Source organism: Malus domestica, chromosome 11 (assembly GCF_042453785.1).
Source record: "Malus domestica chromosome 11, GDT2T_hap1".
Taxonomy (NCBI): Eukaryota; Viridiplantae; Streptophyta; class Magnoliopsida; order Rosales; family Rosaceae; genus Malus; species Malus domestica.
Genome location: NC_091671.1, coordinates 17387615 through 17459703, shown reverse-complemented (window position 1 = coordinate 17459703; position 72089 = coordinate 17387615). Strand labels below are relative to the sequence as shown.

The following is a 72089-nucleotide window of genomic DNA, read 5'->3' as shown; positions in this document are numbered from 1 at the left end:
AATTGCTCCGCATTTGGATTTGTCACAGTTTGGCTTGGTAACCTTCCTGGTTGGTGTTGTTGCCCCATCAAACTTGCTAACTGACTCATTTGGCGCTCAAGGTTTTCAATTGCTTTGTCTGTTTTCTGTTGATGAGATTGAGTAGAGTTAGCTAAAGAAGCAATTAAATCCTTAAGAGACTTACTTGGAGCTTGTTGTTGTTGAGGCTGAAATGGTGCCTGCGGTCTTGCTTGAAAGAAGCCAGGCGGACGGTTATAATTGTTGGGAACAGATTGTTGTCCATTGTCTTGATTGTTCCATTTTAAGTGTGGATGATCGCGCCACCCTACATTATAGTTGTTGGAGTATGGATCATACTTTTGCCTTTGTTGCCCTTGAAACCCTCCTAACGCATTAGCTTGCTCAAGACCACCTTGATCCATCAACGAAGGGCACATGTCCGTGGCATGTCCCATCATTGAACATACACCACACACCTGTTTTGGAGCCACAATAACCTGTTGCACAAGATTAGTCAAGTTAGCTAATTGTAATTCAATACTAGAATTAGCACTTACCTTGTTAACTTTCTTAAAATGTAGCTCATCTCTCCCTCCAAATTGTCGTGTGTTGCCAGCAATGTTCTTTAATAATGCCTTAGCATTTATTGGTGTCTTGTCCATGAATGCTCCTCCACTGGCTGCATCAAGCATTATACGATCAGTACCACATAATCCTTCATAAAAATACTGTATTAAAAGATGCTCTGAAATTTGATGATTAGGACAAGATGCAACCAAATGTGTGAATCGCTCATAGTAATCTCCAAAGGGCTCTCCATGTTGTTGTCGGATTGCACATATGTCTTTCCTTATGCTTGCAGCTTTGGTGGCTGGAAAATATTGCTCCAAGAATGCTTGCTTCACCTGGTTCCAGGTGTTCATTGATCCCGGGGGTAAATTGTAAAGCCACTCATTTGCCTTGGCTTCTAATGTAAATGGGAATGCCCTCAATTTGACTTGCTCCTCATCCACATTTGCTGGTCTCATTCCTGAGCATACCACGTGAAACTCCATGAGATGCTTGTTGGCATTCTCTGTTGAGAAGCCATGGAACTTAGGCAAGTAGTGAATCATGCCGGACTTAAGCTCAAATCCTCCTCCTGCATTTGGGTATGTGATGCACAATGGTTGTTGATCCGTATTTGGCATTGCCAACTCCCTCAATGTACGGTTATCAGCCATGCCTTCTTGTGGTTCCTTCTCCTCTTCCGAACTTAAATGTGGTGGAGAAGATGGTGGTAAAGACACCGATACACACTTTTGCTTGATTTTTCTCTGAAGCTTTCGAAATGTTCGTTCAATCTCTGGATCGTAGGAAGCTAGATCAATGCTCTTAGACTTTCGAGTATGCATGTACTACAAAGAGTACCTGAAATAAAAACAAAACCAAAAACACTAAATAGACAAGAAATAGAAAATAATAAAAATAAATAAAAATAACAATAATAAAAATAAAATATAAGCAATCAGAAATAACAATCCCCGGCAACGGCGCCAAAAATTTGATAGGAATTTATAACGCACCACAAAGTAGCACACAATAATCCTATTAATTTTCCTTATTAACACTAAGATTTGTCAATTGTAGCATATGAAAATAAGGGTCTTTCCCGCAGAAGATTGTTTTATCCAAATACTTAAAAATGTCACAAAAACAGGGTGGCTATCTCCACTGACCAGCCACCGAACAATAATTATTAAACTAACTTACACTTATCCAAATGCAACGACATTTTATACACATAAACTAGACACACAGTACGACAGTCTCACAAAATTTTGGGATTTTTGGAGTTGATTTGCTATTTAAATTAAATCGTACAAAAACAGTACAGAAACAGATTTTAAATAATACCAATAGATTTTAATTCACAAGTTAAGAAAACGAGTTAGGGGACATGCTATCCACCACCAAATAATCATGCAAACATGTTATGTTTCATTCAAATTCCTTTTATTTCCGGATGAAGATGCTCAAGTTGGCTCAATGTTAGAACACAACCTATTACTCTTTCTTACGTAGTATGTTAAGAGAATGACGTTTTCAACTTAACTTAGTCCCTAGCATGCAATCTAGAATGGTGTGTTCATAGATTTAACAAGTAGAAATCATTAAGAATAAAAAGAGTTTGAGTCATCACAAGGCATCGTAAGTACTGGTGTTGTCTTACTTATCCTAGAAATCGTTTCACATGTTAACCACAATTAACAAGTGCTACTCTAGAACATATGTAGGTCCTCATTCAACAAGGGCAGGCAGACATATATTCATAGCATTAAAATCCTAGATATGCTCACGATGTATGCATCCATAGAAACACATAAAGAATTTATCAATGACATAAGTAGTGAAACAATTTTCATCCTTTCATAAAAGTCATTCAAACAAAATATCACAACAAACTTACAATCATATTCGGGGCTTCAAAACAGCCCCTAACTACTAAAAATTAGTTACACATTATTATCAAATTAAACCAAAAGTAAAATATAAGTTTGGAAAGATTTAACCGAGAGAGAAGACAACTTTGCTCTCTCCCTCACACTGTCATGTTCCCTGCCTTCCTGCCCGCTTCTGTCCTTCTGCTCGAGCTGCCAAGGGGCAGCTTTCTGCTTCTCTCTCTTTTATTCTTTTCCGCACCCTCCTGCCTCTGCTCTCTGCCCTTTTTATTTCTATTTTTTTCCTGCCTTTGCCGTCTCTTTCTCTTGGTCTCTCGTCATTTCTTTTATATTTCTTTTCTTTTTCTTAGCAGTCATGCTCTCCCACTCCTTTATGTCTGCCATGCCCACTATTTCTACCTATTTTATTTCTTTTGCTTTTCACTCAAGTCAGTGCCGCACCACTTCTTCTTTTCCTTTGATTATTCCTCAATGAGTCCATTATTTCTGCTCCCTTGTCTTTTATTTTCTTTTCAGCACATTTTGTTTCAAATTAATCCTAAAACAAAATTAATTATACATTAACACAAGGTAAGGTAAAATGCCACAATTTTAACATAAAAACATCACAAAGATTTTAGAAATGGATGGTATAAATGCATGAAATATATGAGTGATCAGTTAGAAATGTTATTATTTGAAACGTTTTCGAAAAGCTTTGTTTTACTGACCCACTCAACTTTGTTTTGCGCCCCTCCAGGTTCTAGTTATCAGCGTTGGTGGCCCACGAGGATTTCCACGGCATTCTGACAGACTACTCATGTAGGACTCACCTTCGGGTGTTGTAATTTAGTTATGGTCCTACTTGACTGCACCTAGTACTTATGCTTTGAATATGCGTGCTTCACACTTAAACTTACTCTAGCATGCTAGTTGGATTTGATTGCTAGTATTTGGTTTTTATTTCTTCGTATTTCTCTTACATATTGCTTCCACGTCGCACTTTTGGTTACGTCACACTCATGTGACGGCCAGCACGCCTTGATTCTAGGATCGGGGTGTGTCAGTTTGGTATCAGAGCCTAGGTTGTAGTCCTGTATAAATTGTTAATGCTCTAATGATCTTTTGATGTCTTCTGTCAGAACTATGCCGCCTCGTAGGGAATCATGTTGTGCTTTTGTGCCTAATTTCCCTGATATAACTCAATTAAAAGAAGCGATGACCCATGCCTTTCAGAATGCAATTCGTCTTCCTCCTCCTCAGGGAACACCCCTGAAGACTATGTATAATCTGAAATTGGACCGTTTCATGGGTAATGAGGGTCATGAAGGGGCAGAAAAGTGGTTAGACCATATTGAGAAGACTTTTCAGGTGATGCAGAGTTAAGGGAATCTTCCTGCTAATAGATGGGTTGAGACCACTACTTGGTTTTTAGGACGAAAGCCAGCAGCTTGGTGGGTAAATTTTAAGAAAAGATTTGTTCCTCCGGAATACATTGATCGTAAGAAACATGAGTTCACTTAATTGAAGCAAAAGAATATGTTGACGCATGAGTATTACAGGAAGTTTACAGACTTATCTCGTTATGATCCTGATATAGCTGGTAATCAGGCAGAGATGCTTCGCCGTTTTAAGCTGGGAACTAAGAGGAAATGGCGAACTTTTGCTAGTGCGCTTCCTTGCACCACTTATCATGAGTTTTCTGAGATTTTGGTTTGGATGGAGGATTCTGACAACCTTCCTAGTAATAGTGAGGATGATGAAGATAAGAATGATAATCAGAAGAAAGATGATAGAGGTAAAGGTATCTCCACTCAGGGACCTCGTAAGACACATAATTTCAAGTAAAGTGGAGCGAGCTCGAGTTCTTCCAGCAGAGGATTTAGTGTCACAGGCCCGAGGAGAGGTGGAAGATTTGCTGGTGGACCCAGGTTTCAGAGACAGAGAGACTTTAGTGGTGCTGGTGGTTCTGGTGCTCCGTTGTGCCACCGTTGTAATTTCAGACATCATGGAGAATGTAGAAGAAGTGGTGGTGCTTGCTACACTTGTGGACAGATGAGACATAGGGCTGCTCAGTGTCCCTAGAATCAGCAGAGGTCTCAGCAGTCTGCTATGCCACCTCCAGCGCCGATTCAGCAGAACTTTGGATCAGGCAGTTATAGTCAGACGAGTCGTGGTGGTGCTTACCACTATCAGGGTGATGTTGCTCCCTATGCTTCCGGACAGAATCAGTATTCCCAGGATCTTTATCTTCAGACTGGGTATTCCCAAGATCTTAGAGGTTATACTTCATCATTCCATGCCAGCTAGCAGATCTCAGTGGTATCAGGGAGGTCAGCCCTGACAGGGAGAGGTTGCTGCTAGCAGTACAGGACTGTCTAGGCAGTCTAATCTGCCAGGACAGGGACGTACTTCTCAGAGGCGAGGTAACTAAGGTAACAGAGGTCGTGGTGGACGACAGCAAGCTTAAGGACGTGTTAATCACATATCACTGCAAGATGCTCAGAACCATCCAAATTTGATTATGGGTACGTTAAATATTCTTGGTCACTTTGCTAGAGTTTTGATTGATTGTGGTGCTACACATTCTGTGATTTCTCATACGTTTACTCAAATGACTCAACCTCACCCTACACCTCTAGGATTTGATTTAGAGTTTGCTATGCCTAGAGGGGACAAATGTTATGTTGATAGTGTTTATCCTAGGTGTCCAGTGATGGTAGATGGTGTAGTTATGCCAGCTAATCTTATCCCGTTAGATATTGTGGATTTTGATGTGATTTTAGGGCAGATTGGTTGCATTGTAATCGTGCCCATATAGATTGTTACGGGAAATCAGTTACTTTTCATCGTCCTGGATTACCAGAGGTTACTTTTGTGGGTCAAAGAAGTGGTGTGAGACATGATGTTATTTCAGCCATGAGAGCAAAGAAGTTGTTATCGAAAGGTTGTCAAGGATACTTAGCACATGTGGTGTTAAATGATGTTGTTCCTAACAGTGTGGAGGAAGTTGGAGTAGTCAGGCACTATCCTGATGTATTCCCAGATGATTTGCCTGGATTGCCGCCAGACAGAGATGTGGAGTTTTCGATTGATTTGCTTCCAGGTACGGATCCTATATCCTTAACTCCCTATAGAATGGCTCCAGCAGAATTGAGAGAGTTGAAAATTCAGTTACAGGAATTAACTGATAAAGGTTTGATTCAACCTAGTACTTCACCTTGGGGAGCTCCGGTGTTATTTGTAAGAAAGAAATATGGAACTTTGAGATTATGTATTGATTACAGGTAATTGAATTGGGTAACGATTAAAAACTGTTATCCGTTACCTCGTATCGATGATTTGTTTGATCAGCTTAAAGGTGCGTGTGTGTTCTCTAAGATTGATTTGAGATCTGGCTATTATCAGTTGAAGATTAAAGATGAAGATGTACCTAAAATAGCTTTTAGGACCCGTTATGGACATTATGAGTTTTTGGTGATGCCATTTGGATTGACTAATGCACCTGCAGCTTTCATGAGGCTAATGAATGAAGTATTCCAGCAATATTTTGATAGATTTGTCATTGTTTTTATTGATATTTTGGTATACTCTAAGTCGAAAGCAGATCATATTCGACATCTTAACTTAGTATTAAAGAAATTGAGGGAGCATCAGTTGTATGCCAAGTTTAGTAAATGTCAGTTTTGGTTGAATCAAGTAGCATTTTTGGGACATGTAGTATCGGCACAAGGAATTTAAGTAGATCCTCAAAAGATAGCAGCAGTGGAGAATTGGGAACAATCACGAACCGTCACTGAGGTACGGAGTTTTCTTGGTTTAGCAGGTTACTATCGACGGTTTGTTCAAGATTTTTCTATGATTGCTTTGTCACTAACGAAATTAAACAGGAAGGATGTTAAGTTCGAGTGGGACGAGAATTGTGAGCAAAGTGTCCAGCAGCTGAAATATTGCCTCACTCATGCTCCAGTATTGGTACTTCCTCATGATAGCGGTAACTTTGAGATTTACAATGATGCTTCTTTGAATGGTTTGGGATGTGTTTTGATGCAGCATAATAGAGTGATTGCCTATGCTTCTCGACAATTAAAGATTCATGAAAGGAATTATCCTACTCACGATCTTGAGTTGGCAGCCATTGTCTTTGCTTTGAAGATTTGGAGGCATTATCTCTATGGTGAGAAGTGTAAGATCTTCACAGATCATAAGAGTCTTCAGTATCTTTTTACTCAGCATGATCTTAATCTTCGTCAACGAAGGTGGATGGAGTTACTAAGTGATTATGACTGCACTATTTAGTATCATCCAGGTCGTGCAAATGTGGTAGCTAATGCACTGAGTAGGAAACCTCAAGGTCGACTCAATGCTTTGTATGCTTGTCGTGTTCCTCTTCTTGCAGAATTGAAAGCTACTGGAGTAAAGTTGGAGTTAGAAGATCGAATAGAAGCTTTTCTTGCTAGTTTCCAAGTCAGGCCAGTTTTGGTCGATCATGTACTTGAAGCTTAAATGGTTGATGATGAGATTCAAGAAATGATCCAATTGAGAAATGAAGGGAAAAAAGAAAGACCTCAGGATTCGAGAATCAGATGGCATGCTTATGCAGGAGAACAGAATGTATGTGCCGAATAATGAGGAATTAAAGAAAGAAATTTTGGATGAAGCACATTGTTTAGCTTATGCGATGCATCCAGGAGGGACTAATATGTACCATACCATTCGACTATTTTATTATTGGCCGGGTATGAAAAGGAAAATTGCAGAATATGTAAGTAGGTGTATTGTTTGCCAGCAAGTCAAAGCAGAAAGAAAGAAACCTTTTGGACTGATACAACCACTGCCCGTTCCTCAGTGGAAATGGGAAAATATAACTATGGATTTCGTGTATAAGCTTCCACGTACACGAAATGGATTTGATGGCGTTTGGGTAATTGTAGATCGGCTTACCAAGTCAGCACACTTCATTCCAGTAAGGGAAAAGTATCCCCTGAATAAATTGGCTAAGTTGTTCATCATGAAGATTGTGAAGTATCATGGAGTTCCAGTGAATATTATTTCTGATCAAGATCCAAGATTTACTTCTAAGTTTTGGGTAGCTTTTCAGGAAGCTCTTGGTACGAAACTGTTGTACAGCACTGCTTATCATCCTCATACCGATGGACAATCAGATAGGACTATTCAGACGTTAGAGGATATGCTGAGATCTTCAGTGTTACAGTTTGGTGATTCTTGGCATGATCGCCTAGACTTGATGGAGTTTGCCTACAATAATAGTTTTCATTTGAGCATTGGTATGTCACAATTTGAGGCACTTTATGGTAGAGCTTGTCGTACGTCATTGTGTTGATCAGAGGTTGGTGAAAGAGTGCTAGAAGGCCCAGAGATGGTAGATGAGACTACTTAAAATGTTCAGGTGATTAAGTCTAACCTGAAAGCAGCCCAGGATCGATAAAAGAGTTTAGCAGATAGACATGCTACTGATCGAGTATATGACGTGGGTAATTTGGTATTCTTGAAATTGTCACCTTGGAGAGGTGTAGTGCGGTTTGGAAAGAAAGGCAATCTAAGTCCTAGGTACATAGGACCTTATGAGATCACTGAGAGGATTGGTGAAGTTGCTTACAAATTGGAGTTGCCTCCGGAGTTATCTAAGGTACATAATGTTTTTCATGTCTCGATGCTTCGACATTATGTTTCAGATCCCTTACATGTGATTCCTCCTTAACCTTTGGAGATTAATCTGGATTTGACGTACGATGAGGAACCAGTGACTATCTTGGATTGGAAAGACAAGGTTTTAAGGAATAAGACAGTGAGCTTGGTAAAAGTATTGTGGAGGAACCACTCAGTAGAAGAAGCTACTTGGGAGACAGAAGATCGAATGAGAGAGATGTATCCAAGGTTATTTTATGAGTATTAAGTGGATTGTTTAGTTGTGTGAATTTCGAGGACGAAATTCTATAAGGATGGGAGATTGTCACAGCTCATTCCAAGATTCTATTTATCGAGGTTGTGAAATGACGAAAGTACCCTTGACGGTTACTAAGGTATGTGTGTGGCATGTTTTGAATAATGCATATTTTCCTAAGTTTTGGAAAATTTAAGTTGGATTAAAGGATGTGTGTATATTTGTGTGGTTAGGGAATTAAAAAGTGGCTTGTTTTGGGTGGACCACACACACACACACGGGACAAACCCTTTCCTTCTCAGTGCTCTCTCTCTTCCCTCTCAGTTTCTCTCTCTCTCTCTCGAACCGTACGGACAAGAACCCAAAATCCCTCAAAACATCACGGATCAACGTTAATAAGGTGAGTTTCTTCACCTTTGCAACCTCCTGAGTTGAATGGTATCATTCTTGGAACTTAGAACCTTCGAAATCACGTGAAATCCGAACCCCAGTTTGATGTCACTGTTCATGCACCCGTGAATTGTTGATTTTCAGGGAGTTCTAAGCTTACAGGGAGCTTAGTGAGGTCCCAAGGAAGCTCGGAGTGCTTAGTTTGAAGGTTTAGGACGTCGGGATCGCCGGGTTCGAAGTTGGCCGATTTTCTTGGAATTTCTCCAGTGAGATTTCGTATGTTTTTTAACCTTAAAGTAGTGTAACGTGATTCTACATGCTTAGGCCTTCATTTTGATATAAAATGCGTGGAAAATGGTGGAGAAATGACGGAGAACAAGGAGATTGAAAAATCTCCAGTTTTCTGTGACCAGCAAAACCAGTCCGGCGACTGGAGGAAGAAGGTGACGCGCGTGGGGGCGCGTGGGTCCGTGCCCCTCCCGGCGCGTGAGGGCGCGTGGGTCCGTGCTTCTCCCGGCGCGTGCGGGCTCAAATTTTTTTTCTAAAAATACCTCGACGTCCGTGACGTCGATTAGGTCACTGTGATATATTCATATACCCAAATTGAGCATCGTATAAGAAGTTATTTCGAATTGTCGGTTATGTGCTTTAATTAACGTTTTTATAGTTGTTTTGCATATAGGTGATACCTATCCCGAGGACAAGCGCATTCAAGGACGTCACGGGGGTTACGACCCTTCGACTTATCAGTGAATGGGCAGTTATTTTCTGTTATTACCTATATACTACTGAATTTCCTAGAAATCGAATTTAAATGAAAGTATGTTTTTAAAATGCCATGCATGCATATTATAAATTATATGAATTAGTAATTGATGCATATATATGTGAAATGGTGTTGTGGACGCACAAGTGAGTATCAGGTGAGTTTATGTTATTCATGTGAACTATTGATGATGTGAATTGTGATGAGAGCTCATAACATGTACCCTTGGTGTTAGTGCTTATATTATTCACCCCGCACCACACGCTCACCTTGGATCCAAGTAGGTGCATGTCGTACAGACCATGAGAGGGTTCCGACATGTCGTACAGACCATATAGTGGTTCCGACTGTAGGTGATTTTAGATTATTATACAGCTGTTGATGAGAGAAGCACTAGAGCGTATTCTTACACCTTTCTTATTGTACAGACTACTTCAGGTAGTTCCGATTTATGTGCAGAGTAGCGTCGTACAGGTCACTGCGGTGACTCCGGTTGGATGGGATATTGAGCTTTAGAATTAATCGTACAGGACCAACTGCAGGGTCTCCGGTTGATTCCTTATTTCACCTGTTATAATGTTGCATTCTTATTCTGTTGTTGACATTTATTGCATGGTATACCTTCTAATTTTTGATTAAGAATTGTGATTTGAGATATATGAAGATCATATGAATATTATGTTATTTTCTGGGAAAGTATACAGGTTTTACAGCGAGGGGTTAGAAATGTTATTATTTGAAACGTTTTCGAAAAGCTTTGTTTTACTGACCCACTCAACTTTGTTTTATGTCCCTCCAGGTTCTAGTTATTAGCGTTGGTGGCACACGAGGATTTCCACAGCATTCTGACAGACTACTCATGTAGAACTCACCTTCGGGTGTTGTAATTTAGTTATGGTCCTACTTGACTGCAACTAGTACTTATGCTCTGAATATGCGTGCTTCACACTTAAACTTACTCTAGCATGCTAGTTGGATTTGATTGCTAGTATTTGGTTTTTATTTTTTCGTATTTCTCTTACATATTGCTTCCGCGTCGCACTTTTGGTTACGTCACACTCATGTGACGGCCAGCACGCCTTGATTCTAGGATCGGGGTGTGTCAAAAACACAAGTTAATAATTATTAGCTAGATTTTTGGTGATATATAAAGTCAAATGACCAAAATCAGTATTTAATCTTACACCCAACTTTAATGTAAAATAGATCTTATTTAGGGATTATATTCTAGTTTCCTATATAATTATTTTATTTTTTCTGTTTTTTGTTTTTTTTTTCAAATAAAAAATAAAAAAAAGCCAATTACCACACGCATACTAGTATATAGATAATATATCATGATTATAGTGTCAATATAATAAAAATTGTGAACTGTCAGTCCCTAAATTATCACCTGAGTAAAAATTAAATCCCTAAACTATTTCTACCATTTCTTTTTTGAAACATCAATCTTTTTATTATTAAAAATTTGCTAATTACATCCCTAATATTAAATACAAAGCTACTATACTCAATTTTCTGTCAATTTAAGTCATGTTACTCGCATGTGATATAGATTAGAGGGTAGATTGACAATTTTTCATAAAAAACTGTGTATGTGTTTAACTTTGGAGGGTAAATTAGATGTTTGGTTCACAACCTATATGAAATGTTAAGGGCTTATAGATGAGCAATGGACGGTATTACACTCTAAAGTGTGTCAAGTGACTTAAGTTGATGAAAAATTGGATACAATAACTTTGACTATAATAGTAGGGATGAAATTAGCAATTTTTAACGAATTTAGAGACTGATTTGACCAAAAAAATAATTTAGGAATCTAAATTTCACTTTAGTGATAGTTCAAGCTATATCTGCACTTCACCCTAATAGAAATACATACGAGTCATGCTCAAACCATGCCAATCATGTCTTAAGGTCAGTCCACATCTGTATGGTCATGGCAGAATCTACAGCAAGGGATATTGAACACGAGTAAAACTTACAGGTGCGGCTCAACACAATGTTCACTAAAAATGAAATGATCACCTTTCTGGCGAAGAATGTAAAGACAGACTTGACATCACAGGGTATGAACTTCTAGACAAAGCCAATCGAAGAATAGGTAGGCTGCTTTCGACCAAAGGAGAAAAGAATATGTAGGTCTGCTTATAAACGAAATGGTGCATTGCAGAAGCACTACTAGGTTGCACAGAGGTTATCAAAATCAGTCTCATTAACATAAACAGAAAACAGAAGACACTAAACCAGCCCTTAGCTAGGAAGGTAGAAGATGACACAACCACCACTCATTTACTCCCTTGTCAAGGCATTTCCAACACAAACAACCTCCTACACGACTAACAACTCAGATGCTGCATATATAGGGTTTTATAACGGGAGTAGGAGATGACGTAAAATGTGTATTGACGAGGTTTATCTGCAGATACTGGAACCTCGTGGTGGAATATGCATTTTGGTACCATCTACACGTTAGAAATCGTCAAAGACTACCAACTAGTAGTATGTAAGTTTTCACAATCAATGACAATTTACTAATTACCAAAGTGTTTAAAAATTACAGAGATGATATGAGACTGTTAGAACAACTTGACATGCTTCCTAAAAAAAATCAGCAATTCACTCCAAGTGCACAATCTACAGGATTATTACTGGTACATTGCAAAGTTAAGATATTTCACTTCCATATACACACAAAGAATTTGAACCATCAAGCACTGGAACCCCTTTCCGTACATATTGACTTGGATTATCTCAAAAGTAATTGTTCCATACCTCAGCAGAATTTGAACAACAATCGAATTAGTCAAGACCTGCAGGAAGGTAGTGTGATGCCTCCACAACAAGCAGCAATTATGATGTACAGAAGCACGACAATCAAGCATGTCAACAGGGCCCTGTAACAATTAGACAACCTTCAATGCACTGAACTGGAAATGGCAATACCAATCAAACAAATTGTGGAAACACGATATAATATCATGCAGCTTTATCTTTACAACATTTGGGAAGTACAAAGGCTATACAGCTCAGCAAGGAAAAGCATTCAGTGCTTATGGACCCAAGGATTTTGGAGTCGAACATGAAATCAAAATATTTGATCTCGTTATGAAGTCAATGTCTTACTCAATGAAAAAACAAAAATCCTGCTGCATTAAAAAACATTTGTACTAGCCCAAAACTTAACGATTCAAGTGTTTATCTCAAAATGTCATCTTCAGAAGGCAGTGTGCATAATAGATTATAATAAACTTAGAGCATGATATTATCAACTGCGAAATTAAATTTATAGCCATTGAGTGATCTTGCTAAGCTTTCTCGACCATTACTTTATTAACAATGTCGGCTTCAACTATTGTAGGAGTTATCTTGCTCTTCAAGGTTTTAGATTTCAGGCTTGTGATTGCAAATGGATACCATTACTACAGGCATACCTGCAATAGATTTCCTCTGTTTTTTCTCAATCAAATAGCCTTTATCTGGTCTGAGAAAAATTATTCAGAAAAGAGAAATTTAATGTTTGGTTTTGTTACTTAATGTTGAATTCCGACCACTTCGAATGATCTTTATGTTACCTTTTCTTCTTCCCAGAATATACGCCAACCATTCTACATCATATCATATTTGTAAATCAAAACGACTTACAAGAGCTTTGCATTTTTCATCCACAGAGCTCGACGAAGGCGTTTAGACTGCTTCTTGAAGTGAAATGCACTATCTTGCATGGTTGCAGTTTTGTCAACAAGTAGCTCAATCCGGTCACCCCTCTCCAATATCTTTTCTATGTTGTCCACCATTATAGTTCGTATCTAGATACCAGAAAATGACTGTTAGAACAAAATAAACACAAACTAGAAAGGCATTGAAGAACGAATCATCAACCTAGCAAATGAACAGAGTGCCGTATAACTTTGAACGCTACAAATTAAATGCTTCGGTATAATATTTTGTTCACCGAGACTGCAAACTACCTTGTGATGCCTCGGAAATTAGGTTAACAACACCGACTTGCTTTCAGATAACAGATGTGTTCTCCTAAAACAATCATTTTACCCCAACCAGTATAACGGGCAAATTGCGAAACAAGTAAGATAAGACGACCAAATGATCAAAACTTGATCAAAATTCCAGAGAAGCACAGCAAAATTACCTCACCAACTTCGCTCCTCACACGGTTGAGAGTATCGGCACTAGGATTACTGGAGAAAAACTCCATTTGTTGATGCAACACCCTCGAAAACTCGTCGTTCATCGCATAAGCCGGAGCATAAGGGGCAACTCTGCCATAATTCTTCATGAATCTCATATGAATATCCTCCAAGTACGAAAAGGGTATTCTTCCTGGATCAATAGCAATTCACCAACACATTAAAAATCCACAAAACCCACAAAAAATATGGAAGTTCCCAAATCAAAATTGAAGAACATAATCGAAGGAAATACGTTACGCACTGCCGAAGGTGTCGTTGGCCATGCAGAGGAAAGTGAGGCCATCGGCTCTGAGTATGTGGAAGATGTATCGATCTTGAGAGAAGCAAACCCTAGATTCGGCCTCCGACGGAAGCTTTTCGCAGATCCGCCGAGCCACAGCCCCTGTGTTCCCTGTAACCGCGCTGAACTCGGCCAAAACCACCGTGCCTCGAGCCACCACCGCGTAGAGTATCGCCATCGATGGTTCGTATCGTCGGGAGTTGGGGTCTGGGGCTCCGCAAGCTCTCTACTTCGATCGCGATCGAAGTCTCATGGAGCTGTTTGGATTCTGATTTACTGATTATTTTGTTTTTGTTTTTGTTTTTTTTTTTATTGTTTGTTTTATTGTTTTATTGTTTTTTTTGTTATTGTGAAGGTGAAGACCGGGAAGTGGACCATGTTTGTTGTCACCGGTGAGTCCAACGAGATATTTGGGGTTTCGTGTGTAATAAAATAACAAGGAATCGTACACACACTTGGTCCTACTAGTGTTTCGAAATTTGCTTCCATGTCCCTGTTAGTTTGTGTTTCTGTTAAGACTTGTAAACCAATTGAATTCTGATCAATTTACTGTTATTCATATTCGAATTCATTTCTAATCCAATTATTTTAGGCATAAATGTTAAAATGGTCCTTGTGTTTTAGTCATTACGTCAATTTAGTCCCTATGCTTTCAATTTGATCAATTTGGTTCTTGCGTTTATCTTCGTGAGCCAATTAAGGACATTTCCATCTAACTTATGTAAAAACAATTTACAAATTATTATAAACATATTTATAAAATTATAATTTATTTGATTTAAAATATTTAAAATGAAATAAAATTAAAAATTAAAAGAAAAATTATTCTCCTCCTAACCCTCCGACCTCCTCCCTAACATTACATCCTCTCTTTTCTGTGTCACAACCTTAATCAATTTTTATATTGCAAGTTTTATTTTTTATATGTGTTAGTTCTCATTAATTTGCATTTTTCTGTAAAGAGAAAGGGTAATTATTTCTCATATGATTTTCTTATAAATTTCTTAAAAGAGATTGAATTAAATGTCCTTAATTGGCTAACAGAAACAAACACGAGGACTAAATAAGCCAAATAAAAAATGCGAGGACTAAATTGGTCATATGACTCTAACATAGGGACCATTTTGACATTTAAGCCATTATTTTAAAATGAATCGAATCGATGAGCATAAAATCCGATTGTTGTCGTACTATTTATAAACAGTACGATAATCTACACATAATTTTAAGTGCAAGGATAAATTCGCTTAACTAACTAACCACAACTCATTATCATATAAAATGGATTATTTTACTATCCATGAATTTTTTTTTATACTTCAATGTATATAATAATAAAAAGATTATAAGAGTATTTTGCATGGGAAAGGGATCATCTCTAGATCCCTTCCTCCTAATCCACCAAATCAGGGAATCCGTACCGTTGAAATTTGATCTAACAGCTAAAGTTATTATAACTTTTAAAGTGGGCCCTTGTTTGTAGTCGTTGGATCAAATTTCAACGGCACGGATTCTCTGATTTAGTGGATTAGGAGGAAGGGATCCAGATGATCCCTTTCCTTTTGCATGCATAAAATAATTAGATATATATGTTGATGCACAAAATCAGCGAAGACTTTGGTACAACAGAAAGTGTCAGGTTTTGTGACCTTCGCTTGGTTGCTTCGGTCACTAGTGAGGATAAGTACGTAAATGAATAGAGACAGAGAAGCAAACACAGGATGTACGTGGTTCACCCAGATTGGCTACGTCCACGGAGTAGAGGAGTTCTTATTAGTAGTGAAGGGCTTACACAAGTACAAAGGATCAAGCTCTCAATTTAGTGAGTTCTTGTGAATGATTTAACACAAATGGCATTAGGCAATATTGTGGGGGAATGACCCCTATTTATAGAAAAACTTGTAGCTTTGTCACATTGACATGTGTCATGTTATGATTGGTTATTGATGTCGACACGTGCTGCGCTCTGATTGGCTTCTAATCTTGACACGTGTCGAGTAGTGATTGGCCTCCTGGTCGGAGGGGAACTCTTCTGGGTCCTTGACAGTATAGCGTTGGCCGGTGCTCGGTAGTTTCGGGATTGGTCAAGTATGGTACAAACAGTGCTCCCCTAAGTTCCCGAGTGAGGGAAACTCCTCGGTTGGGGACTTGCAAGATCCAATCCCTTGAGTAATCACGAAACTTCTAAGTACCGAAGTGTGGTCTGATCTTCATCTGCCCTTCTCTGGAAGTACCTTTCCTCCATCCGGGAATGGTGTATTTAGCTGATGTTGACGCACAAGGTAATGTATCAATTTCACTTGAAGCTTAGTTGTAGTTTCGGGCTTAGTCAAGTGTGATACAAACCCTATAGTAGGAGTCCCCCAAGTCGCCGAGCTAGGAGATCTGCCGAAAGAGGTGACAGACAAGGTAAGCAGTCAAACTTCCAAGTAAGCAACCCAGGATCAGAGGTTTGACGTCGGCTTCCGGTTGATTGTTCTCATTCTCCTTGTCTCTCATTCAACTGCCAGGATAAGGAGAAGCAAATGGATAAGAGATGATATGAGATATTTTTGCTTTTGAAGAAGTAACTTTCCACAGACTTATTCTTGAACTGTGCTGGAGGGTTTTCTGGTGCCCTTCAGAGTATAAGGCCGACTAAAAAATTTGAGGGTCAAAACAAGTCCATCAAATCTAGAGTACGTTCGACCTTGATGATATGGGATACTTTTGCTGTTGACGGAATAATGAATGTGGTATGGAAAGGTGTCGTGCTGTAGTGATCTGTTTCAGCTCACCGTTGAACCTTCTGCTTCAATCTTTTGCATGGCAGAAGTGGTGTGCAACCTTTGCATTTAAATGGTCCTTCAGAACATTCCTTCATAGTGACTCATCCACGCTTGGCAGCTTCAGTGTAAAGAGCCAATATCTGATCAACTGTCATGAGGTATTTGCCGGTGGAATTCGTGACCTTGACAGCAGTTGAGGATGAGTACTCGAGAGCAATGCTAAGTAAGCAACCAGGCAAAGGCTCCAGGCAGTCAGTTCCAAATTGGAGGTTTGATTTTAGGTTCCGACTGACTGCTCTCTTTCTCCTTGTCCTGCAAGTGTGGACAAGGACAAAGACAAAGACAGGGAGAAAGCATGATATGGGATACTCTTGCTTTCGACCCTGATGATATGAGATACTCTTGTTCTTGGTGTGGCTTATTTGCTGAGGTATTATCGGGGGGAAATAAAGCTGAGTATTTCGAGAGGTTATGTTGAGGGTGCCTTTTCGAATGCGAGAAAGGGTTGAGCATTTTTGCAGGTTTGCCTGTCCGTTGAGGAGGGAGGTCAATGTATATAGGGATTTCCCAATAACAAGTAGTAATGCTATTCCTTTACCCTTCTTGGTCACAACAATGTAGTGGGAGCTGCCAGCTTCACGTGTTTTAATTTTGTCAGAGCACTTTGAAAAAGTGGTATGTGGTATCTGGAAAGCTGATGTTACGTGTGAAGATTACAGACAAGCTTTATCTAAGGAAATCTGGCTCTCGAAGTTCTGAAAGTTGTGCCTCTTCGGTTTTCGAACAAGCAATCCCGTCGAGGATCTGACTCTCGAGATTCGGAAAGCGGTGCTACTCCGGTTTTTGAGAAAGTAATTATGTTGGGAGTCTTTTCTCGAATGTGAGTAAAGGTTGGACGTTCTTGCCAACCTGTCTTGCCGCAAAACACGGAGGTCGACACACATAGGGACTTTCCAGTTGTCAAGCAGTGGTGCTGTTCCTTTACCCTTATGGGTAATAGTAGGGTAGCTGGAACTTCGAAATTCTCGTGCCTAAACTTTGTCAGAGATCTTTGACAAAGTTATATGTGGTACCCGAGGAGTTGATGGTGCATATGGAGAGCGGTGATTGATCAGTAAGATTCACGTGCTTTCTACTTCACCAGAAATCTTCGACAGATTGCCCGTAATTTCCGCAAAGCTGATTGTGCATGTGACAGGTGCTGACGAGGCTGCAAAAGCAGGTGCTTCTTCGATTTCTGAGATCGGCCCTCGTGGTCTCTGAGCAGCCCAGCTTTTGAGAAAGCAAACGCCTCTTCGATTTCTGAGATCGGCCCTCGTGGTCTCTGAGCAGCCCAGCTTTTGAGAAAGCAAACGCCTCTTCGATTTCTGAAGCTCCGTCGAGTGCAGATTTTTATAGAGGCTGGCATTAAGTTCCACAGCACACTTGAATCTCTACCAGTAGAAGCTCATTTCTTGCACTTCTAAGATCTTGATTTGTCTGACCTCTTCCTTCTTCAACACATTTGAAAATGTCTGGACCCTCCGACCGTCGTTTTGACTTGAACCTTGGAGAAGAGACAGCCACGCCTTCTCTAGACAACATATGGCGCCCATCCTTCATATCCCCTACTGGTCCTCTTACCGTTGGGGATTCTGTGATGAAGAATGATATGACCGCTGCAGTGGTGGCCAGGAACCTTCTCACTCCCAAAGATAACAGACTACTTTCCAAACGGTCTGATGAGTTGGCTGTTAAGGACTCTCTGGCTCTTAGTGTTCAGTGTGCAGGTTCTGTGTCTAATATGGCCCAACGCCTATTTGCTAGAACCCGCCAAGTTGAATCATTGGCTGCTGAAGTGATGAGTCTCAAACAGGAGATTAGAGGGCTCAAGCATGAGAATAAGCAGTTGCACCGGCTCGCCCATAACTATGCTACAAACATGAAGAGGAAGCTTGACCAGATGAAAGAATCTGATGGTAAGGTTTTACTTGATCATCAGCGGTTTGTGGGTTTGTTCCAAAGGCATTTATTGCCTTCGTCCTCTGGGGCTGTACCTGGTAATGAAGCTTCAAATGATGAACCTCCAATGCCTCCTCCTTCTGGGGTTTTGTCAAGTACTGAGGCTCCGGATAACCACCCTCCGGTGCTTTCTCTTTCTGGGGCTCTACCGACTGCTGAGACTTCCCCTAAGCAACCTTTGTGAAGGCTCCCTTTTGTTTGTTTATTTTGACTCATGTATATGTACATATTTGTGGCTTATCGAAAATATTAATAAATAAGCTTTGCTTCATTTCAACATATTGTGTTAAATACACCAAAGCCTTCTTCATAAAGTTCTTTGAATTTTTGCTTTTGTTGAAACCTGTATTGTTGAAGCTTTGTGAGTGAAGCATGTAGTTTGAGGTAGTGTTCCCTTAATTTCCCGAGTGAGGAAAACTTCTCGGTTGGAGACTTGAAAAATCCAAGTCACTGAGTAGTCACGAACTTTTGAGTACCAAGGCGTAGTAGCATATGGTGGGAGTCCCCCAAGTCTCTAGTCGAGGGAGTTGACGAATGAGGTGTCTTGCTAATAGTCCATGTCGTAAGTACCAAAACTTCATTCTTTTGTTTTCTAAGTGGTAGCCCCGGACTTTTTCTTCATATATTTTGTTTATGAAGGTTGCTAGGCCCGAATAAGTGGAATTGCAGAAGGTGTAACGGTTGGTAGCTGTTTTATGGAAAGCCATCTGACTACGATAGTCTTGCACATGATGACTATAGGGAGATACACACACATACTGCTATGATAGAGGGTGTAACCGTTGGTGCATTACAATCATAATGGAAGCATCACAATGATGGAAGCATCACAATGATGAAAGCATCACAATGATGAAAGCATCATAATGATGAAAACACCATAATGATGAAACATCATAATGATGTTTCTTTGGTGGAATTGGTTTTCATTTCCCCTAACAACCTGAATTGGTTTTCAATATAAGACCATCATCTGTAGCTCGAATCACAAAGTTGTCTTCATGAAAGTTGTTCTTTAATTCCTTAACTACAACATATCCAAATTTGAGAGCCATCAGATCAGTACAACTCTAGAAATTCAGGTACGACGAGTGATTGTTCATCATTTGTCTGTCAACACGTCAGACCTGTTGTGAGCTTCAAAAACTCCATTTTCTCTTGCTTAGATCAACATACTTTCTTCATCGAAGTTGTTCCTTAACTTGTGAACTACATCATATCCAAAATTGAGATCCCTCGGAGCTGTATAACTCAAGAAATTCAGGTATGATGAATGACTGGTTATTATTTTTCTGTCAACCCGTCAGATTTGTTGTGAGCTTCGAAACTCCATTTTCTATTGTTCAGATCAGCATGCTTTCTTCATTGAAGTTGTTCCTCATCGTCTCTTTCATAACATATCAAAAATTCAGAATGAACTAATGGTTAAATATTTCCAGATCTTCGAAACATCACAGCAACTTCGAAATCTGCAAGAATCCGACTGTCATGCTTGGAGCTTCAACACTTTAATTTCCGTGGCTCAAACAGAAATGGTTCCTTCTTGAAAGTTGTTCATCTGCTCAAGAACTAGAGGGTGTCCAAAATTCAGCTCCATTGGAGAAAAGCAGCAGCTGCAAAAATTTGATAGAGAAAAGGAGGCGAAGCTTTGTTGGATTTCTAGGCTGGGGAAGATTCCAGTTTTTGTAGCAACTTCAGTACTGGTGAATTGCTTGTATTTTTGTCCGTAACTAAATTTTGGACTTTGAATTATTATTTGATCTATCATAATATGTTTGGGAACATATATAAGTGAATAAATAAGAAGGAAAATTTTGGGCCCTTGTGGGTGTAAAACAAAAAATGTTTATGTTGACCCAAGTGTTTTTGTACAAGTTCAAGGGCATCTTGGGTTTTGTGAACAAAATTTGTTTATTTGGAGCAAGGTTTTGTGTTGAAGCTTTGTAGGTGAAGCTTTGGAGGTGAAGCTTTTTTTAGGTGAAGCTTTGTAGGTGAAGCTTTTTTAAGGGAAGCTTTTCGGGTGAAGTTTTTTTGGGTGAAGCTTTGTGGGTGAAGCTTTTTAGGTGAAGCTTTGTGGGTGAAGCTTTTTTAGGTGAAGCTGTTTGGGTGAAGCTTTTTGGAGGTGAAGTTTTTTTTGGGTGAAGCTTTTTTAGGTGAAGCTGTTTGGGTGAAGCTTTTTGGAGGTGAAGTTTTTTTGGATGAAGCTTTTTTAGGTGAAGCTTTTTGGGTGAAACATTTTGGATGAAGCTTTTTGGGTGAAGTTTTGGAGGTGAAGCTTTTCGGGTGAAGCTTGTTGGATGAAGCTGTTTTTTTTTTTTTTTTTTTTTTTTTGGCGCTTGACACGGTCTTCATTTGCTTGTTTTGTAGTGACTGTGGAAGACGGATTGCTTTCTGATTGAGAAGGGTTCCGGCATCGCTTTGCACCATCTTCATGTGGGTAATATAGGAACTTCCTTATGTTTTGATCATGCATGTAGTGATAGAATTTGTTTCTTCTTATTGTAGATGTCAGAGCCTGGAAGTTCTAGTGATGAGGGCTCTTCTAGCTTTAGCTCTAAGTCTGAGTCTGCAATGTCGGAGTCTTCAGGGTCTTTGTTAGAGTCCTGTACTAGAGAAACATTGGATGATCTTCCCAACCGTCGAACTTTAGCTATTGCTAGTTCTTCCTCCATGGCGTTGGGTGAGGGGGTTGTTTTTTATGCCATACCCATAGTTCGCTCTGAGTTCACAGCAGACCATCTAAAGAATAACTTGTTAGATAATGAGAAGCAGGTTGAGGCGCTAAGGCAGTCATGTAATATCCCTCGTAGTGTAGGGATACGTTTGGTACATGATGAAGAATGACCTTCTGAGCCTCCCCAGGGTCATGTTATGTTCTACACCCAGATATTACTGACTTTAGGGGTGAGACTACCTTTACATCCGTGGTTGCAAAAGATGTTATCTTTGATCGGATATGCACCTGGGCAACTCAATCCTGGTTTCTGGGATACTTTGATTGGATTTTATATCATTTGGATGGAGTGTAGGTTGTGTGAGCCTTCCTTCCATCAGTGGCGTTACTGTTACAAGATGCGCCCAGCAAAATCATGCACTGGTTATGCCGAGTGTGCATGTCGGAGTGAGAGAGATCGTATTGTGTATGGTAAGAAAAAGGCATACTACACATGGAAAAACCGTTGGTGCTTTCTGTATAATGATTGGGAGTATGATAAGGGTGTCACGCCTGAGCGACGTGTGCTTACTCACTTCCAGACTGTAGGTTGTAACGTATCAACCGTTCGTACTATTTGCTATTTGTTGTGGTCTTTTCTTGCTTCTAACACTTTGCTTCATGTAGTGACGCGGGGCACCATCCAACTGTTTGGGCAGGAGCTATCTGACATAGAGAAGGTGTTGAGGGTGCCCAAAGAGGATAGACACTTAAGCAAGCTACGACCCTTATTTCGTCGGTACGGTTTCCAACCCTTAGTTTCCGAGAGCCAGGGACGATCGAGTAAGTTGTATCCTTCATGTAAACTTAGCTCAATTCCTTACTTTATTTGGAAAGTTGTATTTCTTATTTTGATTTTCCTTATGCAGTGGAGAAGGTAAGCAAGAAAACAGGGACTAGCACCCATAAAAGGAAAACACCAGTGTTAGTTCCTTCGGAAGACATCCTACCGCATAAGAAAATTCATAAGTTCCGAGGGGAACCATCCGTTAGACCTAAGTCCCAAGATGGGGTCCTTAAGGGGCCTGCCTTTAGGAAGACTGGAGTCGAGGCCGTTGAAAATGCTGCTGCCGTAGTTGTAGGAGAAGGGAGCCGACTGTTGCCTCCTCCTCTTACTATGGAGCACACTATCCAGGAAAATGATCCCGGTTCCCGCCATGAGGGGAAAGGCAAGGAAAGAGCTGGCAGTGTCCCGTGGAAGGACTTGAGGGTTGCCACGCGGCCAAAGGATTTTGGGGATATCAACAATTGCTTGGCAGGGCGTCGATTCGCCTTCGATGAGCTCGGAGAGCCCTTAGCTAAGGATGAATCGGATTGCGACCGGATGTTGAAGCTGTCTTCATATGTGAGTGTTACTTTGTCATTTCCTTACTTTTTCCTCTTTATTATCATTATTTAGGTAGTGATAATCGTCTTGCCATGCAGGTCATGGCCGAGTATCATGACAGACTGCAAGAGGTTGAGCGGTACAAGGCAAAACTGAAGGAGAATAAGCAGCTTGTGGACGAGGCCCGAAGGAATAAGGGACTTTTGACTCAGGCTCTCCAACTGAAGGACGAAACCATGGAGAGCTTGAAAAGGCGAAATGGTGAGAACCTAAGGCTTAAGAAATTGTTTGAGGCAACTAAAAAACAGTTGGAGGTGGCTACCTTGGAGGTATCCAAGGTTAGGGGAGAATTGGATGGTGCCTTAGTTGAGATTTCTGAACTGGAGAAGAGCATTCCAACTGAAAGGGAGGCTGCTGTGCAAGAATACTTAAGTTCTTCGACCTTTCATCTTGCTATTAAACCCCACTGTGCTCAAGAAGCTCGCTTTGAAAAAAGGAAATGGATGGCCGTCCTTGATCGTTATGATGATGGGAGTGATGTGAGAATTACTTGACACACAAATTAAACCCTATTGATGACAATTGTAGTAATGATGCAAGTAGGGATCGTTCTAGACCGGGGATTAACTAGGGATGCTAATCAACAAATATAAGACTCAAGAATATAAGAAGAAACTTAAAAACACAAAAGTAGGTTTTAAAACACTAAACTAGACTCAAAGAGTTCAAAACACTTTAAGGCACAAACTAAACAAACTTAAACACACTTCGATACAAGAAAGTAAATGGGAGGTATTGGTTTGGATGAGATTGAGATAACAACAAAAAGTAAAACTAAATAGATGGTTGATGGATTAGCTAGAGATCCATTCTTCACACATGACACACTTGTACATGAATTGATTTCCAATTGCTTTTCAATAGATTATGAAACTCAACACCCCAGATTAACCGTGATGCACTAATTAATTCTCAGATTTTCCTTGATTTATTGAATTGGATGAATGCATACGACAATCCAAATTATTCTCCAAAAGTCCTCTACATGAATGCATAATAGAGATACAATTAAAGATCATTACGTTCTATGAAAATCATAAGTGTTAACGAGGCATTCGTAACTATGAATGCATGATACGTTTGCCAAGAATTCAATTAACGCGATTGTGACTAGCAACCTTCACTACCAATGAATATAAACTTGTAACGATTAGGTGAAACTCATTTATATCCTAGCATCAAATTCATGCATGAAAACTAAGTATGCATCCTTAATCAACATACAAGAATTAGTTTTGAAGAAAGTAGTTAATTGAATTGCATTCACAACTTATTAAATCACAATTGGAAGAAATCAATTCATATCTCAAACATGTTCATGGCTTCGAACTTCATCCTAGCTAAGTAAGGGTTTAGTTCCTCATACTTGCAATTAAACAAAAACAATTGATATTAAACATAGAGAAACAAAGTAGAAGACACCTAGAATGCTCCAACAACTCCAATGGAATGGCTAGCACAACTCCAAGCACTCCTCCTTCTTTGCAAGCCTTGGAACTAATGGAAATGTGTATGAATGGCTGTGTCATCCTTGAAGGCTGAATGGTGCTTATATAGAGGTTGGAAATGTCAAGCAATTGCAAGGTAATGGACAAGGGAAAAAAAACCCACGGCAATGAAGGAAGATGCTGCCAGCTTTTTGCCTTGTGTGTGTGTGCTGTCTTTGTGCTCTTTCCACCTAGAAATAATCATGCCAAAGCCACCCAAAGCTATAAGTGGGAGACCAACAAGAAATCCACTTCATAGTGGTCCAATTTCCTTGCTTTTCTGCTGTCCATTCACTCCCCTTGTTTTATTTCTTTTCTTTTGTTTGCTTTCAATTCCAATCTGCAAGTTGTCGTCAGCTAGACCTTCCCTTACTCAAATGCCTATAACTTCTTCTAGAAAAATGATATTAACAATCCGCGAAATGTTCTAGAAAATAGACATCTGTAGCTTTCCAAGCATAAAAGGCTCATTCTCTAATTCATTCTGAGCTGTTCGCAATTTGCTCCCAAAGTCAGCTGATCAAAGTTGTAGAAATCTGCCAACTCCATTCCATTGCCGTGTGTGTGTGTTTGTGTTGTCATCATCACTTCCCACTCTTCCATGCTTTAATTTCTGATTCCTTGCTGCCCATGTGGTGTGTGTGTTGCTGTTTTCTTTCCTTCTTGCTGCCCATGTGGTGTTTATACTTGCACATGCATGTTCTTCATCCATTTAGCTAGCAATAAACACATTTTCTGCCATCACATGGCAGCTATGATGTTTGAAGTTGTAGGCCAACACTTTGCACACACACATGTAGATTTCTAGCCCATTGAATCATCAAATTCGTCCATCCTCATGTCTCCATGTTTGCACCATCCAATCTTGGCCCAAAAATGCTCCAAAGTGCTCCAAAATGCATCTTCTTGCATCCTTGGCCCATAGAACCTACAAACACACAAAAATGGCTTAAACTACTAACATAACTAAGAACTAAGAACATAAATGCACGAAAACAAACATACTAAGTCGCATAAATATGCTCCTATCAAATTCCCCCACACTTAGCTTTTGCTTGTCCTCGAGCAAAACAAAGAAACAAAACATAAGAACAAAACAAAACCTAAACCTTCCAACATTTACCTTAGGGATTTTCAATGCAACATGACATGCAAAAGATCATCATAACCACATATTTTGGCCTTCCCTACCCTTGAGCACATACTTAATCATAGTCACCATATACTAGTTCACATATAACCAATTAAAACGATGTTTTGAATGTAGTAACATGCCTTAGAGAATTTGCTCAATTCCTTACAAGATACACTCTTATTTTCACTCTGAATTTCTGACTACACACCCTACACTAGGTGTATGTGAGAAGATTGATGTAAACATGAAAACGAACACTCACATATGTTTAAAGCAAAGAAAGCAATTTCTGGAGTTATTAAGCATGTATAGATATGATCTCATGACTGGAATGCTACTACTTAGATGCGAGAACCAGGGATACCATATGCTCGTACCAATCCCAAACTCCACATATTGAAACACATAACACTCAAGATTGAAGTTAAGGGTTGTAACGGGGTTAGGGGTGATTGGCTAACAATGAAAGGTAAGGAAACAAACGTTTTTTAAAGCATAATAAGCAAAGTAATGAAATTGATGCTTAGAATTCCTTTTGAATGCAGCAACTAACTTTAAACACAATGGGGTTATTCATTCAACTTTTTAGGGCCGATTTCAACTTTTTGGACCCTTTCTACAACAAACAACACTTGTGAGCCTTTCCTCACTTATTTCAAACTCTTTTTTTTTTTTTTTTTTTTTTAACCCGTGCCTTATTACTTTCTTTTGGCACACTAAACACAAAACTCTCATTCCCCCACACTTGTTTTCTGCATAAGGACAATCAAAAGGAATTCATTTTAAGTCATGCTTCATTATGCTTTAAAAACAAGGGTAAGGATAGTCCTAATCTAGGCTAGGTAAGGGAAATGTGGTTTAACAAAGAAAACAGGCTAAACAAGGCTCAACGGGGTTAAACTTAAACAAATATGCACGGGATAAGCTTTTTGGCTCTAGTTCACTACAGAACTTCATCTTGAATATGTGTTATGCAAATCAATGTCATGCTTTGAATGGAACGGGCATAAGTTCTAGTATTTGGAATTAAATGATGAAACGCCTTCTAAGTAGCAACCAGGCAAAGAATGATGAGATCATGCAACGACTTTAGAAAACAAAAATGCACAGATTAATAACTCTCCAAAGAACGTATTAGGCTCAAGTCTCTCAAGGTTGTAGTGTTAGTTTGAGTTCCTTCCTTCAAGCATGTTACAAAAACTGATTTTTTTTTTTTTTTTTTTTTTTGTGATTACATGTGAATTCGTAAACTATAACTATAACCAAGCATAAATCAAGAGCATATCAAACTTCCATCCATGTTTATAACTTTCTTTAACAGTCATGCAATTAAAAACCAAATCCTCATTATTTGTGTTGGAAGGTACCCTAAGACACAAACAAACACACAAAAACAACTCTTTTTGGCTTTTTCAAAACAATTTTTTTTATTTTTTTATTTTTATTTATTTATTTTTTTTTTTTTTGTCAAATTTTCGGATTTTTATGTCAAAACATACTAACATGCTTAAAAACACACTAAAAACACTTAAAACAGCAAGAAACAACATTGTAAGTGATAGGTGAATAAAAACCCACGAAAATCATGCAACAGCAACTTGTTTACCCCCCCACACTTAAATCTAACATTGTCCTCAATGTTTCAAACATAAACTCACAAAAAAGCAAACAAACAAACAACGAGGAAACATGATAAACATGGCAAAGTAAAAGCAACAGAGAGGAGGGTTAAAGAACGCAAACACCTGGTTTTGGAGTCGGAAATTCCTAGGTCTTCTCTATTTCCATGGGTTGCCTCCCAAGAAGCGCTTTCTTTAACGTCGTGCAGCCGGACGTCTATCATTCATCAATGATCTTTGGTGCCCACGGCATGGAGGGATAGATCCTCCACCACATGCTCCTCAAACAGGTCGTAATAGGGCTTCAATCGATGCCCATTAACCTTGATTTCATGTCCTGTTTTCAAGCTTTGGACTTGGACTGCACCATGAGGAAAGACATTAGTAACAATAAATGGCCCAATCCACTTGGAACGTAACTTACCGGGGAATAACCGAAGGCGAGAGTCAAATAGGAGCACTTTCTGTCCCTTGGAGAATGTTTTGGTACGAAGCATCTTGTCATGATACGCCTTGGTCTTGTCCTTGTAAATTCGAGCGTTCTCATAAGCGTCATGCCTAATCTCCTCGAGTTCATTTAGTTGGAGCTTTCTATGCACCCCGGCTGCATCTATGTCCATGTTGAAGGTCTTCACAGCCCAATGCGCCCTATGTTCCAATTCAACGGGCAAATGACATGGTTTACCATAAATGAGACGAAAAGGTGACATACCTAGAGGGGTTTTGTAGGCCGTACGATAGGCCCACAATGCATCATCCAAGCGCAAACTCCAATCTCTCCTTGAAGGCCCCACGGTTTTCTCAAGAATTTGCTTGATCTCCCGATTTGAAACTTCCGCTTGCCCATTGGTTTGAGGATGATAAGGGGTGGATACCTTATGCGTCACTTTGTACTTCTTGAGCAAAGCTTCAATGGTTCGATTACAAAAGTGAGAGCCTCCATCACTAATGAGAACTCTAGGCATGCCAAACCTAGCAAAGATATTAGTTTTCACAAAATCTGCAACAACCTTTGAATCGTTAGTTCGGGTGGCTTTGGCTTCCACCCATTTGGAAACATAATCAACAACTAGCAAGATATAAGTGAAACCAAAAGATGGAGGGAAAGGACCCATGAAATCTATACCCCAAACATCAAAGATTTCAACACTAAAAATGGGGGTTTGCGGCATTTGTTGTTTAGGACCAATATTGCCCGTTCTTTGGCATCTATCACAAGACATGCAAAATGTTCTAGCATCCCTAAAGATGGTAGGCCAATAGAAACCACATTCTAACACCTTAAGTGCTGTTCTTTGAGTGCCAAAGTGTCCCCCACAAGCATAAGTGTGACAAAAGGTTAGAATTGCATTAAACTCAGAATCGTGTACACACCTACGTATAACTTGGTCAGGGCAATATTTCCATAAATACGGGTCATCCCACACATAAAACCGTGCCTCTTTCTTCAATTTATCACATTGGTGTTTAAGTAATTCACTAGGAACATGTTTAGACACCAAATAATTCACCAAATCAGCATACCACGGTTCACTTACCTTGACGGACATCAGTTGCTCATCTGGGAATGTCTCTATGATAGGCACGACATCCTCCTCATGCACCATACGGCTCAAGTGGTCAGCCACCACGTTTTCACTTCCCTTCTTATCCCGGATTTCGATATCGAACTCTTGAAGAAGAAGCATCCAACGAATGAGTCGTGGTTTGGCTTCCTTCTTGGTGAATAAATACTTCAATGCTGCATGGTCAGTATAAATAATAACTTTAGTACCAAGCAAATAAGAACGGAATTTATCTAAAGCAAATACAACAGCAAGAAGTTCTTTTTCAGTGGTAGAATAATTCAATTGTGCATCATTTAAAGTCCGAGAGGCATAATAGATAACATGCGGCCTCTTTTCCTTCCTTTGCCCCAAAACAGCTCCTAATGCATAATCGGAAGCATCACACATAAGCTCAAAAGGAAAGCTCCAATCTGGTGGAACTATGATAGGGGCCGAAGTTAGCATTTCTTTTAGGTGATTGAACGCCTTCTCACACTCCTCGTTGAAGTCAAACGCCACATCTTTTTGGAGGAGACGGCAAAGAGGGTTTGAGATCTTGGAGAAGTCCTTGATAAATCGCCTATAAAATCCTGCATGACCAAGAAACGAACGAATCTCTCGAACCGAAGTAGGAGAGGGTAAGTAGCGTATAAGATCTATTTTCGATTTATCCACTTCAATTCCTCTTTCTGAAACAATATGCCCTAGAACTATGCCTTGTCTAACCATAAAGTGACATTTTTCCCAATTAAGCACAAGGTTAGTTTCTACACATCGTTTCAAAATTATTGTGAGATTTTCCAAACAACCATCAAATGAATCACCAAACACACTGAAATCATCCATAAATACCTCAATAATCTTTTCCACAAAATCTGAAAAGATACTTACCATACACCTTTGAAACGTGGCCGGAGCATTGCATAAACCAAAAGGCATGCGACGATAAGCAAAAGTACCAAAGGGGCATGTGAAAGTTGTCTTTTCTTGGTCATCCGGCGCTATGACAATCTGATTATATCCAGAATAACCATCAAGGAAACAATAAAAAGAATGACCGGCTAACCTTTCAAGCATTTGATCAATGAACGGCAAAGGGAAGTGGTCCTTCCTTGTGGTGGCGTTGAGCTTCCTATAATCAATGCACACTCTCCAACCTGTTTGGATACGGGTTGGTACAAGCTCATTCTCGGCATTTTTCACCACTGTCACTCCGGACTTCTTTGGAACACATTGCACCGGTGATACCCAACGACTATCAGAGATCGGATAAATTACTCCACAATCAAGAAGTTTGATAATCTCCTTTTTCACAACTTCCATCATTGGAGGGTTGAGACGGCGTTGAGCCTCTCGAGTTGGTTTAGCCCCCTCCTCTAGAAGTATGCGATGCATGCACGTAGTCGGGCTAATTCCCCTAATATCGGCCAAAGTCCACCCAATGGCCGTCTTGTGCTCTTTTAACACTCGGATCAACTTCTCCTCCTCTATGGCCGTGAGTGATGAGGAGACAATGACGGGCAATGTCTCGTTATCTCCCAGAAAGGCGTACTTTAAATGATCGGGCAACGGTTTAAGCTCAAGTACGGGTGCCTGAGTTACTGAGGGTAACAACTTATTAGTGGAGACTGAAATTGAAATTGGGTTAGAAGGCTTACCATGATATTGAGGTAGTGACTCAAGGGCAGCCACTATCTCGGCCTCCTCCACACTTCTAGGCACGGCAAAACCAGATTTTTGCCCAATTCCTTGTGCAATTGTTGTTTCAAGTGTATCCCTCTCCAAACAATCGAGAAAATCCTGCGCCAAATCATCAATTATATCAATAGAAAAGCAAGAATGATCGTCCTTAGGAAATTTAATACTTTCAGAAAGATTGAAATCAATGACTTCCCCATCAAATTCCATCGTTAAAGTTCCTTTAAACACATCTATCTTGGTGCGGGCTGTTTTCATGAAGGGCCTCCCTAATAGAATCGGCAATGGGGTGGAATGGGGTGAATCTTCCATGTCAAGCACGTAGAAATCCGCTGGAAAAATCAAGTCACCAACCTGCACCAAAACATCTTCCAAAACACCCTTTGGATATGCATTAGAACGATCGGCTAATTGAATTATCACACCATCATTTTTAAGCTCACCTAAGTTCATAGATGCATAAATAGAGTATGGCATAACATTAATTGAAGCCCCTAAGTCTAACATGCATTGTTCAAACTTAGTATTACCAATAACGCACGGAATTGTAAAACTACCCGGATCTTTGCATTTAGGGGGTAATTTCCTTTGTAACACGGCAGAGACATTTTCACTTACTTGAACCACCTCTTTGTTCGAAATCCTTCTCCTTGTTGTACAAAGTTCTTTTAAAAACTTAGCATACCTCGGGACTTGCTTAATCGCATCAAGGAGCGGGATATTGACTTGAACTTTCCGAAAGGTCTCTAGAATGTCCTTCTCAGCTTCTTCCTTCTTTGATTGCCTAAACCTGCCAGGAAAGGGCACATTTAGTGGAATAGAACTAGAAAAAGTTGAATTGGGACTTACCTTGGTGGTTTGGGATGGTTTAGGAGGACTAGATGAATTCGGCAAGGTTTGGTCATCCTTGGCCTTGGGCTTTTCTCCCTGTGCTTCTTCTTGCAGCAACTTGTCCTCCTCGTCTTGACTTGATTTGGATGTATTTGAGTCCGTTCCAACCTGTTTACCACTTTTTAACATGATGGCCTTAGCGGTTTCAAATCCTCCCTTCGGGTTCATAACGGTTGAACTAGGCAATCTGCCTTGTTCTCTAATTTGCCCCATAAATTCTGCAATTTGACCCATTTGCTTCTCCAAATTGTCCACCCGTTTGTCTTGGATTTGTCTCTCCTTATTTTGAGTTTGTACTTCCTGCGTCAAAGTAGTAAGTAACTTAACAATGTGATCATTATCCAAAGACATACCTGAGGTTGTTGGGGCAGATTGCACTTGGTTTTGATTAGGGACGAATGGCTTTGTATAAAAGCCCGGTGGTTGCTGCCTAAATCCTCCTTGTTGTTGGGGTTGTTGAGGATCCCGCCATTTGAAATTTGGATGGTCTCTCCACCCCGGATTGTAGGTATTAGAGTATGGATCATGGCGTGGTTGATTTTGGTTCCCAAAACCCACGGCATTGGCAGATTCCCAACCCCCATTCTCAATCAATTGAGGGCATTGATCATTTGCATGTCCTTGCATAGAGCACACGCCACACACACTTGGTCCATGAATCTTCATTCCCTCGGCCAACTGAGAAACAATAGAAGTAAGGTTAGCTAATTGGGATTGAATTTCGGGCATAGAACTTACCTCATTCACTTGTGGCCGTGGGTGGTCTCTTTGTCCAACACCTTCGTATTGTTGTGCATTATGTGCTCGGTTGGCAATTAGAACTTTTGCAGCCCCCGGAGTTTTATCCACCAGCGCACCTCCCGCCGAGGCATCAAGCATTTGGCGTTCCATGGGAAGGAGTCCTTCGTAGAAGTATTGAATGAACAGCTCCTCCTTCATTTGATGTTGTGGACAAGAAGCAACAAGTGATTTAAAACGTTCATAATAAGAAGGAAACGATTCACCTTGATTTTGTTGGATGCCACTAATCTGTTTCCTCAAGAGAATGACTCTTGAAGTTGGGAAAAACTTCTCCAAGAAAGCTCTTTTCATACTATCCCAAGATGTAACCGTTCCGGGTGCTAACTCGTAAAGCCAATCCTTCGCCTTTTCCAAAAGTGAGAATGGAAAAGCCTTCATCATCAGAATGTTCCCGTCGACATTTATGGGTGTCATGCTCGAACAAACAACCTCGAATTCCTTGAGATGCTTGTTTGGCTCTTCCATGCAAAGCCCATGGTATTTCGGAATGTGGTGCAACAAGCTTGACTTCAACTCGAATTCATCGGTCTTGCCTTGGGCAGCCGCGGGGTATTGAATGCATAATGGTGCGGCATTGGTCAACCCCGAGGCCGAAAGCTCTTTAATGGTCCGATTGTCCGCTGCCATAACTTCTTCTTTCTCTTCTTCAAACTCAGATTCGGCCTCTGAACTTGAACTAGGTTCACTAGGTTCGGGATGCCTCCTCTTTCTTCTCAAATCACGTTCAAAATCGTTGTTAAAGTCCAAGATATGCACAGTTTGAGAACTCCGCGTCATGCATTAGTACCTAAACCAAGAAAACAAAACAAAATAAGAAACTAGGTAAATTACACTAAAAACACACGGCAAAAACATAAGGGATTAGCAATTTGCTAATCCCCGGCAACGGCGCCAAAATTTGATGTATTTGAGTCCGTTCCAAAATTTGATGTCGTTGTAGTATAGTGGTAAGTATTCCCGCCTGTCACGCGGGTGACCCGGGTTCGATCCCCGGCAACGGCGCCAAAATTTGATGTGAGAATTACTTGACACACAAATTAAACCCTATTGATGACAATTGTAGTAATGATGCAAGTAGGGATCGTTCTAGACCGGGGATTAACTAGGGATGCTAATCAACAAATATAAGACTCAAGAATATAAGAAGAAACTTAAAAACACAAAAGTAGGTTTTAAAACACTAAACTAGACTCAAAGAGTTCAAAACACTTTAAGGCACAAACTAAACAAACTTAAACACACTTCGATACAAGAAAGTAAATGGGAGGTATTGGTTTGGATGAGATTGAGATAACAACAAAAAGTAAAACTAAATAGATGGTTGATGGATTAGCTAGAGATCCATTCTTCACACATGACACACTTGTACATGAATTGATTTCCAATTGCTTTTCAATAGATTATGAAACTCAACACCCCAGATTAACCGTGATGCACTAATTAATTCTCAGATTTTCCTTGATTTATTGAATTGGATGAATGCATACGACAATCCAAATTATTCTCCAAAAGTCCTCTACATGAATGCATAATAGAGATACAATTAAAGATCATTACGTTCTATGAAAATCATAAGTGTTAACGAGGCATTCGTAACTATGAATGCATGATACGTTTGCCAAGAATTCAATTAACGCGATTGTGACTAGCAACCTTCACTACCAATGAATATAAACTTGTAACGATTAGGTGAAACTCATTTATATCCTAGCATCAAATTCATGCATGAAAACTAAGTATGCATCCTTAATCAACATACAAGAATTAGTTTTGAAGAAAGTAGTTAATTGAATTGCATTCACAACTTATTAAATCACAATTGGAAGAAATCAATTCATATCTCAAACATGTTCATGGCTTCGAACTTCACCCTAGCTAAGTAAGGGTTTAGTTCCTCATACTTGCAATTAAACAAAAACAATTGATATTAAACATAGAGAAACAAAGTAGAAGACACCTAGAATGCTCCAACAACTCCAATGGAATGGCTAGCACAACTCCAAGCACTCCTCCTTCTTTGCAAGCCTTGGAACTAATGGAAATGTGTATGAATGGCTGTGTCATCCTTGAAGGCTGAATGGTGCTTATATAGAGGTTGGAAATGTCAAGCAATTGCAAGGTAATGGACAAGGGAAAAAAAACCCACGGCAATGAAGGAAGATGCTGCCAGCTTTTTGCCTTGTGTGTGTGTGCTGTCTTTGTGCTCTTTCCACCTAGAAATAATCATGCCAAAGCCACCCAAAGCTATAAGTGGGAGACCAACAAGAAATCCACTTCATAGTGGTCCAATTTCCTTGCTTTTCTGCTGTCCATTCACTCCCCTTGTTTTATTTCTTTTCTTTTGTTTGCTTTCAATTCCAATCTGCAAGTTGTCGTCAGCTAGACCTTCCCTTACTCAAATGCCTATAACTTCTTCTAGAAAAATGATATTAACAATCCGCGAAATGTTCTAGAAAATAGACATCTGTAGCTTTCCAAGCATAAAAGGCTCATTCTCTAATTCATTCTGAGCTGTTCGCAATTTGCTCCCAAAGTCAGCTGATCAAAGTTGTAGAAATCTGCCAACTCCATTCCATTGCCGTGTGTGTGTGTTTGTGTTGTCATCATCACTTCCCACTCTTCCATGCTTTAATTTCTGATTCCTTGCTGCCCATGTGGTGTGTGTGTTGCTGTTTTCTTTCCTTCTTGCTGCCCATGTGGTGTTTATACTTGCACATGCATGTTCTTCATCCATTTAGCTAGCAATAAACACATTTTCTGCCATCACATGGCAGCTATGATGTTTGAAGTTGTAGGCCAACACTTTGCACACACACATGTAGATTTCTAGCCCATTGAATCATCAAATTCGTCCATCCTCATGTCTCCATGTTTGCACCATCCAATCTTGGCCCAAAAATGCTCCAAAGTGCTCCAAAATGCATCTTCTTGCATCCTTGGCCCATAGAACCTACAAACACACAAAAATGGCTTAAACTACTAACATAACTAAGAACTAAGAACATAAATGCACGAAAACAAACATACTAAGTCGCATAAATATGCTCCTATAAAGGATGTTCTTCCACACGAAGTCTTCTATCTTTGCCTCAGTAATGGTTGCCAAGGGTTCTACTTCGGCCCACTTTGTGAAGTAGTCCACTGCAACGACTGCGTAACAGACTTTGCCCTTCCCTGCCGGCATTGGGCCGATCAAATCAAGTCCCCACTGGGCGAAGGGCCAAGGGCTGATCATAGGAGTAAGAGGCTCTGGAGGGGAATGAGGAATAGTTGCATATCGTTGACATTTGTCACATGAGCGGGATACTTTGATGGCATCCTGGTGGAGTGTTGGCCAGTAATATCCTTGGCGAAAAGTCTTGTGTGCTAGGGACCGAGATCCAGCATGATCTCCACAGACTCCCTCATGTATTTCCCGAAGGACGATTTCCGCCTCGGCAGGCGTAAGACACCTTAAGTATGGCAGGCTAAAACCTCGCTTATAGAGTTGATCATTGATGATCAGGTAGCGGGTAGACTTGTATCGAATTTGCTTAGCCTGGACTTTATCATTTGGGAGGGTGCCATGAGCAAGGAAATTATAGATCGGGGTGATCCAACTATCCCCCTGTTATAAGTTGCATACTTCTGCGGCCATGGTGCTTGGTGTTGCCAACAGTTCGACATGAATTTTTCTTCCAATCTTGTCTTCCACAGCTGAGGCGAGGCGAGCCAGGGCGTCTGCATGACTGTTTGCCGCTCGAGGAACTTGGGTGATCTGGTAGTGGAAGTGCTTGAGCAAAAGTTGTGTTTGCGCAAGATATGCTGCCATGGAGCTGTCCTTAGCATCAAAGTTGTTGGTAACCTGGTTGACCACTAATTGGGAGTCACTGAAAATATCAATTTGTTTAACCCCGAGGTGTTTGGCCAAACGTAATCCTGCTAGAAGGGCTTCATACTCGGCCTCATTGTTTGATGCCTTGAATTTGAAACGAAGAGCATACTCCATTGCTACTTTGTCAGGCGTAGTCAAGACTAGTCCCGCTCCACAGCCCTGTTGGTTGGATGAGCCATCAACATACAGACTCCATGCTGAGGTCGTTGATTCTACTTTCTGAGCTTCCGATGGTAATGAAGCTACTGCTTCAGGTGTAGAAGCAATGTCAACAGGATATGTGAAGTCGGCGATGAAATCTGCTACTGCTTGACCTTTTTCGGCTGGTTTTGGTTGGTAGGAGATGTCAAACTCACCCAATGCTATCGCCCATTTGATCATTCGCCCAGACGTGTCAGGACTCTGGAGTATCTGTCGAAGAGGGTGATTGGTAAGCACGATGATGGCGTGTGCTTGGAAATAAGGGCGAAGTTTCCGAGCAGACATGACCAATGCTAGAGCTAATTTCTCAATGTTGGAGTATCGTGTCTCCGCATCTTGTAGGGCCTTGCTAGCGTAGTAGACGGGCCGTTCGACACCACTGTCCATTCGAATAAGAACAGAACTGACTGCTGAAGCCGAAACCGATAGATAGATGATGAGAGTGTCACCAACTTCTGGTTTGGAGAGCAGATGGGCTTTACTCATGTACTCTTTGAGGTTCCTGAATGCCTTGGCACATTCCTCCGTCCATGTAATGTACTTCTTATTTCCCTTGAGTGCTTTGAAGAAAGGAGCACATCTGTCTGTGGCCTTAGAGATGAATCTGGTTAAGGCTGCCACCTTGCCAGTAAGGCTTTGGATGTCTTTTGAAGTTATTGGCTCTTTCATGTCGAGGATTGCTTTGATCTTTTCAGGGTTAGCTTTAATGCCTCGTTGGCTAATCATGAAGCCTAAGAATTTGCCAGAGCCCACGCCGAAGGCACATTTGTTGGGGTTCAACCTCATTCGATACCTCTTTAGAATGGTGAAAGTTTCAGATAGGTCGGTGATGTGTTGGTCAGCATGTTTGCTTTTGACTAGCATATCATCAACGTAAACTTCCATGTTCTTCCCAATTTGTTCGGCGAACATTGAATTGACCAGTCTCTGATAAGTTGCTCCTGCATTCTTTAGGCCGAAAGGCATGACTTTATAGCAATATAGTCCCCTGTCAGTAGTGAAGGCCGTGTGTTCTTGGTCTGAGGGGTTCATGAGGATTTGGTTGTATCCTGAATAAGCGTCCATAAAGCTCAAGAGCTCACGCCCTGCCGTAGAGTCTATAAGCCTGTCAATAAGAGGAAGAGGGAAACTATCTTTCGGACACCCTTTGTTTAGGTCGGTGTAGTCAACACACATCCTCCACAAGACCTTTTGAAGCGAAAGACTTTCTTTGGTCGGATTTTTCCTAACAAGGACCACATTTGCTACCCATGTCGGGTAATTGACTTCGCGGACAAAGCCTATGCCTTTGAGTTTTTCAACTTCTGCTTTCATTGCCTCGTATCGTTCAGCGTCATAAGATCTTCGCTTCTGTCTCACCGGCTTGATCTTGGGGTCAATACTCAAACGATGACAGATGACATCGGGAGAGATGCCTGGCATGTCCTCGTATGACCAGGCGAAGACTTCAGTGTTCTCTTTCAAAAAAGATATCAATGCTAACCGAAGGGGTGGTGACAATGTGGTGCCAATATTCACCATGCGGTCTGGATGATCTCTTGAGATAGGTACCTTCTCCAACTCTTCAGCAGGTTGGGCTTGCTGGGTGAAAGAGTCATCTCGAGGATCATCGGGTTGATTGTTGCTATCAGGAAGATCCAAGGTCGCTTCATCTAGGCTGGTCTTTGTGACTTGGTCATGTACAGACAGGGTTTCCTTGGGTCCGGGCAAGTGTTGTTGCTTAACTGAAGTGTTGTAACATGATCGTGCACTAAGCTGATCTCCTCTGATGTAGCCGTTGCCATGGGGGGTTGGAAATTTCATCAACAGCATATGCGTGGATACCATAGCCTTGAGATCATTGATGCCTGTGCGCCCAAAGATGACATTGTATGCCGTTGGGCAGTCAACCACTAGGAAGTTAGTGGTAATGGTAGCCGTGTAAGGGCCTGTACCAATAGTAAAGGGTAAATGTATGCTCCCTAAGGGTTGCACGATATCACCGGAGAAGCTTATCAGAGGAGAAATCGAGCGATCGAGCAAGTGTTCAGCTACACTGAGTGCCCTGAAAGCTTCGGCAAACATGATATTGACCGAAGCCCCTGTGTCTACGAGGATTCGTCGAACATCAAAGTTGGCTATGTGAGCCTCCACGATCAATGGGTCGTTATGAGGGTAGATGATGCCTCTTTCTTCCTCAGGGTAGAAACATATCGGATCCCAGTTAGGTTTTTGATACTTCCCTCCCCTGATGTCTTCCACGTGAAACACTTGGTGACCAGGCCTCAGACTTCGTTCACTGTTTTTCATGGCCCTATTGGAAGATTCAGATATGGGTGTGCCGCCGCTTATGGAATATATGACATTCACCTGGCGTTGGTTACGGTTATCCCTTTGAGGGTGAAGAAGGAATTGATCAATTTTTCCTTCTCGTGCCAAAGCTTCAATACGATCACGGAGGATGATACATTTCTCGCTATCATGGCCGTTATGCTCATGGTAGCAACAAAACGTGCCCGCGTTATTCGGGGGCGTGTAATCTGGGTGCCTCGGCTTTGGCTTTGGTATCAGGTGAGCTATGCTGGGGTAAATGGCCGCGCATGTGGCATTCAAGGGCGTGTATGTCTCATACCTTGGGGTAGGGGGTATCTTGACGCGGGTTTGACCCACTGCATTTACTGCCTGGGGGCGAGCGTTATTGTGGCGATACCCTTGGTTATCGGGATAGTGTCCCTTACTCTTTTTACTAAAAGGAGAGTGGTGAGGATGGAAATCCTTCCTCTTGCCTTGAAATTGATATGTCTGTTGATTCGGTGAAGCATTATGCAAGGCATGGGGAGGTGCCACTGCTGTTTGGGAAGTCGAGGTCTTCTCATTTAGGTGAGTCTGGCTTCCACCTCCCACTTGTTGATAAAGGATGGTTGTAGGGGGTTTCTCCTGATATGTCTTTGCCTCGGCGGAGGCATGGTTATAAGCCTGCGCCATCACCTCAGAGTAAGTCTTCCAAGTATTGGCATTGATCATGTATTTAAAGAAACAATCACGTAGGCCTGCCGTGAAGGCTTTGAGGGCAGTCTTGTCGTCTGCCTCGGCACACCGGGAGTATTCATGGCTGAAGCGGCCAGCATACATACGTAATGACTCGTCTGGCTTCTGGCGGATAGTGTACAAGTCATCTGCAGAGTGCAAGCGATCGGTTTGGAAAATGTGTTGGGAAACAAATAGTTTCCTCAATTCCTCAAATGAGTCTACCGTCTCAGGTGTAAGACGACAATACCAATTTAGAGCTCCACCAGAGAGGGTGGAGGGGAAGAGAAGACATCGCTCTTCGTCGGTGTGCATCCGGTATGCCATGGTGGACTCAAAGAGGTTAAGGTGCTCAATCGGGTCCTCTTTTCCAGTATAAAGTTGCAAGCCAAGCTTTTGCTTTGTCTTTGCTTGAAGGGGGGTGTTGAGGATCCTCCTTGTAAGAGGGCCAGGCCTGGGTTGGTTCCAGTCAGGTATTTCAGCCTGACGTTCAGCCTTCAACTTGTTTACTTCCTCAAGAATTTGTAGGACAAGGGGGTCCTGAGCGGAGTTATGTGTCACTGGAGCTTTCTTTCGTAAATCTCCATCTCCTATTGGAGTTAGGAAGGTTTGATCAAGGGCATGTGATTTTTCCCTGGACTCGCTGTACTGGCTTCCAGGGTATGTCTGTCGGAACACCTCTGAGTCCCCTGTACCCTCATGTCTCTCTGGGACTTGTTGCCCCTTCCCCAAATTGGTGGCCGGCTTGGGCCGTGGCAGGGGACCGAGTCTCTCAGAAATCCTTGGGTCATTAATCTTTGAGCTTATATGGATGGAATTCTCTCGACGTTGCTTCAGGAAATCCCGACAATCGTGAAAGACGGCTTTCGATCCTTCTGCCCCTTCAGCAAAGAGGTGTCTCCCTCCACTTCTCATGGTTCGGGTCGAAGCAACTGGGTTAAGAGAAGCCTCATGTTGATTATCAAGTCGAGGGGTAATCTGTTCCCTATCAGGGATATCTATGTCGAATGCATGTGACCCTCCATGTTGGAGGGCACCTAGTTGATGGTTGACTTCCACGGGGGCAACAATCTCGCGTGTCTGAGCTTGCCTAGCTTCGTGGAGTGTCTCGAAGAGCTTCTCATATTGCTCATGGAGGACCTCATTCCTCATTGCTATCTTGTTGTTCTGAGCTTCCAACTCATCGACTTTAGCTTGAAGAAGAACTCGTTTTCCTTCCTTCTTTCGTTGTTTCGCACTATGTGCAAGGGGGGTGTCATTCTGTGTGCTGTGGCTTCCTTCGCTTCCCATGTTGGAGAGGGATGCCTGATCAAAAGAAAGTGTACGAATGATAGAAACCAGCTTGACACAGCTGAAGAGAGTAGGAAAAAGTGTCGTTTCCCACAGACGGCGCCAAATGTTGATGCACAAAATCAGCGAAGACTTTGGTACAACAGAAAGTGTCGGGTTTTGTGACCTTCGCTTGGTTGCTTCGGTCACTAGTGAGGATAAGTACGTAAATGAATAGAGACAGAGAAGCAAACACAGGATGTACGTGGTTCACCCAGATTGGCTACGTCCACGGAGTAGAGGAGTTCTTATTAGTAGTGAAGGGCTTACACAAGTACAAAGGATCAAGCTCTCAATTTAGTGAGTTCTTGTGAATGATTTAACACAAATGGCATTAGGCAATATTGTGGGGGAATGACCCCTATTTATAGAAAAACTTGTAGCTTTGTCACATTGACATGTGTCATGTTATGATTGGTTCTTGATGTCGACACGTGCTGCGCTCTGATTGGCTTCTAATCTTGACACGTGTCGAGTAGTGATTGGCCTCCTGGTCGGAGGGGAACTCTTCTGGGTCCTTGACAGTATAGCGTTGGCCGGTGCTCGGTAGTTTCGGGATTGGTCAAGTATGGTACAAACAATATATATATATATATATATATATATATATTTATAATGCAATAACATTATGAAACGTGAGGACAAAGCCACTAATACAACAAAGACTCGTACACTCAAATCACTAATGCAACATAGACTCGTAAAATCAAACAAGTAGTAGAACTAATAGAGCATTGATAGATACAGAAATACTCTTATATATATATATATATATTTTTTTTTTTTGTCACAGAGAAGAATATTATTAAATACGAATAGAAATGTTTACATCAATAGCTAGAGCATTAAACAACCACTTCGGTTCAAAGCAATCCCACAAGTGAGAACCCCCTATATGAGTGACATAATTCGCCACCAAAATGCACAGCCCCATTACAAGCATGAGGAGTAAAGAGAAATTCTACATAACTCAATTGCTGTCTGATATGACCAATGTCCCATAACATACCTTCAATGCTAGCCTCCGGTAATAAAAGACCATTTAACATATCCACGAGCACCTTCAAATCAGTTTCAATCTGAACCATCCCATAATCTCTCTCCATACAGGCCAACAAAGCTGCCCTCACCTCTTCCGCCATCTAGTAGATTCACACAAAACAGTCCCCACGTTCGGCTCCTTGAAAAATCCTTGCAAAATCTCTAGCAACCCATCCAAATCCACCCATCCCCATTTAAGTGTACCAAGCTCCATCACAATTAACCTTAATTGTACGAAATGGAGGCTTCGCCCGCCTCTCCTGAACTGTCCCCCCTACTCGACACTGATGTCCATCTAACTGCACTTGCTCCCCTCCATATTCCTCGATCTCACTCCATTGTCGCTGCAGAAGCTCTAAAGCAACTCAAGGCTCCACTATGCTCTTCTCAAATACCACATTATTTCTACATTTCCAAATACGCCACAAACCACACACTACCCACCGCATAAGTTTGTCCACCTCCACCTCATCACTATATTTCCTACTCAACCATTTCCAACATTCCAAAAAATCCCCACCCTCCACCGAAACCACATCCATTTGTAATGTGAGCCAAACCAAAAAATTCTATCAAACAAACATTTGAAAAAGAGATGTGCCTGTGTCTCCATGTCCTCCCCACAATGTGGACAACAAGTCTCTAACCGAACACCCTGGTGTTGTAGATTAGATCGAACCGCAAGGATATTTTTGCAACCATTCCAAATAAAGTGCCGGAGCTTTGGAGGAACCGACAACTGCCACACAACCAACCTAATAGGATCTTTAAGATGATCTCACTTGACTAACATGTACCATTTCATCCCAGCTCACCATTCCGCTCCATCTCCTGAGCCACCTTATATCCCGATTTGATCGAGTACATCCCATTCCGTGTATAGTGCCAAATGATACGATCTGGTCATCCAAATCGACTAAGTGGTAAACTTAAGATAATGCGGGCTTTCTCATTATTGAACATCGATTAATCACATCCATTTTCCATTTACCATCAGGAGCCACGAACTCCTTAACCCTTTGCGGCATCTCCGTAGACCTTGAAATTGGGATAAAAGTACGCGGAATAGGTAACCAGGGGTCTTTCAGAATCCGAATACTCCGTCCGTCTTCAACCCGCCATCGTATGCATCCTTTCAAAAAAATTCGTCCCTACAAAATACCCTTCCAACCCCAAGAAGTTCCTCTTCCCACTGGTGCATCCAAAAAAAAGAAAAGGAAAGGTAATATTTTGCTCAAAGAACCTTTGCCAATAAAGAGTCTGGATTACAGATAATACGAAACCCAACCTTTACTAGCATGGCTAAGTTAAAAGCAATAATTTCCTTGAACCCAGGCCCTCAAAATGTCATACTTTTCGCCATCCCCCAAGCCATCCAATGAACCCCCTTCTATGTTTTCTGGTCTCTACACCAAAAACGGGCAATTGCTTGTTCAATTTCCCTTGCCAACTGAATGGGTAATTCAAAGCAGGACATAGTGTAATTAGGCAAAGCAATCGCTACACTTTTAAGAAGTAACTATTTCCCAGCAACCGATAGAATATGTTCTGCCCATCCATTAATTCTCTCATTTAGCCTTTTCCATATATCTTTAAACACCTTTTTTTTTAGACCCCAAAATCCGCTTGGATACCTAAATATTTGCTGAAGTTCTCTTGATATTTAATCCCCAACACCTCTGATAGCAAAATCCTCAAAGCTTGCAGACACAAGAACTAAAGTATGTCGGGTTTTTCTCCAAATTCACGAATTGGCCTGACCTTTTAGCACATTTTGGAGTACACCATTAACGTTTAACGCCTCCGTTTCCGTTGATTGACAAAATAACATCGAGTCATCCATAAAGAAAACATGAGAAAGAGGCTCGACAACATGACTAACTGTCATGCCCTGAATGCGCCCAACCTTGTCTTCATTTTGTAATAGGGCAAAAAAACCTTTGGCACAAATTAAAAACAGAAACGTCAATAGAGGGTCCCCTTGGCAAAGACCCCTACAAGGTGTGATGTTCCTCAAAGCTTCCCTATTTACCATCACACTATAAGAGAAGTTTGTACACACTCCATCACTTACTGACAAAAAGTCCCATCAAATACTAATTTATGCAACATAGCATTCAAAAATGGCCATTCAACATGATCATAAGCCTTAGCCATATCCAGTTTCAATGCCATGAAATTGATCCATTCCTCATCCCCTTGCTTTATAAAGTAAAAACAATTCATGAACCACCAGTATATTATCTGAAATTTGTCTCCCTGCCACAAACGCTACTGATTCGGACTAATTACCTTAGGAATCACTTTCTTTAATCGATTCGTCAGCCCTTTTGAAACAATCTTATACACCACATTTCATAAGGATATGGGCCGAAATTGGGACATTTTCCTTGGATTGTCCATTTTGGAATAAGCACAATGTTTGTGTGATTCAACTCCTTTAGCATTTGACCAGTTTGAAATAAAGTTTTAACCATGCCTAGCACCACACCACCCACTATTTCCCAATGATGATGAAAGAACCCAACATTAAACTCATATGGACCCGATGATTTAGTTGGGTGCATTTGATAGATAGCATGCTCAATCTCCACATCAATCACCGGAGCAACCAATAAATTATGTTCCAAGCCTCGGCACACATGGTATAATCTTTATGAAATTAGATGCCCTGGCCGAAGAAAACAAAGATTGAAAGTATTGCACTGCAATACCTTGAATAGTCTTATATAGGCCATGCCTCTTTAGTCCAAAAGATTTATCTTCCATTTTTTGGGCTTCTTGTGGGTAAGTAATCTATGATCCTAATACGGTAATAGGATCTTCTCCAAATCCCTTCCATCTAAATCCGAAAGATCTTTTAATCTTAGCTGCCCATAAGAAAATCGGACGGTTAGGAAAACGTTTAGCCGCCATCGGAATAGGAAGAAGCTGCAATGGCAAAAATGGCCATTAGATCCTCTGCATTGAATCCCCTGTGATGGTGTTGACGGTAAGAAGAGTTGAGAGGGTGCAGAGGTGGAGGAGACGACGATGCTGTCAGAATCGTAGTCAGGCTCGATAGTTTCATGGTCCTATTCGAGGCAAGATTGAGATCATGGCTTTATAGACCTATTTGAGGAAGAAGATGAAGCTGCTATAGCTTCGCGGCTGTGCTTGAGGCAAGGCTTGCATACAAAATTCAAGATTCGGAGGATCTAGTTGGGAGGAATTTGGAGAAGATCCTTTCCCGTATAGGAATAAGATCATCTTTGGATCACTTCCATCTGGATCTAGAGGATCCTTCAATCTTAGTCGTCTAAAAGAAAATCGAACGGTTAGGAAAACGTTTTGCCGCCATCGAAATATGAAAAAACTACGATGGCAACAATGGCCATTGGATCCTCTACATCGAATCCCCGACAATAGTGTTGATGATATGAGGGGTTGAGAGGGTGTAGAGGTGGAGGAGACGATGGTGTTGTCAAAATCATAGTCAGGATCAACGGTTTCACGATCCTGTTCGAGGCAAGGTTGAGATCGTGGCTTTGTGGACCTGTTCAAGGAAGAATATAGAGTTGTGATAGCTTCGCGGCTGTGTTGGAGGCAAGGCTTGCAAGCAAAATTCAGGATCCGAAAGATGTTGCTGGAAGGAATCCGGAGAGGATCCTTTGCCCTTAATACATGATTTCTTCCGTATCGATTATTGACATGTGGTGCATAGTTGACAGTTGAGCATGCCTTCTACTTCTTGGGTAAAAAAATGCTCAATCGTGGAGATAAAAAAGTGACCAAGGTTGAGCGCTTTAGCTAGAATGCTCGACAACTCGAGACAACACACTCAGTTTGAAACCTCTCAAGTTGATGTTGTGGACCTTGCCACCTAGATAGATTTTTACTTTAGGTCTCTGTGGATTTCCTTAGGAGGCCCATTCTAGTGAAATAGATTTTTACTTTTTAATAAGGCCAAAAAAGCCATTTATTAACATAACTAAGAAGTGTACGATCCAAAAAGTACAAGTCTTGAATGAATCTTCAAAATTTCGAAATAGTATCCACCACAAAATTAACTTCTTTATGAGTGTGTTTCTAAGAGATGTAGGTGAAGTGATTGGAATTCTAGATTTTTCAAGCAGGTTGGTGTTGACTTACCTTTTCTAGGCAGGTTTGTGTGACAATTTAAGAAGGGTTGGCACGCCCTGCATTCAATCGAAGAACGTAGTTAGCTTATTATCTATTCAGCATGCGCACCACGTAGGCTAAGTAGTCTTTAGAGTCAACAAATTTACAACAATGTTTTGTGCTCATATGTTATTGTGATCAACCTCCACATCTTTTGAGCATAAAAATGAGTGAGGATCTTTGCTGGATCCTCTTTGTGAGGATCCCGGGGATCCTCCAATCACATCCGGTTATTGTACATTGTGCGGTCAGTTTTTGTTAGATACTGTTTATATTCAATTTTAAATATAAAAATTTACAATGATTTATGACTGCACGATGTACGATGAACAGGTATGATTGAAGGATTCTCAGGATCTTCACAAAGAGGATCCGACGAGGATTCTCCTAGCATAAAAATGCATTGCATTGTGTCTTGATGGTTGGAAGTGGTTCATTTGTAATTTGCTAACGTTTTTTTCCATGCAAGGTGATGTGAAAATTACTTGACACACAAATTAAACCCTATTGATGACAATTGTAGCAAAGATGTAAGTAGGGATCGTTCTAAACCGGGGATTAACTAGGGCTGCTAATCTACTCAAATTAAACTCTAAAACACTAAACTAGACTTAAAAACACAAGAATAGACTCTATAAACTCTAAACTGACCTAAGACACTCAAATCTGCAAAACTAAGTGAAATTGACTCAATTCTAAACCTAACAAGTGATTTGGACGAAATTAAAACTTACTTTGACTCAAAAGATTAAAAGAAAACAGATTGTAACTTAACTAACTCAGAAAACACTTAAAAGACTCAAAACAGCACAATACTAACAATTAGACTCAAAACAGATTCTAGAGATGAAATTGGACGAATTTAAGACTAAACTAAGACCCAAACAATGTTTATGGACAGATTCTAACCTATATTGACTCAAAACACTCTAAAGAACCTAATTAGGACAGATTCTGACCTAATAACATAAAACAGAAAAGGGGGTTTGATTTCTGACGAAATTGAATTAAAACTAAACAAATTGCAAATCAAAGTAAACTAAAACGAAATTAAGATGAATTCAAGGGTGAAAAGCTAGTTAGAGGACCCTTCTCCACACATGAACATATGCAACATAAATCGATTTCCAGTATTGTTTCTTTAAACCATGAACGACAATGCCCCAAATTAATCGTGAATGCACAAATTAACTCTCAGATTTCCCTAAATTCATTGAATTGGATGAATGCTTGCAACAACCCAAATTATTCTTCTCAAGTTCCCTATATGAACAACATGATAGAGATACATTCAAAGATCATTAAATTCCATGGAAATCATAAGCATTGACAAGGCAATTATAACTATGAACTGCATGATACTTTTGCCAAGAATCTACTTAACACGATTGTGACTAACAATCTCCATTACTTGTAATTATAAGTTTCTAATGATTAGGTGAAAGTCCCTTATACTTTAGCATCAGATTCAAGCATGCAAACTAAGTAGGCCTCCTTAATCAACACACAAGAATAAGTTATCAATCAAATAGATAAGTAAATTGCATTCATGTTTTACGAAACAATAACTGAAAGGAATCAATTCATATTAACATATGTCCATGGCTTCAAATTCACCACTAACTAATAAGAGTTTAGTTCCATATGTTCATAGCAATTGAAAAGCAAATTAAAATAAACATCGAAACTGAAACGAGGGAAGAAAGAACTCTTAAAACTCCCAAGGATGCAGATGGCTTGCGCACAAGGCCCTCCTTCATCAATGGAATGCACGACAAGGCTCTCCTTCTTCTCCAAAAGGTGCGGCAGAGATGTATATGGATGGAGGATGGTGTTTCGTGATGTAGAATGGTGATTAGGGTTGCGGCAAGGTGTTTCTGAATGGTGTGAAGGGTGGTGACGAATTTAGGCTTTAAAAACACATATATATAGGCATGGCAAAGCTAGGGTTTTCACAAAATTTGATGGGAAAAGGTTAGGGTTTTGGAGATAAAAGGCTTGGCCCATCCAAGGGAGAAAAGAATTAGGGTTTTAGGCAGATTTTTAGGCTTCTAGAACACTAGGTGCGGCACAACCCTAGGGTGGATGGATTAGGGTTTAAACTTAGCAGAAAATAAAGGATTAGGGCCCTAGGGTGCGGCATGGCTTAGAACAAAGCTAAAAAAGGATTAGGAAACTTCCAATTCAAGAGTAGAAACTTTCAAGAATGGAAACCTCCAAGAATAGCAACTTCCAACTTTAGAAACTTTGGTTTCCAATTCTGAACTCTTTGTTCTTCATGTTCATTTCTTCATTTCTTGCCTCCTTTGATCTTCAATTTCGTCCATCCATTTGACTCCAAGCATGTGATATCCATTTTATGCTCAAAACTACTTCAAAAGGCTCCAAATTGCACTTTCTCGCCAACTTTGTCGTTTGGACCTACAAACACATGAAAATAGCTTAAAACACTATAATAACCACAAACTAACTATAAAAGTGCAAGAAAACAAGCTAACTAAGTTGCATAAATATGCTCCTATCACAAGGAACCAGACAACAGAACACATTTATTTCTTTCGAGTTTAACAAGTCCGTGTGAAAGATTAACTATCTTAGTTATCTGATGTGCTGTAATTTTTTCTTCTTTTAATTAAGCATCCTTTAAAAAAAGTAAAAAAAAAAAAAAAAAAAAAGCTAGTAATCTTCAGAGTTCTAACTATGATCTGTTATTTTCTCTATGGTTGAAAGGATCAAGATTCAAATGTCTATTCTCCCCACTCTCACCCACTTCTTGACTTTCTCCAATACAATTTTATTCTCTTCTGAAATTACTTTAGAAATGTAACCTAATGACGAAATCGAAATGAGTTGGAGTGCCAGCGCAACTCTGTTTGATTTGTTTATTGACATTATTTCCATTTTCTTTCAGATTTCGAAGACTTTCTTTTTCTTGACCAACTGATAATATATTAATAAAAAAAAGAGATTACATTTTACCAAAAAAAAAACAAAAAGATTACAAAGAAAGAATGCTTTCTAACTCTATAACTAAAATTATAATAGGAACAAAGTACAGATGGTCATCTCCAAAGTCAAATATCAGCCTTAACTAATGTAACTATTTATTTTACATGAATTTGAATGGTTTACTTTCTTCTAATTTTTCACTCTCATCCTTCTCTTATACTTGACAATGGAGTAGTCACAAAAAATTTACATTTTACTGCATCTAAATTAAGTTATACCTATGCTTTGCTTCCTCTAATAGCTTAGCTTGATGCCTAATCCAACTGATGCATGTTTAAAAGTTGGTTGTGGGCTGCTTATTAGGGAAAATTTAGTTGTTCCCATTCCCATAGAGGTTCTTCAAAACCTTCATTAATCTCCCAGTTACTACTATTAATCCCTGCTGACGTCTCCGGGAGATCACCAAGCTCTCCTGAATTTGAATAAGTTTCATCTGATGAGCTTGCTTTCTCCACCATTGTAGTCTTCAAAGAAGAAGTACTTGCTCCTGTAGAGTCACTAAATTTTTGTTGTGCCTCTCCGACTGGCTCCAATGGCCGTCTGTCAAATGCTCGAGAACTCCCAGATACCACGTACACTCGACATAATCTGAATTCATGCCCCAACTATAGGGAATAAAAAGTTATTAAGCGTGATGTGAAGAAAATTTGAAAATGATAATGTAATAATGTGATTGGTTCTGATAATTTTGAATCCAGACCTCGCGTGCAGAAGTGAACGCTCTTAAGTCTTATCTAATTGAGCTACAAATGCATTACTGTTCGTGTTGTCAATTGAATTATCATGCACATACCTTGGGTGTATTGGTAGTTGAGTCGTCTACCTCAATGGCTCTATACTCATTCATCTTCCATTTGGTTTTTCTTCCGGTTGGAGCTTTGCCTTTATAGAAAACCATGGTTTTCTTCACTCCAATCACCTTGTTTTCTGAAGAGTAAACGTAGCCAGGTGAGCCGGTGGCCTTCCAGTACCCAGAGGCAGTAGTCCTGTTGGGCCTTCCTCCTTGAGCTTCTCGTTGTTGCCTCCGCGTAAAGAAAAACCATTGCTCTTTGTCTCCACGGCACAACTCCCCCGATAACTCTACAACATATATAGAACAAACTTATTCACATAAGCACTAGCTACCATTATATTAGTATGTCGTGTTGGATCGAATTACATATCCAATCATCTAGTACTCTGGTGCATGCCATGCAATTGAGCATAGTAGAACATATGTAAGAATGTACAGATTAATGGAAGATAGAATGTACTTGGAAGGTCCCATGGCTCTTTGCTGTAAATGTCTACAATCGGGATTACGCGACGAGTATCTTCTCGCTTCCCTTGGAGCTTGTTTTGCAGATAGAAGGAGACCAGTTCTTCTTCTGTTGGATAGAAGCGATAACCTGGTGGTAGCTCCTCCATGTTTTTTGTGTTATTCTGTATGTGTATATTTTAGTTTGATATCTGTGTGCTTGGTAAGGGAGCTATATATATAGATGGAGAGGTACAAAATAAAAAATAATGGGGAGAAAGAGAAAGTTGCCGAGTTAGATTGGAAAAATGGGGAGACCTGTGGATTGGTGGAAACTTTCACGCGTTTAGTCAGAAAATAATTGCTACTTTTAGATGTAATGTTATTTCCATTTGATGCAGACATGATTACCCATCTAATAAAATCTCCTTTGAACTAGTCAGCTATACTATTCAGTTTTACTCCAAGCTCTATCCTCTATCAAGAAAAGAAAACAATTGTAAAGGTCCAATTCTTTTGTGGGTTTGTGGTCAATATGACGTAACGTTTCCAACATGGTCACCGCCAATTTTAATAATAAATGCAATTTGTAGAATTGAAGTTAATCTTGATATCTGTGGTTTTCTGGACACAAATATGTGACCTGAGTTTTAGTAGAGTTATTTGGATTTTTCCTTAATACTATATATTACTGATGATACCTAACATTGAAGTCAAATTTGAGCTATTCACTAAATAATGTAACCATGGGTCTATTGTTTAAATTTAAACTCACTCTCCTCATTCGCTAACTTTCTTCATGTAATAGTTTTTAAGTTACTTTTTGATAAATTTGAAAATATGATGTCTTGAGCATCCTCTGTGTAAGTTTTTTATCATCTTTTAGAAATAAAAAAAAAAGTTGGTAATTTCTTGTAACAAATTTGAGATGGGGTGTGCTATCCACACATCCTAAATTACTTCTCACACATCCTTATTAATTTCTATCCGTTGATCTTTTTCAATTCATCTGATCTGACGGCCGAAAATTAGAAGGGTGTATGAGAAGTAAAATAGGGTGTGTGAATATCACACCCCATTTGAGATCCCTCCCCCGAAGTTTGCTTATACATGTAAACACATGCACACATATAAAACAACCCCTTCATATGAGTAGTTCCCTCGGCTGAATAGTACAAAGGGCTTAGGCCATCTCTAACCGAGGGATGGCCAGAGGGCTCGTTTTAGCCCTCTGGCCCTCCAAGATTCCCCAAGATATTAATATTTTAATGAACAGTATAGGGCCATATTTGCCTCCGTCTCCAACCGAGGGCCAGAGGGCTCGTTTTAACCCTGTCACAAAAAACCGTCTCCAACCGAGGGCTAAAGGGTCATAGAGCCAAACATAATTTATTATTTAAAAGCTACAACTTAATTTTATTTAAAAATCATGTTGGTTAGTGTTGTATAATTTTTATGTTGGTTAATGTTATTTAATGTTGTTTCATATTGTTTAATGTTGTTTCATGTTACTTAATTTAATTTAATGTTGTATAATGGCTTAGGAAGTTATAGGAAAAAAAATAGAATTTAAAAAAAATATGAAACAAATTTTGTGAAATAGAAGTTATAGGAAAAAAATGTAATTAAAAAAAATATGAAACAAATTTTGTAAAATAGAAGTTATATGAAAAAAATATGAACCAAATTTTGTAAAATATAAGTTATAGGAAAAAAATAGAATTAAAAAAAATTGAAACAAATTTTGTAAAATAGAAGTTATAGGAAGTTATAGAAAAAAATAAGAAAAAAAAAGTTTAAATTCATAAAAAAAAAAAAAGGGTTTACAACGGCTAGTGGCGCTAGCCATTGGAAGTTTAAATTCAAATTTTTATTTCTGTCGGTTATAACCGACAGAAATAATGTATATTATATTATTTCTGTCGGTTATAACCGACATAAATGAGAAACATTAAAAAAAAATAGCCAGCCCGGGGCTGGCTGGCTGGCCGAAAGCAGCCAGCCCTCCAGCCTTCTCCGATCCCGTGGGGCCCTCCCAGATTCCCGAGCCCTCTGGCCTAGCCCTCGGTTGGAGACGGTTTTAGGGCTATTTTCGGCCCTTTGGCCCTCTGGACCCTTCGGTTGGAGATGGCCTTATTAGATCTTATTCTTTAAGAAACAACTATATATAAAATCTTTAATTATTCATTGTTTTATAGAAAAACATCTTGTTGGTCTATTATGATGTTATATATAGTCAGATAATAATTCTTTAATTTATTTGATCATGTTTGACGTCAGATCGGCTCAGAGACAAGGATATTCGATTTCGATATGAGAAATTAAAAGTCAACTTTCAAATTAAAAATAAGAATTTCATATCACCATTCCAGACAGAATTCTCAGTTTATTTTAGTACACTAAAACAAAATCTTTTCAGGCAGTTTTTTAATTTAGGAATGTGTTATTTACACACCTTATTTTATTTCTCACACTTCTTTGATAATTTTTGTCCTTTGAAAATTAAAAAGATGTGTAAGAAGTAAAATGGGGTGTGTGGATATCACACCCCTAAATTTATTTATTTTATTTTTATTACAAGGAATATTTTATGCCAATCTACACTAAGAGGCTGAACAAGAATATGAATCCGAAATGCAAAGGGTTGAATGGAAGACCCTAATTATCAAAGCAATTCACCACTTACAATCTCTTCAAATTGTTTTACTCCACAATATATTAGACCAAAAACATATATATATTTTTATGAGAAAAAAAATATAAGAGCATCTCCAATCAATATGTCAAATGTGATGTAGAATGCCGAATGCCATGTCGAACAAAAAAACAGCAACATTTCTTTCAATCGAAATGTTATAAGCTGACATGGATTGCATTGCCTTCGGTTGTCATTTTTGGCAGCACAAGGTTTGGGCGCTAAATGCTTTTAATTTATTTTCTAGTGCACGGTTTCCGTTACCAATCAATGGAATGAAAATTAACTCATTTTTAATTATTTCTTAATAGTTAATATACCATGAGGCGAAACATATTAATAAAATAAATATTTGACGCATGTATTCCAAGGAAAGAAGATTTAACATCAATATTTAATTTGTCACATCAACTATCAAATAAAATTTTGAAAATAATAATTTGATACGTCCATTAGAGATGCTTTAAGACAAGCAACATTTCGAGGAGTGCCAAATATATAAACATCGACATCTAAATAAAATGAGAAATTTCCTATAGAAAAACAATTTGAAAGTGATATGCCTAAAATAAAACTGATAAAATTTGTATCAACTTTTCATATTCTATATTAACAATATATATATATATATATATATATATATTTAATACTTAAAGCCTAATTTTCCACCATGGACTCATTCTTTTCCAATATCATATATTATTATAAAGAGAAAACAAAATGTCAAGTACCAACAAAGACTCGGTCATGTAGGGCAGTGAAGGGACATAAATCAAAGAAAGGGAAACATACTGAACTGTGTAACATCTTGTATTCCATTAAAATCCAATCTTTGCACGCGTGACTTGGGGAACAATTCTCTTCGTTTACCTCTTCATACCCGCGTTCAGGTTTTGTGGTCATCCAACCTGCATGCATGGGGTCGTCTTTCTGGCCTTCTAATCCTCCTTTGGTGTGGGACTTTAATTTTGACAGTCCTATGTCCCAAAGGTTAAAATGACTGGACAAATTACAAATATTGAGGGCCTCATACGGGTGGACTTCCTTTGACACTCAAACGCCAGGGTGGGGGTCAATTATAACATACAAACATCATTGTATTTTGGACTATTTATATTTTCTATAGCATTCTTGAAGTTATTCCGTTACGAAAATCATTTGGTCTGCCATTAAATTGCTGATTTGGAAATTAGACCCGTACTAGCAAAAAATGATGATGCTGCGAGATAAAAAATCATATGAAGATTATGTATATAGTACTATTTACAAAGGATAATACTTCTTGTGTATTACATACCATTTATATACAAGGATTTGATCCATAGTCCTGTAAAAAAGTGTACGAAATCTACAAGTAGCAATTTAATGGTAGATGAATCGAGCGGCATATTTTACCAAAATTTCAGATTAAATTAAATAAAAAATCCAACAAAATTTAATTACAAATTTTGATGGCCTGGAATATCGATCCACTTGGACACTCGAATCTAACTGTGTTGGCTTCGTCACCTAAAATAAAGCATGGTTGATGTGTAAAAGTGAGAATAAATTTAAACTTTAAATAAATAAACCAGAGTGCACAACACAACTACTCATATGGATACGTAGACATTCCGGGTCGGGATGTGTTAAATTCATCTGAATAATTTTTTTTTAAAAAAATTAAAAGGTTCAAAGGAGGAATAAGAAGAAGAGTTAAATACTAATAAATAAAAAGAAAAATGAAACAAAAGATGAAACTAAAATCAATTAATATTTTGCATTCAGGTTGAGCATGGTTCTCTACAAAAACATTCTATGACATATTAAATACCTCCCTTAGTACAAAAATAGAAAGAATAGAGGCATAAAAGGTTCTTGCTGAACTTATTTTCATAAAGAATTCATTAAAAACGTGACATAAAAATTTGACACTACATGATAAATGCGTCCCAACGTTAAAATTTGGCTAACTGTTTACATGTATCCCAATGTTTAGTTTTTAATTTAACAACTTCTTCATCACATTTCAATTCTTCTCCCTTAGAGAGCATTTCAGTTTATACCATATATTGGGATCCTGAAACATATAATATAATAACTCTAGTTTGACCAAATTCATTCATGTAAAAAGTGTTAGAGAGGTTAATATTTTTACTGGAACTAGACTTTTGTTTTAAACAAAACGATGAAAACACATGTGGCGGATTGAAAAACAGAAAATGAAGTAGCCTACATCAGGCCAAGAATCCATAATGAGCTCCACAAAGTCTTAGGCTATATCTCTTTCAACATGAATTTGTTCTTTCTCAATTGGCCCCTAAACCAACCATTCCAAATTAATTATAACAAATCAATAGGAAGGCTAGTATTTTATTGACAAAGTTCATCATATACAAGGGTGGAGCCAGGATTTTTTCTTCGGGTGGGCTAATTGAAAATAGTAACATAAAATCATATGTTTATTTTTTGCTTATATAAACTTATATAATAATCAATATAAAAGAACAACAATATAATATAAACTATTCTCAAAATCATAACCCTAACCGATAAATTCATGGACCATATAAATAATTAACCTACTAATTAAATCAAGAATAAGTAAATATAGAGATTAAGAAAGTACCAAAGGTGACATTTATTGGAAAATCGCAAAGGAAATTAAGGAATTGCGGAGATAAGGATTTAATTATGGATTTAAAGAAATTATTTTTCTTTTCTTGAATAAGAAGCACAAAGGCTAAATTACATAGGGTAAATGGTCTTTTTCTTTAAAGAATATGATAAAGAAAGACGGGAGATAGAACTAATTTATAATTTTTAGCATAAAACGTATTATTTATTACCTATCCTCTATAAAATATACATTAGATATCTCTATTGAAATTGGGTAAGCTATAAACATGATTTTACAAAAGAATAGTTATATTCACAAACCCATTTTTACTTCCAATACAACCTTATTAATTATCTGTCAATGATCATCTCCAACTCATTTGATTCGAACAACTGAAAATTGAGAAGGGTATTTGAGAAGGGTATATGAGAAGTAAAAATAAGTGCATAGATAATACTACTCTTACATAAAACCTCCTTGGGCTACAGCCCACCTTAGTCTTGTGGGTGGCAACGCCATTGATCATATATAGACTTCCTCGTACTAATTTATGGTCAAAATTCAATCACAATCCAGCAAAGATAAAATAAAGATAAAACAAGTTAGAGATACAATAAAATTCAATAATGATAGTACTACGGTTTAGTAGTATTCATCTTTACTTGTAAATGAGAGGTCTTAGGTTCGATTCTCGTCAAAGACGAAGTTAGTTAAACCACATTATTATGGCAATTCCATTGTAAGATTTAGCCCACTACCTCATCCCTTTAGTTTAGATATTATCGTTCGTTAAAAAATCTAAAGACTAAATTGCAAACTCAAGCATTGCCATGTAATGAATAGTAAAATATCCATACCTAGTTCATCAAATTCAATCACGATCGGCTCCTGACCCAGCCTTTTGAACAACGATTTCACAACGAATGAGTACCTCATGACACAATTTAAGAAAAAAAAAACCCAATTTATCATAGGGAAAATTAATGAAAATGACTGGAAAACTTTGAGTTTTAATGAAAATGACAAAATAAAGGGTAAAGTGAATAGTACCAAGATTGACTTTTTAGTGTAAAAATGTAATTTTTCGTTAAAATGAACAATATCAGATGCTTTTCATTAAAGTTCTCTTCATCGTAAGCTTTTCAGGCCATTGATTTTTCTACCAAAATAAGCAAGTCGTCAAATGCGTGTGCACTTCCTATTTAGGCCCCACACTTTTGTTACACGTTCTTCATGGAACCTTATGCTATTTTGTACTTGCTGTCATTTTGACTGGATTTTTTTTATTAAATTTTTTATATATCAGTGCTTTATACACTTAATGAAATATGTTAGTTTCAAAGAAGTAAAGAGATAGGTACATTTCTTAGTAAGCTTAGACACAATAGGGAATCCAAATAGTAACTTAGTAAGGCATCGATGAATGCCATACCATGAATGGCATCAATTGGGAATACGCCACGTGGGACCTATCTTCCGCTTAACCGAAATTCTTACACTAATTTGTCTATGGGCCTTGGACGAAGTTTTACATTTGACGTTGTGAGCAGACTACCTTCGATCTCCACCTCTAGTTGATATACGCCATGTGGACTTCAAACTCAAGATGACAGTTCTATCCTTGACATGGTGAGCAGACTACCTTCTCCACCTCGATGGGTCAAGCGTCACTGCACATCACCAACAAGCCCGTGAAGTCTCTTTCTCACCTATCTGCACATTGGGCTCAAGCAGGTTGGGGATCGCTTTTCAGAGTTCGTGGGTGTTTCCCTTTGCTACGGCAGTACAAGTCAACAAGAGAAATCAATAATTGCCATTTTACTACTCAGAATTCATAGATAATCAGTTTCCCACAAACGCTTTTCTGACTTAGGCACTCGAGGTCCTTTGACAAACACCCTCCTCAGGTGTTTCGGTCAATTAGCCTAATGGTGTTAATTATTTTGAAATTTTTTTTAGTAGATTATCTTTGATGGAAATTTGTATCTTATTGACCCTAAAAATTACAAAGCCTACGTGGCGCACATGCCGAGTAACTAAGGAGCCTACTACCACTACTAAATTAAATAGTTTGTGCGACGAGGGAAATTTTGTCGCGAAATACCCCCAAACTTAGCTTTTTGCTTGTCCTCAAGCAAAACAAAACTAAAAAACAAAGATAAAAACTAGCAAACTAACAAAAAACTTTATTAAAACTCAACTAAGACAAAATTTTCATCTTCAAGTCGCAATCCATAGAAAACGTTAAAAATCAAAACATATTTCAAAAAATTTCAACTAATCCCACCACATAGTCTAAGTCATTTAGAATCAATTAGAAAAGAATTCATGAATTTCCTTTGGTGTAAAGTGAACCAATATAGTTAAAGACACTCGACTAAAATCCTGACTTCTTGTCCCTTTTATTCCACATGCACTAACTTTAAATATAGTTTTTATTTATTTTTATTTATTTTGTTTTTTTTTATTTTTAAGTAATAGTAGTGGTCGTGCAATGTCAGTTCACTTAAGCTTTCGATCCAACTCATGTAGCGAGCTTTAGGTCAATAACTCCCAAACCACAAAAGCTTTAGGGCACTAGGTGTAGAACACCCCTAAGGACTTAGTTACTTGAGGTGAAAAGGCTCCGAAACCAACTAACCACCCTACCCCATGCCAAAACTCTACCGTTTGATGCGAGAATCATTGCTGATCAAGTAGGATTGACCCGGTTACTAGGCAAAGCCTCATGTGGAACAATTATTACTTTATTTATAACAAGAACTAACTTTACTTAAAACAAAAATTAAAAATAAACTTAGACTAAAAATAAGTATTTCAATCTCACTCCCCACAAACCATGTTGATGTGAATGTGCAAATTTTCAAAGTGTAACTCATGAATTAGTGTCTAAGCAACGATAAATAGAAAAGATTCTATTGTGGGATTAATCTTCACCATGTCTATTTGTTCTAACATTTAAAATAATCTATGGATATTAACTTAAAATTTGAAATGATTTATTTGACTCAAAAATTAAAAATCTAAATTTTTTTATTTCCCACCCCCAAACTTAAATCACACATTGTCCTCAAGGTGTGGAAAAAGAAATGAAATCAAAGACACTAAAGAAATCGAACTAAACATAAAAAATAGTAAAGTCAATAAAGAATCCTAACTAAATGAAACCTTTCTAAATGAAATAAAGAAAAGAAAAGAAAAGAATAAATAAATAGAGAAAGAAAGACAAGAAAAGAATGCACCTGGATTTAAAAATTTGGACTTGGCATTGGACATGGGTCCCGATGCAAAGAAAGATGGAGCACGATTGGCAGCCTTGGAAACCAAAAGAAACTGGGCCTTGAAAAGATCCATGCACTGATGTGAAAACCAGCCCACGCCTAGCACACGTGCGATACACATGTGGGACTGAAACCCTAAAACTCCACTATATAACTGAAGACACAACCATTTCCATCATCATTCATTTCTGAGATAAACTCTTAGCCATCTTGAGCCCAGAGCCATGAATGCTCTCTTCCTCTCTCTTTATTTCTCTCAAACCTTAACACAAAACTATTGCTCTCTAGCCGTGCCTCCATAACTATAGCTCATATTCGAAGTACAACTTGTAACCCCCAAATTTGAAACAAACTCGCCTCGTTCAAGCACCAGATCCATCCCATCTCAATACAGCCATCACTATAATCTTTGTCCTCAATGCAAGGTAAAAATGCTCTATCCTTCTGCGATTTTTATGCTTGTGCTTAGATGAAATGGAAGAAAGATGATATGTACCTCATGCATGCGTATATTGTGCGCAGGACTCTCGGATCAAAAGTAGGAAACAACCCAAACCGCATATCTTAAGGTAGAATGGAAGGTAAAAATTCTCAACCACGATTTAGATGAATAGGTTATAAGAATTTGTGTGAATGATTTTGTCTCAGTATCTTTGTGTATTCGTGCACCCACGAATGAATATATCTTTGCATGCTCATAATTGTCCTTTTGTCGTGCATGTCTCTTGATGATGAATGTTGAGGAAAATTTGTGCAAAAATCTGAATCTGAACTTAGCTTAAGTACTGGTTTCCTCTGTGATTCTTAGTCCACCCCAAACTTGTATTGAAGTATTTTTTTTTAATTGAAATGTGAGAACGAATGAGTGGAGTGGGTCCAAGTAGTACAAAGTCTTCTTTGCAAACCCACTATAACGTTTCTCAAACTCCAGTTGACTTTCCTTTTAAATTTCTGTACCGTAATGTTGATGTTGAATGCATAATGAGGTGAATAGATGAATGCTATGAATCCACAAGTAGTTGCGATTAGGCCGAATCAGTTCTAAATTCAGCTTGCATTCACAAATCAGAAACGTTATTAGATTAGTAAAGAAAAATAACAATAATTAATTTTTTTTTCTTTCAATTTTCTGACTTTTTTTATTCTTCATGATTTGTGTAATTGAAATAAATGCAAGAAACTTAAATAAATGAAAATAAAAAAGAAAAGAGTTAGAAAATTGGGTGGCCTCCCAATTAGCGCTTTAGTTAACGTCTACAACCAGACGGATTGGAATAAAACTCGTGATCACATGAATTGTTCTTTTAAAGTTAGCATCAAGGGCTAACAGTAGGTATTGAGTGACTAGATGGTTAACAACTGTGCATCTGAATTCATTGGTTGAGGCCTTGATGTCCACCATTCCGTGTGAATGAATTTTTGTAAGCAAACAAGGTTTCTTCCACCGATGTTTTGGTCCCCGTTGAATTGGCTTTACGACCTGATTGCTGTGCTTGCTTGGTGTGGAAGGGTTGTGAGGGCGATGGTGCAGAAAAAGCGAGGAGATGTATTCCGGAGGAATTGAGGGCTTGTACAAGCATCGACATTCGAGACTTGTACGATGCCAGCTCATTCCTTAGGCTAGCGATTTCTTGCATCAAAGCCATAACTTGACCTTTTGACTGTGATGATGACGAGGGTCTACTCTCTCGCCACCTATCATTTCCCATCCCCCGACAATAAGTCCCTGGCCTCTGACCGAAAGTCTGGTCCAACGTCTCTGTGACGATGTGAAACCCTGCATCCTCAGGGGGATCCATAGACTCAATCAGCGTGTCCGAAAGAAGTTGGGAGGCGGACTCTTGAAGCACCGATTGACTCTTCTCCACCATAGACGCATGTGAAAAAAAACATGGATTATTAATAGAAAACAACTTGAAATAATTAGTATAAATGTTGAATGCATAAGAAATTACTTACATGAAGGGACTCGGTCAACTCATTCCCAGGCCAAACATAAACGTTAGCAAAGACGTCGATCTTTGGAGATTTTGAACCCTCATGAAATCAAATAAGATAAGGAAAATGTGAGTCGTCGTACCCAGTGCACAAGGCTCCCGCTTTACGCAGGGTCTGGGAGAGGTGAATGTCGGCTAGCCTTACCCCCATTTATGGAGAGGCTGCTCCCAAGATAAGGAAAATGTGAGTAAGAAAAAAAAATTATTAGCGACATTTTAAAATTGGAAATGAAAGATGTAATATATACCTTCCGTCGCACCTCCATCCTATAGGAGAAAGGCCTCGAACCCGAATGGTGGAGAAGAGTCTTATTCTCCCGATTGATCTTGTTCGCCTTCGCCTTCTTCTGTTATACAAAAAATAAACGTATTAGTTGTAAGACTTAAAGAAAAATAAAAAAATAATAATAAACATTAGTAAATATTAAGAAAAGTAAAATGAAAGAAGTCGTAATTAAAAACACACCACATAGCCCGGCTCTTGAAAATGACTGCAATGCCAAACCCAACTATCTTGTCAGTCCTCCAACTCCTTCGGACAACCCTCCTCGAGAGTGACTTATGGATCATCAAATTCCTGGAAACATTGGTGTAGGTCACTCTTCCACTGCTTGTAGCGTTCGGAGAAGAGTCGATTGAGGTACGCGAACATGTTCTCATCCATGTCCTCCAAATTGTAGTTTGTCTGCAATGTAACAAATATTTTGAAAGTATTACTAATAAAAGATAGTAATAAATATAAATATATAAATTTTACACAAAAAGCATAAAAAAGGCGACGCTACTTATGGGTAATTGGTTGTGCACCGTGTTCTTCGTCTCCTCCGACATCGCCTTCCAAGACTTCCACCGTATAGGGCCAAAGGTTTGCACGACATGCCCAATGTCGTGGGCCAATGCACTATGCTGCTCCACCGTTGGTGTTGCCCGATGTCACTCATCGTATCCGATTGGGATACGACCATTGGTCACCTAGGTGACCTTCGCCATTTTCAATTGCCGACAAGGTCCCCAGGTGTTTTTCTTCACTGCAAAGAGATGAAAAAAAATCATTAACCCAAAGCTAATAACAAATTCTACTAAAATTTCGGCATAACCTCCCCTATAATTAAAACATTTCCCAAAACCCTAAAAATAACATAAACAATACACGTATCCAACACAATGATCACAACAGTTTAATAAAAGGTTCGAAATGATGACAACTTTTTAATCCTTACATGACATGACATAACAAATTGACCCTAAAATAACGACTTAGTTAACATGGGAATGAGGGAGTAAATTAGGGTTGTATACCTAGTTATGTAACCGGGCCATATGTTGTGGATCCCGATGGCAACATTTGGTTCGTAGTGTGGGGATGCCGGTGAGTACATAAGGCGCTAACAGGCAACACCACTGAAGAAGTCAACGATGCTTGCGCCTGTGGGACTGGAGGACTAACTAGGTCAACCGGATTGACTGGCCTATGGTCCATCTCTGCCGGAGCAGGGGCGGCAGTAGTAGGTGTAGTCGTCGGATTAGGTGAAGAAGTCATTGCCCTTCGGGTTTTAATGAGGTGTGACATCTAAAAATTGGAAATCAATTTGTTTTGTACACAAAGATTTAACTTACCGTACACATGCTAATAATTAGGAGTGGAAAAAATTACCTAAAATCCCGAACCGAACAAAAAAAATCCCGATCCCAAACCAAAAATTTCCCAAACAAAAATTCTCGAAATTTTCGGGATGCTATCCCGAACAGATCCCGAAATTTCGGTATGGGATTTGAGATTGGCTTCTTGATATTTTGAGAATCCATACCAAACCGAAAATATATAATATTAATTATTATATATATATATCTACATATATATTATATATATTATTCTTTTATAATTGATGCTAGTAGTTTCTAATTCATGCTCTGCAACCTGGAATGCCCTACACCTTACATATTTTTCATGTTCTATTTGATATTCATTTGGATTTTATTATTGCTGCTGTCATGGCTGATGATTTCAAAAGGCTTGATTCTTTTTTCTCTCAACAGATTGCAAATTTTAATTAATTTGAATTTTGACTCTGATAAAAGCAGTCAGGCATGCCAGTGTTTGATTAAATGGTAGTGTGAATGAAATGACATTCCTAGTTCATGAATGTGTTCTTGAATTATATATTTGAAGAACAATTCATAATTTGATATTTCAATTTGGGATTCCCTATTTGTCCCGAAATCCCGAAAATATTTTGGGATTCCCAAAATTTAGGATTCCTGAAAATTTGGGAGTATGCGTCCGTCTGTATGTACGTGCTCTATGTGTGTGGGTGTGTGTATGTACTGTTTGTGTGTGTGTCCATGTATATATACTGATTTTGGGTATGTGTGTTTTGATGTATGCTAATTTTCCATGTACTTTGTGTGTGTGTGTTCATGTATGCAAGTTGTGTGTGTGTGTATGTACTAAGCAACATAATTACTTAATAGTTTCACAGGTAGTAATGAGAAAAGGGACCGTATAAAGTGATTCTCACTCTCTTTAAACTTCCACATTACATATAGAAATCATATGACTATTGGATATAAATATACATATCAGCAAATGAATGCCATGATCGTCTTCAACAGAAGAGCAAGACGGAGGAGAAATGGATAACAAAAGAGTAAGAACAATAAGGGAGAAGAGCAGCTTAGGAGAAGTCATTAAGGCATCCATTTAGTTCTTAGTATTTGCTTAATTAGCACGTAAGGATGGTGATCATGTATTTATATTATAAGTATGCCCCAAGTGCAATGTGAACACTTACCAAAATTGTTTAGGATACAAAATTACACGTCGGAAATACAAGTTTATAGTCATGCAGACCTACGCAGCGGTTTCTGTAGAGCACGTACAATGCATACATCAAAAGAGAAAAACAAGAAATGCCATCCGACTCTGTCTCCCCTTGTTTCTTAAATATATCCAAATTCAGCCAAGAAAGCATACATGGGAACTGAGATTAAAGCACAACCTAAACGGGCAACCTTTTAATTACATTGAGAAAAAGAAGGGAGATGGTTGAACCTTCGAAAAAACAACTTGATGATTCGAAATATTTCACAAATCAACAAAGGTCAAGGATCCCATCTTAGACAGATCAGTTTGAGTGCCACTTAAGTTTTTTAACCGCATAAAATTTTGAATTCCAAATAAACTTCAACATGAAGGAAATCCAAAAAAGAAAAACAAAACTCCCAAATTAGCAATATTGCAAGATAGATACTTTATTGAAACTAATCGTATTTGCAAGAAAGAACATTGGCTTCTCAAACCTCATCTTGTTTACAATCATTTACAAATGTGCAACACTTTAATAAGAAAAATTCCAAAATCCAATAGCAAAGTAGCCTCGGAAAACCAAGGAACAAAGCTAAAGATAGTAGTAAGTTGATTTAGTTCCATTATTTCTCAACACATTGAATCACTTTGCATGGTAATAAGAAAAATTCAATCAAGAGCGAGACAAGACCCTAATTCGAACCCTATACTTGAAATTAAAAAACCCCTAATTTAAGAACCCTACTCTAACCCCAGTGAAGCACCCTAAATCTAACCCCTAATTTAAGAAAACCTAATCTAACCTCACTGCCCAAAATCGTTCCCCTAATTTAAGACCTAAATCTAACCCCAATTAAGAGCCCTAAAAACTCTAATTTAAGAACCTAAATGTAACCTGCAATTTACGAACCCTAAATCTAACTCGACTGCCATAATTCTAACCCCCAATTTGTAAATAAAGAAAATTGAAAATAAAAAATGAAGAGGAAATTACCTCTTGGAGACGAAGTCGCGACGACCAGAGAGAGGGACGGAGAGACGGAAGGAGATACAAAGGAAGGAGAGAGACGGTATCGCGCAGGGAAAAGGAAGAAGAGGGAAGTGAGGGGAAGAAGGATAGATGGGGTTAAAATATAGAATCTTGCGCGACAGAGGCTTTGTCTCGCAAGGCAAAAAATCGTCGCCTCAAGTTTTTTAAAATTTTCGCAAAACAAAAAACGCCTTAATTGAAATTTCAGACACTTACACAACGAATACAATATTTCTCTCGCAAATATACTTTGTGCGACAAAATATATTTATTCGTCGCGCAATATTTCTGCATAAATTTAAAATAACCCTTAAATCGTGATTTTTCGTTTATAACTGTCCAAAAGTTTTGTCCCGTTACTTGATCTCTGAATGTTTGTTTTTTGCAATTTTTGGCATGTGCGATCTCGAACCATATACAAACAAGTTTGATGGTTGGATCTTTGAAAGTTTCATAGAATGGGTATCCTATCAAAAAGATAGATTTACTAATACTTAGAGTTTATTCATACTTTCATTAAGTATAACATAAGATTTTGTGGTATCCACTAGTGTAAATAGTTTAAATTGAAGATCAAATTCATTCATTCTATTCATGTAGGGTCAAAGAGTGTAGCTGTAAAAAATCATCAAAATCGGAGTTAAAATAACCGTTAAATCGTGATTCTTCGTTTCTAACCGTCCAAAAGTTTTGTCTCATTTCTTGATCTCTAAATGTTTGTTTTTTGTGATTTTTGGCGTGTAAGATCTCGAATCATATGCAAACAAGTTTGATGGTTGGATCGTTGAAATTAGTTTTGTAGAATGCGTATCCCATCAAAAAGATAGATTCACTAACACTTAGAGTTTATTTATACTTTCATTAAGTATAACATAAGATTTTGTGGGATCCACTAGTGTAAATAGGTTAAATTGAAGATCGAATTCATTCATTTTATTCATATAGGGTCAAGGAGTGTAGCTGTAAAAAATCATCAAAATCGGAGTTAAAATAACCGTTAAATCGTGATTTTTCATTTCTAACTGTCCAAAAGTTTTGTCTCATTACTTGATATCTGAATGTTTTTTTTTTTGTGATTTTTAGCATGTACGATCTCGAACCATATACAAATAATTTAGACGGTTGGATCGTTGAAATTAGTTTCGTAGAATGCGTATCTCATCAAGTTCAATGGTATATATATATATATATATATATATATTTCTTTAGCTTCTTGAGATAAAAAGATTTAAGTTTTGGGTCATCGACTTTACTTATTAATTCAGGTAGAAAATCTTCTTGTTCTTCTTGTTTATTAAGGACTGAAATTTTGTTGTTGTTGTTGCAACAAGCATCGATACATCCGACCTCGATGTCTGGAGATGAGCTATTGCTCGATGAATTATTACCAGAAGAGGATAATTCCAAATCATATTTTGATTGACTGTGGTCTGTGTCTTTTAATTCCAAAACTTGGATTAACTGAAGTTTCTCTTCCTCAGAGATCTTCAATTGATTGATAGTTTTCTTAACACGACATTTGTTGGTGTAATGGCCAAATTTGCCACACTTGTAGCATTAACCCTTTTGGGTTTGGTCTTTGGTTTGAAATTTCTTGGAAGATTTCTTTTTCCATTTAGAATGTTTAGGTTTTTCATAAAACTCATTTCTTTCAAAATTCTTGTTTTTATATTTGTTATATTTAGGATGTCTTTTGGAGTATTTGGTTGGATACCTATTGTAGGTATCTGACCTTTTCTTTTTGTTGGAGGTAGCAATAGGAGGTAATCCATATTGTTCACAGAACGTTCCTAGTTCATATTTAGCGATGAATTTATCTTTATTAACTTGTTTTGAAATTTTCATATCTATACACATTTTCAATCCTTCCTTCTGGATAATATTTATTATATTTCCATAAGTAAGGGTATGATATGATATGATACCATCTTCGTTTACTAAAACATTTCTGATTTTATGTGCAAAAAGATTTAGTAATCCATTTATAAATTTTTCTTTCCAAAATGGTTGATTACTGTCTTCTCTGAGCATGACTCTTGACATGAACACATCTTTGTACTATCTAAAGTCGCTTAGAGTTGGACATCTCAGATTGCTGAGTTGATCATGGATTCTAGAGGTTACATTACTAGGTGTTCCTATGAAGTGTTCTATGATTGTAAAAAGGAGTGTGTTAATTGCATCAGGGACGCCTATTTTCATCAAAAATAGGTAATCCTTCTTCATCTTTTTTAACAATTTAGAATTTCATTTCTGGATTGTTCAGTGAGATGTTTCTCCCACCAGGAATGGAGCATTCCAGTAAATCCAGTGACCAAAAGGTTGACAACTTGGGGTTGACTGAGATTATGATTGGTAATATAACTATTAGCAACCATAAAGATATGTTGAAGTTTATGGTTTTGACTGTTTTTTCTTTCTTTAATTCAAGTAATAACTGATCAATTTTTTGGCTTATGGGAGTTGATGATGATTTCAAGGCTACTGCCTTTGAAGAGGATTCTGGGAAATTAACCAAGGGTTTTTCCCTGATTGTGGAATTTGGTTGAGAAATTAACCAAGGGTTTTTCCCTGATTGTGGAATTTAGTTTCAATTTTATCTAATTGTTTTCCAATTGTATGGAGACTTTGATTAGTAAAATTGTTTTGTTCAATGATAGGTTTGGTTCCTGCATCTTCTTTCGGGATTTTAAAAGGAGTTGCTGGAATTTGCTTATTAGCAGTTGTGATGAGAATAGTTTCTTGTGGTGGATGGCTAGAAGAGACAATAGTCTTGTCTTCTTTGAGCCAATTTTCTTTAGTTATTACTTCAAGTTTTTTATCAGACTCATAGTACTTTTCAACATAATCGAAGAAAAATACTTCAAATATGTGAGTTTGCATAAATTCATTCCATTTTTTATAAATTTCTAATTTTTCTTCTTGAGTGTATTTATTTCGAAAAATATTCCTGTGTGGAATGTTTTCTTCAGCTTCAATATCAGCATTGAGCTTTTTACGGTTCTTTTGAAATGGTTTATTTTTAACTAAAAGTTGATGATGAACATTACCTGCGTCAAAATTAGATTCTGTAGGAGAAGTATGTCCTCCTTGATCTTGGGTTTCAGGTTGATAGACTGGGTGTGTAACCTGAGAAGTTGTTTCTATCGATTTTAATTTGATATTAATCAAATCATTGATTAATTCTTGTTGAGTAACAGATGAACTAGTGTCTACTGATTTTAGTTTCCTATTAGCTAAAGAATTGATTAACTCTTGATCTTGACCCATCATATCAGTTGGTATGGATCCAGAAAAAGAATTTCTGCTAGGAGCAAATGATTTATGTGAGTGGACTGACTCACAAGACCTTCTGGTTGGACGATCAAAATTAATTTTGACAGTCCCGTCTGATCGGATCATATTTATATATATTTTTACTTCAAATTTACCCGTCTTTTCTTAGTTAGTTCTTTATATTTTTGAGCTATTTACGTTATTTTTGTGTTTATAGGATTTGTTATGCAAAGAAAATAAAAATAGCACAAATGAGTTTTAAATAATAAACAGAATAGTTACTTCGAACATTATGATTTTTTTTTGTAGGTCAATTCATTGCGATTATAATTGAACTAAATCTCTGTCCTTAAATCTATGTATATATGCACCACGGCATTGATTTTTCCAATATCTGTTTACGTGTATAAAGTGCATGCAGACGGTATTCACTCGTTTTCTTTTTGGTCAGCAAGCGTGGATTTCCAACTAGACAACTAAAGAATCCAAGGAAGGCAAGTCAGACGTGGGGAAAAGTGGGAGTGTGCTGGCTGAGACCATGTTCTATGTTCCAGCTGAGAACCGAGAAAAGAAAGCTGCTTTGCAGCTGGAAAGAAAAAAATATAAAAAAGAAAGGAAGTAGCGGGAGAAGGGAGTAGAGGGGGGAGCTGCCCTTTGGCAGCTCGCAGACGTGGAGAACGGGAAGAGAGAGGACAGCAGTGGGCTGTCTTGGCAGCCCAGAGGGCAGTGAGCCTCGGGGAGAAAACAGAGAAGCAAAGCTGCCTTTGCAGCTGGGTAGAGAGCAAGCACAGAAAAACTGTGCGGAACGTCAGCAAGTCAGAGGAAGAGAGGGAGGTGAGGACAGCCAAGAGAGTTCAGAGGAAAGAACATATAAAAAACTGCTTTGCGCAGCGTGACAGGGGAGGGCAGTGAGCCTCGGGGAGGAAGACAGACAGAAGCAGCAAGCACTCTCCTCTCTCGGTTAAATCTTTCCCACTTATATTTTACTTTTGGTTTATTTGTGTTTTAATAATGTGTAACTAATTTTATTTTGGCTAGAGGTTAATTCAAAGCCATGAATATATTTGTAATATGAATTGATTACCTTCAGTTGTGATTTATAAGTTGTGATTTCAATTTACTTATCCGTTCGTATAAAAACTGATTTGTGTATGTTGGTTGAGAGTGCACGCTTAATTTACATGCATGAATTTGATGCTAGAATATAAGTGAATTTCACCTAATCGTTATGAACTTATTTTCACAAGTAGTAAAGGTTGCTAGTCACAATCACGTTAAGTAAATTCTTGGCAAGAGTATCATGCTTTTCATAGTTACGAATGCCTCGTCAATGCTTATAGTTTTCACAAAGTTTAATGATCTTTGATTGTATCTCTATTGTGCTTTTCACGTAGGGGACTTTTGAAGAATGTTTTGAATTGTTGTATGCGTTTTCCCGTCCAATTCAATAACTTAAGGAAAACTTGAAGATTAAAAAAGTGCTGTTCACGGTTAATCTGGAGTATTGAAATTCACAATTTATTAAAAGAACAACTGGAAATCATTTTGTATGCAAGTATAACATGTGTGGAGAAGAACCCTCTAGCTAGTCCGTCATTTATCATTTTACCTTAATTTCATGTTTTTGTCAATTCTGTAATTTAATTAAGTTTAATTCACTTTTCATCAAAACCAAACACCCATCCATTATTAAATTATATTATTTATTTAGTTTTCTTTATTGTTAGTCTTTTAATTTAATTTCCATCCATTGCAGTTCCTAGTGTCTAATTTGATTGTTTTCATTATTTTGAGTTATCCTAAGTGTGTTTCGAGTTATTAGAGTTTTTAGCCTAGTTTTGTGTCCTTGAGTCTTATTTAATATTTTTAAATTAATTTAGAATAGATTAGCAATCCCTCCTAATCCCCGGCCTAGAACGATACCCTACTTACATCTATACTACAATTGTCAAAAAGAGGGTTTAATTTGTGTGTCAAGAAATTCACGCATCACCGTCAAAGTATTGTTCTATGTTGTCTAAATTAACTAGACTATTTTGGATAGCTACTGGCCGACTTTTATTAATCAAACACCAATCTGAAGGTAGATTGATATCTGACTACCTAATGGTTCTTGGATCTTTAATGTTTGCATTTTCTTGGTTGGTTTGAATTAAAAGTGTATGATCTCTCGGACTTTTGGTTAAAGCCTGAAAGTTCATATTTGTGCCAGTGACTTTTTAGTAGACTCTATAAATTAATGCCAAGGGATGCGTTCCTTCAAGGACTTGATATCCTGAAGTTTTAATGTTTAATGTATGTGCTTTCAGCATATGGAGGTCTGAAAGACTTATGGTAAGATCTGGAAAGCAATCAAAATGGATAGGTCCATTGTATAAGCTTGATTCAATCATACCAAGTATGCTATCACTAAAGTTAGTGAATCTAGCATCTCAGAGACATAATAGAATAGATGTGTTAAGTCCTCTACGTGTTAATGGTTTTACGGATATTTGAACTAAGCCTATATGAATATAGTTATGACCATCTTTCCTATGGGATTTGATTTGTTCAGGGGAAAACAATTGACAAGTCTCATGTTCTTTATTAAGAGCATAAGCTTTTTCAACTGTCTTAACATGATGTTCACTTCTAAATGAGGCTATTGACCATTTCTTTTTGTAAATATTTTTACTTGAAACCTTGGGGATATTCCAATCTCCAAAGTCAGCACTTTCATCGGTTTGAAAATCAAGTTTTTGTTCTTCATTAACAATATCAGGTATAATGCCTAAACTGGACCTAGAGCTAGTGCTGGCCATTGAATTAGATCTAAATAATCTACTCATTTTGTTCACAAATCAAACAAACAAAATACAAAAAACTTATACTAATTCACCTTCCTCTTGCGCTGGCTAAACCCTTTCCTCGCTCATGCCTTTCATGGGTCTTATAGTTTGGAACACGCCTTACTGTTTGGTTGGGGAGTTGAACAAATGACCATGAGGATCGACATATAACTGTAAATGGAAAGTTCGAAAATGAACCTAATTTGCAGATTATAAAGATGCTAATGCAATTACTACTCACTTGGCTCTGATACCAAATGGGAGCGGAAGTTCTATCTACTGATGATGGTAGAAATTATGAGGACAACAATCAAGACTACAGTCATTATGTTCATTGGGGGTGCAGATATTATACCAGATGTTATAAACTGTAAGGAAGAAGAGAACAAAAGATTGATCGGTATTTACCTTGAATTTGAGATACTCAATGAATTGACCGGATGCCATTCAAAATTAGTGGTTATGAAAATATTCTTCATAATGAAAATAATGAATTTAAAATTAAAGATGTAAATAGATATTTGAAAATAATTTTATTTCAAATCGGAAACAGACTTACAATTTCGTCTATTGACGATTGATGAGAAAAACAGTGGTGCTCGCAGGCATCCTTGATAAAGTAAAATACAATTGTTTAATAATTTTGCTAGTTGAGGGATGGAGCTGAATTATGACTTCTGTTCTTGAGAGAATTCGCATAGAGTCTCATCTGTTTGTTCGACTAGAGTCCTCTTCTACTGAAAATGAATTCTTCTTTTGTAGGAAGGGGTTGAATGATTGAGGCTGGGAATCTTGCTGCTAACTGTCGCTTGCATGTGCCAAAAGTTGTTAAGGCTGGCGAATGATGATGCTTTTCTTGTGTATTCATGTTGTTGCTGGCTGAAATGATGGATGAATAATAAAAAGTGATTTTACTATTCATGAATAGTGTCTTGTCGGAATGATTGCTGCTACTGCTGATACTGCTATTTCTGTGGAAATCACATAGCTTCTACTATAGGATTTACATGGGTAAAAACTTAAAAATGATTACAAATCATTACAAATATGAATTTTCATAAATCAAACGGGTCTTGGGCATCTTGGTAATTTGCCCACTTGACTGTTTGAGATGAAGCGTCTGATGAATCTGAACTTGAGTCTTCATCTTCACTGCGCTGCAAAGTTACTTCTGCTATAAGCTTATCTGCCATTTTCAATAGTTGTGAGGATTTCCCTTTTTTTCTTTGAACTTGATGTTTTGGAGGACCTGGATGATTTGGTTTGTTTGCCTTTGAAAAAGGATGAAGGACTAATGTCTGATAAAGATTGGGTATTTTCTTGGATTTCTGGCAATGCCTGTGTTGATGTTTCTGGTGGAGATATCATTGGAACAGGTTCAATTGGAAATTCCGATGAGACTAAATTGATAATTTTTCCATAATCAAATTTGTCCTACCATTTAACCCACCGGGCTCTGTATACTTGACCTGTTTCAACTTCGTAATTCCATTTGAAGATCCAAGGGACCTTGTATTTTGCCATAAATAACGAAAGAAGAGTAATTCTGTCGTCAAAACGGCTTCGATCAAATTTCTTCTGGAAACCAGATAATCATATGTTCATAAGATCTTCAGGTAGTAAGCTGACTGTTGGGCCATGAGTTGACCACCAATTTGGAAACCAAGCTGGGAAGTTTAACCTGAAACTTTTATCAAATG

General features: G+C 38.6%; 3 protein-coding genes, 2 long non-coding RNA genes and 1 other non-coding gene across 6 annotated transcripts in view; 2 read left to right on the top strand and 4 right to left on the bottom strand.

Moving 5' to 3' along the window:
* Positions 1-1394, bottom strand: part of LOC139189460 (uncharacterized) — a 3313-nt gene extending 1919 nt beyond the window's left edge. Inside the window, exons 1-2 of the mRNA XM_070808416.1 lie at positions 558-1394; positions 1-497 (exon numbers count right to left, since the gene is read on the bottom strand). The exon at positions 1-497 is cut by the window's left edge and continues 114 nt beyond it. Coding sequence (XP_070664517.1) covers positions 1-497; positions 558-1394 — 1334 coding nt within the window. The remainder of the gene's footprint in view (positions 498-557) is intronic.
* A 10598-nt stretch (positions 1395-11992) lies between these two features.
* LOC103453374 (vesicle-associated membrane protein 714) lies at positions 11993-14824 on the bottom strand. The gene is made up of 4 exons (XM_008392917.4): positions 13934-14824; positions 13632-13822; positions 13127-13290; positions 11993-12378 (listed from the first exon to the last, which is right to left on the bottom strand). Exons 1-4 carry the CDS (start codon positions 14148-14150, stop codon positions 12288-12290), a joined length of 663 nt encoding a protein of 220 aa, XP_008391139.3. The 5' UTR covers positions 14151-14824; the 3' UTR covers positions 11993-12287.
* An 18125-nt stretch (positions 14825-32949) lies between these two features.
* Positions 32950-33021, top strand: TRNAD-GUC (transfer RNA aspartic acid (anticodon GUC)). The gene has a single exon. It is a non-coding gene; the product is annotated as a tRNA-Asp (tRNA).
* A 15608-nt stretch (positions 33022-48629) lies between these two features.
* LOC103453373 (NAC domain-containing protein 90-like) lies at positions 48630-50174 on the bottom strand. The gene is made up of 3 exons (XM_008392916.4): positions 49894-50174; positions 49434-49720; positions 48630-49245 (listed from the first exon to the last, which is right to left on the bottom strand). Exons 1-3 carry the CDS (start codon positions 50045-50047, stop codon positions 48940-48942), a joined length of 747 nt encoding a protein of 248 aa, XP_008391138.3. The 5' UTR covers positions 50048-50174; the 3' UTR covers positions 48630-48939.
* A 6388-nt stretch (positions 50175-56562) lies between these two features.
* Positions 56563-58645, bottom strand: LOC139189182 (uncharacterized). Its single transcript, XR_011572828.1, has 2 exons — positions 58414-58645; positions 56563-56946 (listed from the first exon to the last, which is right to left on the bottom strand). It is a non-coding gene; the product is annotated as an uncharacterized lncRNA (long non-coding RNA).
* Positions 58646-58735: 90 nt separating this feature from the next.
* Positions 58736-59451, top strand: LOC103453372 (uncharacterized). The gene is made up of 2 exons (XR_531856.4): positions 58736-58877; positions 58975-59451. It is a non-coding gene; the product is annotated as an uncharacterized lncRNA (long non-coding RNA).
* The last annotated feature ends 12638 nt before the right edge of the window (positions 59452-72089 follow it).

Coding starts and splice junctions, on each gene's coding strand:
- LOC103453374 (XM_008392917.4), bottom strand. CDS start 14,150: ATGGCGATACTCTACGCGGTGGTGGCTCGAGGCACGGTGGTTTTGGCC. Junction 13,823..13,933: donor GGCCAACGACACCTTCGGCA/GTGCGTAACGTA, acceptor CTATTGATCCAG/GAAGAATACCCTTTTCGTAC. Junction 13,291..13,631: donor TGAGGAGCGAAGTTGGTGAG/GTAATTTTGCTG, acceptor TCTGGTATCTAG/ATACGAACTATAATGGTGGA.
- LOC103453373 (XM_008392916.4), bottom strand. CDS start 50,047: ATGGAGGAGCTACCACCAGGTTATCGCTTCTATCCAACAGAAGAAGAA. Junction 49,721..49,893: donor AGAGCCATGGGACCTTCCAA/GTACATTCTATC, acceptor TATATGTTGTAG/AGTTATCGGGGGAGTTGTGC. Junction 49,246..49,433: donor CAACTACCAATACACCCAAG/GTATGTGCATGA, acceptor TATTCCCTATAG/TTGGGGCATGAATTCAGATT.